At 38.5% G+C, this 72,089-nt stretch overlaps 3 protein-coding genes and 1 pseudogene across 3 annotated transcripts; 3 read left to right on the top strand and 1 right to left on the bottom strand.

The window, feature by feature from the left end:
• The first annotated feature begins 32,253 nt into the window (after positions 1-32,253).
• Positions 32,254-34,149, top strand: LOC125205589 (acyltransferase GLAUCE-like). Its single transcript, XM_048104623.2, has 2 exons — positions 32,254-32,800; positions 33,116-34,149. Exons 1-2 carry the CDS (start codon positions 32,351-32,353, stop codon positions 33,998-34,000), a joined length of 1,335 nt encoding a protein of 444 aa, XP_047960580.2. The 5' UTR covers positions 32,254-32,350; the 3' UTR covers positions 34,001-34,149.
• Positions 34,150-41,274: 7,125 nt separating this feature from the next.
• Positions 41,275-42,357, top strand: LOC125206306 (uncharacterized). Its single transcript, XM_048105579.2, has 2 exons — positions 41,275-41,899; positions 42,132-42,357. The coding sequence occupies exons 1-2, from the start codon at positions 41,293-41,295 to the stop codon at positions 42,323-42,325; spliced, it is 801 nt and encodes a 266-aa protein (XP_047961536.2). The 5' UTR covers positions 41,275-41,292; the 3' UTR covers positions 42,326-42,357.
• Positions 42,358-45,406: 3,049 nt separating this feature from the next.
• Positions 45,407-46,181, bottom strand: LOC125206305 (putative B3 domain-containing protein At3g49610). The gene has a single exon (XM_048105578.2). It carries the CDS (start codon positions 46,179-46,181, stop codon positions 45,483-45,485), a length of 699 nt encoding a protein of 232 aa, XP_047961535.2. The 3' UTR covers positions 45,407-45,482.
• Positions 46,182-51,250: 5,069 nt separating this feature from the next.
• Positions 51,251-52,093, top strand: LOC125206304 (acyltransferase GLAUCE pseudogene; annotated as a pseudogene).
• The last annotated feature ends 19,996 nt before the right edge of the window (positions 52,094-72,089 follow it).

Raw genomic sequence — 72,089 nt, 5'->3', positions numbered from 1 at the left:
CATACATATCTTTTATGTTGAAATTTTTAGAGAGATAATTTTAGTGTCATGTAGTAATCCAATGTCACTACTAGCAAGCAATATATCATCAACATACAAAACCAAAAATATGAACTTGCTCCCACTAACCTTGAGGTATATGCACCGATCAACAGTGTTCTCTTTAAAACCAAAAGCAGTAATAGTGTCATGGAATTTAAAATACCATTGTTGAGAAGCCTGTTTCAGTCCATAAATTGATTTCTTAAGTTTGCAGACTAAATGTTCATTCCCTTTCTTAATGAAGCCTTCAGGTTGTTCCATGTAGACTTCTTCTTCCAAATCATCATTTAGAAAAGTAATTTTCACATCCATTTAATGTAGTTCCAAGTCAAAATGGGCTACAAGTGCCAAAATGATTCTAAGTGAGCCCTTCTTTGATACTTAAGAGAAAGTCTATTTACAATCAATGCTATCTTTTCTGAGTATAACCTTTGGCAACAAGTTTGACTTTAAATCGTTAGATGAAACCATTTATGTCGAATTTGGTCATGAAGACCCAATTACACCCAATACACTTTTGTTTATCGGGTAATTCGACAAGGTCCCAAACTTTAATCCATAGATTTTAACTCATCTATCATGCATCAATCCATTTAGTAGAATTATTACACTTAATGGCTAGTGAACATGAAACTGGATCATTACGTATTCCTATATCACATTCGGATTCTTGGAGATATGCCACATAGTCATCAGAAATGGCACTTCTGTAGATGCTTCTTCCACACCCATGTTCAATGACTTTGGCATCATCATTAAGTGGTTGGTCATTCAAATATTGTTAGGCTGTTCAACAATATTTGCCACACTTAATTCTTGAGGAAATGAGGGAAGAAGGTTATACCCTTATTTCATTAATGACCATATTATGAGTGTTAAAACTCCCACTGATCTCACCATTCTCAAATAATCATATATTTCCAGTTTCCACAATTCCCATGCTATCATTAGGACAATAAAACCTATACCCTTTGGATTTTTCTGGTAACCCATAAAATAACCAATAATTGTCTAAAATCCATTTTTTCTTTCTGCGAAGAGTATACTTTAGTTTCCACTGAACAGCCCTAAACATGAAGGTGCTGCAAACTGGGTTTTCTACCTGCCCAAAGTTCATAATAGAGTCTTTGGTACAACCTTACTAGAAACCCGGTTTAATACATAAATAGTGGTTCTAAGAGCATAGATTCACAACATTATCGGTAAGGTAGAATTATCATGCTTCTAACCATTTCCATGAGAGTTTGGTTTCGTCTCTCAGCAACATCATTCTGCTGAGACGTACTTGGCATAGTATATTAAGCATAAATGCCATGCTTTTCTAAGTATTTGGCAAAAGGTCCATGTAATTGACTTATTTTAGTGGTACGACCATAAAATTCACCACCTCTATCGGATCGAATAATTTTCACCTTTCTATTTAATTACTTTTCAACCTCAGTCATAAAATGTTCAACTTTGCCTGAGATTTTTCTTGCAATAAATAAATCCATAACGCGAAAAAAATCGTCAATAAAGGTGATAAAATATTTTTATCCACCAAAAGTCGAGACATCAAAGGTCCGCAAATATTTGTATATATAATTTAAGGAGCTCATTGCTTCTTGTGGCATTTTTAGTATTGTGTTTGGTTTGTTCATTTAATACAATCCACACAAACTGTAATGCTTGTAAAGTATAGATTCGAATGAATATTATCCTTTATAAGCCTCTCAATTCTTTCACTAGAAATATGATCCAGTTCCTTTATGCCATAAGAATGATAAATTCGAATGAATATTATCCTTTAGATGCTCCTTCAGTAGCAGTGTGAGCATGAGATGCACTCATTCCATACTTCTTCATCTTATGCTCCTCCTAGACCAATACGTTTCCCAATTCTTTAAGAGTCCACTAATCTTTTATAGTGAATCAATTTGGAATGGTCCAGATTGAGGAGGTAAGGAAATTAGGGTCAATTGGACAAGGAAATTCTCATTCACCTATAATCCTAACTTCAGCTCAGAAGAGATATTATTTATGTCCATCACATGCTCGTACATAGTCCGAGAACCATTATATTGCATGCTCATGAGATCCTTCATAAGTTTTCCTGCAATAGACTTTATATGCAGTTGTGAAGCGATCCTCAACATTCTGCAAATATTCTTTTGCAATGTCAACTGTAAACTTAGTCCTGTTAGATTTTTCCCTAGCATTATGGGTAATCAGCCAACTACTTTGATCATAAAATAATTGGTTTATCATTCAACAGTGTTAGGTCCAAGTCCATTACTTCAAGAGTGAACTTAAGTTTCTCTTTCCATTCAAAGAAGTTAGTTCCAATAAATTGGGGAATGTTTGAGGTGAACATACTAGTAGCAAAAAATATATGTTTTTACATTATAGGAGCAATTAAGATCTGAATGCTCACATATAAAAGCTTTGAATAGTAACACGAACATTTATTTGAAAACCCATATCATGAGGCAATTATGAAAACTCCTTTGGGTAGTCTTCATACAATAACAAAAATCATGCTTTTAATATCCACATCTTAGTTCAATAATTGAGTAATAATAAATTGGCGTTACCTTTGGGTAATCGACACCAATTTAAATTATTAACTCCATTAGTGTTTATTATGTCACAAAGACTATTTCCTTTGGGAATCTAGACCTTATAACAAACAAACTATTTAGATAATGAATAGCCACAACAAGCATGATGATTAATTGCATACATAGATTTTCATATTAACTTGATTATAAACTCTTCTCATTTTACCTCACTTTGGTGATTGCAAATTAAACATAATATAATCAAGAATGTATAGCGATTAATTGCTTAAGCAGATTTTCACTTAATTTGATTATAAACTATTATTTTACCTCACTTTGGTGATTGTAAAATAAACATAATATAATCAAGAATGTATAGAGATTAATTGCTTAAACAAATTTTAATATGAGTTTGATTATAGACTCTTCTTATTTTGCCCCACTTTGGTGATTGCAAAATAAACATAATATAATCAAAATACATGTTAATACGAGAATTGAATTATGTAATCATTCATTCCACCGTCTCGGTAGATTCATAATCATAAAACATTTAATTAAAAACTCAATTCATCAAGTTAAAATAAACGATATGCATAATGTGTTATATATACAAACACACGTGAATTCACCATATATATTTTTCACATATAACCATACAAAATAAGCAATCTTTAATTGATACACTAATTAAACAGTACAATTCACATACATATGCGAACAAAATTAAATAAACTAAATTACCGATTCCATCATATGTTTTCTCTCGGTTCATGTGGAAACAATTATTTCATTGAGACAGCCAATCAAAATATAGTTATTAGATTAGTCATGCGAATTCATTAAATACGTAATACATGAAAGGAATCAACTTTATTTGAAATCATAATCCATTAAATGTCGAAAGAGATTTAATTACCGAAACCAAATATACAAGAATGCATAATTCTCAATTCATCAATAGTTTATTCAAATTGAAAAAACAAAAATTATGGTTTTTCAATAATACGAAAATACATGAGTTCTCGACCATGCTCTGATACCACATGTAGGACACTATTTATCATCATATATTCAATAATATATAATTGAATATAAATAAAGCAAGATCTTCGAACATCATGTATTTCACGTAAAACCATAAACATAATGGATCGAAAACTTACCTTTATGATCCATAGCGGAAGCGATTGGGGAAGACGGAGAACTTCCTCGGACTTTCTTTGGTGTAGTAGCGCAACTCCAACTCCAAGGATTTGTTTCTCTCTCTTTCCCTCGTTTATGTGTTCTCTTAATGTGTGTGATTTGATGGGATCCCACGCTTGTATTTATAGGCAGAGAGAGGACAAACCCTAATTATAAAATATTAAAGCCCTTTCCATCAAAGTGGCTATTTTATTAGGACGTTTCTTTTTTACCAAGTAATACCAAAATCAAATTAAATAATTGATCATGATAATTTGATTTGATTTTGTTAGTCAATAACATAATTAACGTCAAATTCATGACAATCAAAACCATATATATTCTTGACTAAATTAATGCTAATCAAGACATATAAATATCCCAATTTCCTTAATAGCAATATACTACTAGGAAACATATAATATTAGTCAACAATTAATGACTAACTAGGAAACATCCCATTTAAATCAATATATTCAATTGATAGCTAATTAATTAGGGAAAATTGTGTCTTATACCAAGTTAATGTATATATTAAAAATCCAATTCTATTTAGGATTCTATCACATGTCACATATGTGAGACATAAAACTTACATGTGCAGCATTCAAAAGCGACCCAACGAGGCGATTGAGGAGGACTACCGTCTGCGTGCAGTCTCGTTTGCCCTTAAAGGGGAGGCTAATACTTGGCTGCTGAGGCTCCCACCAGACTCGATCAACACATGGAAGGACTTCAAGCTGGAGTTCTTGGATTATTTTTTCCCGTCCAACAAGACGAATGCCTTGAAAAAGGAGATCCAGGATTGCAAGCAAGAATATGATGAGTCTCTGAGCTCTTATTGGTCCCGGTTCAAAGGAATGTTGGATGCTTGTCCGAACCATAGGATGATTGAAGTAGAGACTTACTATCTGTTTTACGAAGGTGCAAACCCTGAATCAAAAGACTTGATGAATTCCTCGAGCGGGGGAAATTTTACCAAGAATAAAGCAAGTGAAGCCAGAGAAACTTTGGGAAGATTGATCTAGGCGAAGAAGGCCTATGATAACCCGCGGAGCATTTTGAGAAGGGGATCGGCCAATGCAGTAACAGAACAAGATGACAAGAAGGTGGAGGACAGGATAGATAAATTGGAGAAAGCACTGTTGAATGCAATTGAGAAGTACAACCCTCATGCTCCATCAGAAAATGAGAAATCCCCTGGTCCAGAGGAAAGACAACTTCAACCTTATTACGGTCAACCTTGTGAAAGGGAATGCCAAGCCCAGGCAAATTCAATGGGAAGCTGGAATCCGGATGGAAGTTGGAACCAAGGAAGGCAAAAGGAGGCTCCATGGAGAACTCACCCCAATTTTAGATGGATTGAGAATGATCAAAGTCAGCCGCCCCCACTGCAGCTCACAAATTATGCGCACCCTCCAGAGAGGCAGTCCAACTGGTCAGGGAGAAATAAAGAGGGGCAACTGCAACTGGGAAACAGGAACCAGGACCATACTAATTGGGGAAGCAGGAATCAGAACAATCCAGGGAGCTCCTATGTGCCACCTCACCAGAGGAATAACCAAGGGAACTATTAGAGTTCCCAACCAAATCACCAAGGGAATCAAGGGTCTAGCAACCAGTACAATAACCACCAAGGAAATCAGGGGAACTATCGGCAAACCCAAGGACAGAACCAAGGTCAAGGATCAAAGTCTAATCAATTCAACTCCAGGCCACAAAGGAGTTTGGATGACATGGTCCACGACCTAGTGAATTCACAGCAGTACATGCAGAATAACTTGCATTCCAACAACGACGTGGTGCACAAATTGCAAGACGCTCAATCGGAACACAAAGCAGCCATGGACATGATGGCAAAACAGTTGTCCCAGATTGCGTTTTCTTTGAATGAGATGCGGGCAAATGAAGGAAAACTTCCTGCCACGGTCAAGCCACCCGACCGAGCAAACATTAGTCATATCACCTTGAGATCCGGGAGGGGCTATGAAGGACCGACACTGGAGATCGACGAAGAAGTACCCGCACAGGCAAGTAAAGGGAATGAGGGTCAGGTGTTTCAAGGAGATAACCCTAGACCCTGATGACCTCCAGAAAGGAGATTTAGGGGGATCTTTACCTCGAGCAGCTGATCCATTTTTCCTAGATCCGGAGCCTGAGTTTGTAAGTAAGGAAGGAAGTAGGGAAGCTGGCGAAACCCCGGCTTGGAGTTCCACAAATGCGGTGAAGCGAGCAAAGCCGTTTCCATACCGGGGGGAAGCAAAGAAAAAGAAGGATGATACAGAGGATGCCCTTCTTGCAAGCCTTGGAGATGCCTGCCTTTAGCAAGTTCATCAAGGAATTCATAGCAGGGAAGACCAAGCCAGACGGGAAAATTGTGATCGGGGAGAACGTGTCTGCTGTGATACAAAAGAGAAGGATGCCCTCGAAATGCACAGACCCAGGTATGTTCACGTTACCCATTTCTCTAGGGGATATTAGAGTCGAGCATGCTATGTGTGATCTAGGGGCGTCTATAAATGTTTTACCGCTGTCGATCTACAAGAAACTGACAGGGGTTAGGATGGTCACCACCAAGGTGGTAATCCAGTTAGCAGATAGAACTTGCATCTGTCCTGAAGGTGTGTTAGAAAATGTCATAATCAAGGTGCATGATTTTCTATATCCTGCTGATTTCTATGTTATCAAAATGAATGATAATGAGTCTGCTGAGTCGAGTGGCGTGCTTTTAGGGAGACCATTCTTGCGCACTGCTAAGACCATTATCGATGTCTTCGATGGAACAATTTGCTTGGATTATAATAGGGAAAAATATACATTTATCATAGATGAGAGAAAGAAAAGGCCGTTGGATGTTGAGAATTTGTATGCTATAGATGTTATTAACCCCTTGGTCCAAGAATATCTTGAGACAGAATTGATACATGAATAAATTGACAACTCGGAGTTGAGCCATTTAATCGACCGAGAAGTTGTAGGGTGGTGTGCAGCAATGAACACAACGGAATTGACAGATGAGGAACTAACAGAGGCCATCATGGAGTTTTGCAGAAATCTCGAGTCAGCTAGATCAAGCGGATCAGCCCATGTGGCTAGTCTGGAGAATTCTCCTGGGTCTGGGAAGGAAACATTACCTGATATTGCAGAAAAAAATCCCTTGCCCCAGGAAACGAATAACACGAGGAAGGAACTGAAGACACTCCCACCAGGCCTCAAGTATGCTTACTTGGAAGAGAATGAGGCATTCCCAGTGATGGTCAACAGTAACTTGACTAAGGAGCAGGAGAAGGAATTGTTGGAAGTGATCAGGCGGAACAAGAAAGCAATAGGGTGGACCCTTTCTGATTTAGTGGGAATAAGTCCTGATCTCTGCATGCACCACATTCGTTTAGAAGAAGGTGTGAATGCTCACTGAGACGCACAACGGAAACTGAATCCGAACATGCGAGAGGAAGTTCTGAAGGAGGTGTTGAAATTGCTCTATCTAGGGATCATCTACTCCATTCTGGACAGTGAGTGGGTCAGTCCTGTCCATATGGTGCCCAAAAAGTCTGGAATACAGGTTGCCCACTAGGCTGGTGACGGGGTGGAGGATGTGCATCGACTACAGGAAGCTGAATGAGGCCACGAAGAAGGATCACTTCCCCTACCTTTCATTGATCAGATGTTAGAAAGATTGGCTGCCAAACAATATTTTTGTTTCCTTGATGGATACAGTGGCTATTTTCTGATCTACGTTAACCCAGAGGACCAAGGGAAAACCACGTTCACGTGCCCTTTTGGTACGTATGCATACCGAAGGATGCCGTTTGGATTGTGTAACACACCAGGAACGTTCCAGCGGTGTATGATGAGTATTTTTTCGGATTTGCTTGAAGTATGCATTGAGATATTCATGGATGATTTTACCGTATACGGGAATTCATTCGACACCTGTTTGGCCAGCCTTGACCTAGTATTGAAAAGATGCTAGGAGAAACACCTAGTTTTGAATTTCGAAAAATGCCACTTCATGGTGACTGAAGGTATTGTCCTGAGTCACGTGGTTTCTGAAAGAGGAATACAGGTGGACAAGGCAAAGGTAGATGTGATATCAAAGTTACCTTACCCCACGAACCAAAAAGAAGTTAGAGGCTTCCTGGGTCACGCGGGATTTTATAGGAGGTTTATCAGGGATTTCGCGAAAATAGCGCAACCGCTCACTCATTTGTTGCACAACGATGTGGAATTCGTCTTTGACGAAGGATGCAAGAAGGCTTTTCAATTTCTCAAAGACAGACTCGTGTCAGCACCAATAATCAGGGCGCCAGACTGGAATCACCCTTTTGAGATAATGTGCGACGCGAGTGATTTCGCTGTGGGAGCTGTCCTAGGGCAGAAGATAGACGGAAGAAGTTATGTGATCTTCTATGCATCCAAGATACTTAATCAAGCTCAGAAGAACTATGATACCACGGAGAAGGAAATGTTGGCTGTCGTTTACTCGTTCGAAAAATTCCGACCTTATCTTCTTGGGTCGAGGGTTATAGTCTTCACAGATCACACAGCAATAAAGTACTTACTGGCTAAGAAAGAGTCTAAGCCGAGGTTAATCCGTTGGGTGTTGCTTTTGCAGGAGTTTGATTGGGAAGTGAGAGACAAAAGAGGAATGGAGAATAGAGTAGCCGATCACTTGAGCAAAATTCATTAAGGGGAAATAGAAGAGGCCATACCCGATGCTTTTCCTGAAGAACATTTGTATTATCTAGGGGAATTCTCTAGACAGATCAGTTGGGAGGCAGTTTTGGCATTAACCGGTCTAGGAGAATCCGACAAGGGGAAGTGAACGCTTAACGCAGAACCATGGTTTGCTGACTTAGCGAACTACTTAGTCACGGGAGAGGTGCCAAGCTGAGACGAAGTTTCCCGGGCCCAGAAGATGAAGTGAAGCCAAATATTACTTTTGGGATGATCCTTACTTATGGAAGATGTGTTCGGATCAAGTGATTAGACGCTGCATTCCCGAATGGGAACAAAGAGATGTGCTGAATCATTGCCACACTTTGGCATGTGGAGGTCACTTTGAACCAAGGAAGACAGCAAGGAAAGTATTGGATAGTGGGTTCTACTGGCCGACACTTAATAAAGATGCTTTTGAGTTTTGTCAGTGTTGCGAGAGATGCCAACAGACATGGGGAATTTCAAGGAGGGACGAGATGCCCCAGGTCCCGGTGATTGTCTGCGAAATCTTTGACGTGTGGGGGATGGACTTCATGGGATCGTTTCCATCATCCTGTGGGAACACATATATATTGGTTCCAGTAGACTATGTGTCTAAATGGATAGAAGCTAAGGCCACCACGACTTGTGAATCGAAGGAGGTGGCAAAATTTCTGAAGGCCAATATCTTCAACAGATACGGAGTTCCTCGAGCCATCGTCTCAGACCAAGGAACACATTTCTGTAATCGCACCATCGAGGCTCTGATGAAGAAATATGGTGTTCACCATAGGGTATCTACCCCGTACAACCCTCAGTCTAACGGCCAAGCAGAAATTTCTAATCGCGAGATCAAGGCAATATTGGAGAAGACAGTTAATCCGTCAAGAAAAGACTGGAGTAAGAGGCTCGGTGATGCATTATGGGCCTACAGAACTACTTTCAAGACTCCTATCGGAATGTCGCCTTATAGGCTGGTGTTTGGCAAAATGTGCCACTTGCCCGTGGGTATAGAGCACAAGGCGTACTGGGCAGTCAAGGAGATGAGTATGAAGCCTTCGGCTTGTGAAGAAGAAAGGAAGTTACAGTTACAAGAACGGGAGGAACTGAGGCTGGAGTCTTATGAGTCTACTATGTGGTATAAGGAAAGGACAAAGTTATGGCATGACAAGAATCTCCGGGTCAAGGAACTCCATGTGGGGCAGAAGGTGCTCCTTTTCCAATCCCGGCTCAAGCTGATGCCAGGAAAGTTGAAGTCTAGGTGGATCGGTCCATATACCATTGTCGGCCTCTCCGCAAATGGAGCAGTAGAGATCCAGGGAAGTGCCTCTAACTCTGTCCCTTTTCTTGTTAATGGTCATAGAGTGAAAGTTTATAGGGATAATTCTGAGTTGTGTGTAGTGGAGGAAGTGCCACTACGCGCACTCTCTATTATCACCTAGTCAGTCAAGGAGGTATTCTCGATGAAAACCTGGGTCAGGTAATTGGTGGACATTTTAAATATATACACTAAACCAGGGGATCTCGGGAATACTCAAAAGGAGTGTGTAAATAATTTAATTGCGTTCTAAATATAGGAAAATCCAAAAAAATGTATATAAAATTTAAATCTTCCAAAAATATTTTCGAAGCACCAGACTCCGTGGGAAAACCGTTGTCTTATATTCTATCCTTGACCTAGGAGTCTGGCGTCTTCAATTTCTTTTTAAATGTAAAGTCATGGTCAAGGAAATTAGCTAGGGAAGGAGAGTCTAGAGAAGGGAGATAAAGAGGGACGAAGATAATTTGAATTTCAAATCGGCCGATATTTATGGGAGGTGTACGGTTGCTTACATCACGCCTGCAACCGTACCATCTTTTCACCAAAAAAAGGCTAACCTGCAGTTTCTCTCTCCAATAATCCTAATCGACGAACTGCAATTTCTCTCCCTTCTCTCTACTTTGTTTCTCTCTCAAGAAACACAAACCCTAACCAATTTGGACCAAGTTTTCCTTTTGATTTCAGATTTACAGCGATGGATCCAACTAAGGCCACCAGAAGTTCGCAGCCGGAGGTGTACGATGCGGTTCTACTGGAAGAACTGACGCAAAAATTGGGAAGCGTCGAGAAGGCGAAAGAAGTTTACGCTCTGTTCTTCGCCAGCCTGATGACATCCGCGGCGACCATACCACTACCGACGATCCCAGCGGATTCGACGGCACAACCCGCAGTTCCCCACGAAGAGAGACCTCAAGTTTCAACCAGGGTATCGGACTCTGGTTTTCAACAGACAGAAACCGCTCCAAGCACAAATGCGCGGACAAGGAAGATGCGACAAGTGAACTGGCGGCGGATGGTGAGCGAAATGACGGTGAAACAGAGATGGAGGCAGAGAGACAAGGCAGTGAAAACCCTAACTCTGAGGGTGAGAAAAATGGGGAAACCCTTGTTCAAGAAGAAGTTGCTGAGAGGGAAACCCCTGTTTTGGTTGAGTTTGCTGAGGGGGAAACCCTTGTTTTAGAGTTGATGGCTGAGGGGGAAACCCCAAAAGATTTTAGGGGAGCGACCCCTGAACCCATGGTGGAGGGGGCGACCCTGAGCAATGTCAGGGGGGAAACCCCTGTTTATATTGAGGGGGGGACCCCGATGGTGGATGATGTGGGGGAAACCCCGGAAAAGCTTTTGGAAGAAACAAACCTAGATACTACTGGAGTACCGGAGCCCGTTGAGGAAGGGCTAGATCTGATTGTGGACCTGGTGGACGACCAGGAAGAAGACGAACCCCGGGTAGACGAGAGAGCAGAGAGGAGAAGGGCCAGGAGGAGTCTGCTTGACGAAGTGGATGACTTGGTCTATTCCGAGAAGGAGGAGTTCCCTGCCCGAGGGACAGAAGCTGAAGAGGCGGAGGATCGTCGCCTGGCCAAGGAAAGGGCAAGGAAAGGAAAGGCAGCTGCGACCCAGTCAAACGGTCAAGGAAAGCTCCCTCCGTCGAGGAGGTTGAGGAACCCCTTTCCCCAGTGACCGAAGTTCCCTCTACCGAGGAACAAGCTGAGCCTACTCCTGGGTCCAATTCTGAACTTGAAGAATCTGAAGAAGAGTTCATCCATGGGCGTCCGAAGGTGTGGCTGACTAAGGAACTGCTGGAGTCGATGAGGCATTTCGACGATCAGAAACGGGCCACAGTGTACAAAGAGAGATGCAGTGCTGGAAAGATGGCTAAGTCTGGCAAGCAGTACAGCTCCGAAGAACTTATGACGATTGCTTGTTATGAAGACTTCCGCGCATGTATCTACTCAATCGAATTTAAGTGGTTATTGAGGCACAGCCAGGAGAAGGTGCCCGTAGATTTAGCCCGGGATTTTTTCTCAACGTTCCGACTAAAGAACACTTCTGACCTCGACGCGGACTCCATCACATTCAGGCTTTTTAACGAAGAACATGAAATGAGCATCCGAGAGTGGTCTTTGTGGATGGGGTTGTTTACCAAGGCTGAGGATGATGAAGGCATATGGAATGAGAGGATGGTTGGCGTACCGAAGAACACGCCAGGATTCAAGTGCAAGCAGCATGGGAACTAGTCACCCACTCCAACGCAGGGGCGTTTAAGTCCAACTACTCCAAGGCTTCTCACATTGAGGACCGCATCCTCCTGTTTGCCCAGACGTTTATCAGCTACAACCTAATGGGAACTGCAAATTCAGCTCTGACAACTACCGACCTTTACTTCACTTGGTGCATGGCGAAAGGCGTAAAGGTGCATCTAGGCTACTGGTTGGCTCAAGCATGTCATCAAATGACAAGCAACCCTGCTCGACATATGTATACCTGCTATCTCCTAGGCGCCTACCTCCAGCGGAATATTGACATGAAGATAGCCAAAACCGCTCCCTTGGTCGTGATGTGCGAGCCCCCAGAGACTTTCAGTGTTGAATACTTTTTCAGCAAATGGTTACTCCAAGCTCACGGCAAACAAACTTTCTTCTACGAGGTTGGAGACAAGGTGAAAGTGGAGACGGAGGCGGTGGAGGCTGTGCCCAGTGAAGAGGTCGAGGAGCTGAGGAAGGACGTGCAAGGTATGAGGAAGGAAATGCAAGTGATGCGAAAGGAGATGGTGAGAGAGCTTGGAGGGATAAGGAAAGAATTGAACGGGAATCGTGAAGAGGTGAAGACCCTGCGGGGGAATATTGCAGACTTGGCGGTGAAGTCAGCCAAGCAGAACGAGCGGATGACGGAGGCTGTGGAGCTAATAATGAAGATATTAAAATGGTTGGAAAAGACACTCCCCTTGACCCAGTCGAAGGTGCTTCCTGGGTCCAGCAGCGAGGTCAAGCAGCCAGGCCAGGGCAGTCCCTCCGTTCAGGGACCACCGCACCCGCTCAAGCAAGTGGTTACCCCATCCGCGTCCATGCCAGTGTTAATCCCATCCAAGTCAAAGTCCCTGATGTTAAAGAAACCAATGTCTGATCAACCAAAGCGAGAGAAGGAAGAAGAGGAGCCAGAGCTGCCGGCGAAAAAGAAAGTGAAGATGACCCGACCCGGGATCCCACCCCAATCTGGCTCTCGAGGGAGCCAGACCCAGAAGTGAATCACCCCCATGACCAAGTAACTTTTAGTTTCTGCATTCCTTTATATCTGTTTTTTTTTATGTCTTTGTTATTATCCGTGTCTCTGTGAATATTTGTTATATGTGTTTACCTTCTCCCACTTAGCCCAATGCTTGGTCTAAGTGTGAGAAGTTTATGTTTTCTGTTTATTGTGTCTTCTCCCACTTAGCCCGATGCTCGGTCTAAGTGTGAGAAGTTTTATATGATTATTATTTGTTTGTTGTGTGTTGAATTAACTACCCTGTTTCCCCCCTTCACGACGATGGCTTGGGGACAAGCTAGAGTAAAGTGGGAGGGGGAGGAGAGTCAATGTGTGTAGTTGTTCAGCATGTTAGGAGTCGTTAAGTCTAGATTTCATTTGTGTCGCATGAGCTGGTGAATATAATACGGCAGGATCTCTTTAGTGAGAGTAATTGAAAATAGGATGTATTTCAACTTAGAAGTCTTTTCCTTTAATAAGCCGAAGTCAATCTGGACGAAGTAAGAACGATAGAGGATGCCTTAGCTTACTTAGTTGTGAAGTCTCACTATAAGAGCGAGTTATAAGCCTAAAACAATTTGGAGCTAACACATGTAAATGGGGCTGCCACTGAATGCTTAGGGAGAAGAGTCATGAAGGAGAAAAAAAAGAGAGGGGAAAATTGGGTTATGAAGGAATAAGCTGGACGAAGTCCAGGTAAAAGAGTTATAAGCTGGACGAAGTCCAGAGGAGAAAAGAGGGAAATGGAGGAATAAGCTGGACAAAGTCCAGAGAAAAAATATAAGAAATGAAAAAAAAAAGAAAAAAAAAGAGGAGGTATAAGCTGGACGAAGTCCAGGGGAAATATGTCTAAGGGCAGGAAGCAATAGTAAACTGACCCAGAAAAAAAGGGGCAAACGAAGTGTAAAAAGGAGAAAACTCTCATAACCCGATGCTTCAGTGGTATGACAATAACTTATGTGAGAATCGGTCCTAACATCCCTGGTGAGGAATGAATCGAGTGAATCCAACAATTGGGGAAGTAAATGGCTATCTTGACGAACTGACTGATTGATTAGGTAGAAGAAGGGAAGGGGCCAATTTGGAGAAGTGCAGCCTGTTGGATTGACCTTGATCTTGTGGGGACGGTTGCCTAAAAGTTGAAGCTAGCTCATGCATATGTGTCTATGTGTTTTCATTTATTTTAAGTGTTTGTTATTTGTGCGTCAGTTATGTCTAGGTCTAGGAGTTTGTGTTATGTTAGAGTCTAAAGAGTCGGTAAGGGGATAACCGTGCTTTGAAATTCGCCTTATTCTTTTTCTTGTCTTTATACTTGAGGACAAGTATGGTTTAAGTGTGAGTAGTTTGATAAGGCTAATTTCATGCATCGGTTATATGGTGAAAAACACTTTATTTTACTTGGTGTAACACAGTTTTTAAGCCAGGTGTGTGAAGGAATCGCTAGATCCAGGAAGAGCTGGAGGCAATAGACTAGCGAAGGAAAGTGAGCAGAGTTGAAGAGAAAAATGGCTAGACGAAGGAAGTCTAAAGTCGAGGGTAACGAAGACTATTCACACCCTGTTGGACCCACTTCTACGCCTATATAAAGAGGAGCATGCAACACACGAAACGGGAGATGATTTTTGCTCTCAGCTCACACACTCTCACACACTTGGAAAAATGGGAATTCTGGGTAGTTAGGGGTTTCATCTTCAGAGAAAGTTAGTGGTAACACCGTCCTCACGGAGGGCGAAGATACAATAAGTTTACATTCAGTTTTTGCACTCTTATTCCGTCGATCTTCAACGTTTCCGAAGTCGATTGGTTGCTGGCTACTTACCGATTATCTATGCATTTAGTTTATGTCATGATGGCGTTTATCTTGTGTTGATTTACGTTGATTCTGTGTTTTTGAGGTTTAATTTAAGAAGTTGAATGTTATTCTCTGTTTTGGATATTTCTGTGCTTGATCTGGGAAATAGGTTGTGGATCCGTGTTGTTGTCGTTGATCGGTGGTTGATCGGCGAATCTGTAGCTATGGACATAAATTTGAACGGAGTTTGTTTCGGATGCTTGGATCCGGAGTGGATTTAGCATCTGAAGTGTGGATCTGAACATGGGAAACCGAGTTGTGCATGGATTATGAATTTTCTGCTCTCTTTTCATTTTACTTCGTCTAGTAGTCGCAGATCTGTTTAGGTTTAATTGTTCTTCGACTTTGTTGCTTTAAATCCAGTCTGCTTGTTTCGATTTACGTCCTATCTCTGTTTTTTTTACTGGATGTTTCATGCCAATTGTTGGAGAAGAAGGATGATACAGAGGACCTCATGGAAATTTTTAGCAAGCTGGAAATCAACCTGCCTTTCTTGCAAGCCCTGAAGATGCCTGCCTTTAGCAAGTTCATCAAGGAATTCATAGCTGGGAAGGCAAAGCCGGACGGAAAGATTGTGATCGGGGAGAATATATCTGATGTGATACAGAAGAGAAGGATGCCTTCAAAATGCACAGACCCAGGTATGTTCACATTACCCATTTCTCTAGGGGACATTAGAGTCGAGCATGCCATGTGTGATCTAGGGGCGTCTATAAATGTTTTACCGCTTTCAATCTACAAGAAACTGACAAGAGTTAGGATGGTCGATACCAAGATGGTAATCCAGTTAGCGGATAGGACTTGCATATGTCCTGAAGGTGTGCTAGAAAATGTCATAGTTAAGGTGCATGATTTTCTATATCCTGCTGATTTCTATGTTATCAAGATGAATGATAATGAGTCTGCTGAGTCTAGTGGCGTGCTCTTAGGGAGACCATTCTTACACACCGCTAAGACCATTATCGATGTCTTTGATAGAACAATTTGCCTGGACTATAATGGAGAAAAATATACATTTAGCATAGATGAGGGAATAAAAAGGCCATTAGATGTTGAAAATTTGTATGCTATAGATGTTATTAACCCCCTGGTCCAAGAATATATTGAGACTGAATTGATACAGGAACAAATTGACAACTCGGAGTTGAGCAATTTAATCGACCGAGAAGTTGTAGGGTGGTGTGCAGCAATGAACACAATGGAATTGACAGATGAGGAACTAGCAGAAGCCATCATGGAGTTTTGCAAAAATCCCAAGTCTGCTAGATCAAGGGGATCAGCCCATGTGGCCAGTTAGGAAAATTCTCCCGGGACTGGGAAGGAGACATTACCTGATGTTGCAGAAAAAAATCCCTTGCCCCAGGAGACGAATGACACCAAGAAGGAACTGAAGACACTCCCACCAGGTCTCAAGTATGCTTACTTGGAAGAGAATGAGACATTCCCAATAATTGTCAACAGTAACATGACCGAGGAGCAGGAGAAGGAACTATTGGGAGTAATCAAGCGGAACAAGAAGGCAATAGGATGGACCCTCTCCGATTTAGTGGGAATCAGTCCTGATCTCTGCATGCACCACATCCGGTTAAAGGAGGGTGTGAAGGCTCACCGAGACGCACAACGGAAGCTGAATCCGAACATGCGGGAGGAAGTTCTGAAGGAGGTGTTGAAATTACTCTCTCTAGGGATCATCTACTCCATCCCGGATAGTGAGTGGGTCAGTCCTGTCCATATGGTGCCCAAAAAGTCAGGAATACAAGTTGTAAAAAATGAGAAGAACGAATTGGTGCCCACTAGGCTTGTGACTGGATGGAGGATGTGCATCGACTATAGGAAGCTGAATGAAGCCACGAAAAAGGATCACTTCCCTCTACCCTTCATTGACCAGATGTTAGAAAGGTTAGCTGACAAACAGTATTTTTCCTTGACGGATACAGCGGTTATTTCCAGATTTACGTAGACCCAGAGGATCAGAGGAAGACCACATTATCGTGCCCTTTCGGTACGTATGCATACCGAAGGATGCCGTTTGGGTTGTGTAACGCACCAGGGACGTTCCAGCGGTGTATGATGAGTATCTTTTCGGATTTGCTTGAAGTATGCATTGAGATATTCATGGATGACTTTACCGTGTATGGGAATTCATTCGACACTTGTTTGGCCAGCCTTGACCTAGTATTGAAAAGATGCCAGGAGAAGCACCTGGTCCTGAATTTCGAGAAATGCCAATTCATGGTGACTGAAGGTATTGTCCTGGGTCACGTGGTCTCTGAAAGAGGGATACAAGTAGACAAGGCAAAGGTGGATGTAATATCCAAGTTACCTTACCCCACAAACCAAAAAGAAGTTAGAGGCTTCCTGGGTCACGCGGGATTTTATAGGAGGTTCATTAGGGATTTCTCAAAAATCGCGCAACCGCTCACCCATCTGTTGCATAATGATGTGGAATTCGCCTTTGATGAGGGATGCAAGCAGGCTTTTCAATTGCTTAAGGACAAACTCGTGTCAGCACCAATAATCAGGGCGCCAGACTGGAATCACCCTTTTGAGATAATGTGCGACGCTAGTGACTTTGCTGTGGGAGCTGTCCTAGGTCAAAAGATAGATGGGAAAAGTTATGTGATCTTCTATGCATCCAAGACTCTAAATCAAGCTCAGAAGAATTATGATACCACGGAGAAGGAAATGTTGGCTGTCGTGTACTCATTCGAGAAGTTCCGACCCTATCTGCTTGGGTCGAGGGTCATTGTTTTCACAGATCACGCAGCGATAAAGTACTTACTGGCAAAGAAGGAGTCGAAGCCGGTGTTAATCCCATCCAAGTCAAAGTCACTGACATTAAAGAAACCAGTGTCCAATCTGTTGGGGTTTGTATACTAAAAGATGCTTCGAGCGTACATGCCTTTGTACAGTCAGCTTGTGCATGTATACGAGAAATGCCACGTCCACTTGTTTACCTAATTATGAGAATAAATAATATAATATAATTGTTTATTATTGAAATATAATAAACAAGTCTAAGGCTTTTTACTAAGAAGGTCAAGTAGGGAAATTCGATGAATCTCCTCATGAGTTTTCCAGTAGGGGACTTGGCCAGATCTAGTAAGAAGAAAAACGTATTCACAACCTAGATAGGCTTTGGCTACCTATTGGTACGGTTGCGGTGTTTGTGATAATTCTCTCTTACCTAAGACGAGATTAGTAACACCGGTGTGGTAAAGCACTGAAAGGATCTAATATGAAATGTATTCTTTATTGCTATCTACTGAAAGAATATATTTCAGAAAGTTTAGTATTTTCTAGTCTATGATATTTATATCAATATTGTTTATTCAATCAAACGCCACTTTGACTTATCAATGTGAGAGTTTGTACGTAACTCAAGTTCATGATATCTTGAGTGGTAGTAATTGAATAACATGAAGGTATTGGAATATTATTTCATAGAATTCGCGTGCCCAGTGTGGTATGATTAAATCCCTAAGGGGTGATCCCCAAAGGTGTTTGAAAAAGGAATTTATTATTCAGAAAACTGTGCAGTTGGAATTTATTCCACGGATAATAAATAAAGTTTCAAACTAGAAAAACTCTTTGGAGAATTAATTTAATTCTAGTCACATAGCAGACAAAAGAATTAAATTGATGGATCAAGATAATCTTAAACGCGGGAAATATTATAAAATAAAATGGACCCAAGTTATTTGTAATTTGGTGATTTAAGTGGGAGTGCAATATTATTCTTTAGTGGAACAAAATAATATTCCATTGATAATATATTAAATCATGGGTCATTTGATTTAATTAGTTAATTATCTAATGGGTGAGCCCAACACTTACGTCATTCCATGGATCCCCATCCTAGCCCAACAAGTCCATTATAAATAGTGATGAGATGTGTAAACCCTAGCACACCACAAGTCACACCTCTCAACCCTAACCCTAGCCGCCACTAGCGTGGCCTCTCTCTCTCTCCCTCATTTGGCTCGATTTTCGAGCCTCCAAGAAATAGGGAGCTAGGGTTTTTGGTTTGATCTTGTCTTGTTCATTCTAATCCATAGAATTGAATCGAGATAGATAGTTTGGTGTAGTGTTCCTCCTAGATCTCATCAAGACTATTTTGGTTGTTCAAGATCCGCCCACACAGATGAATAACCAAGGACAAGGGAATAGGTTGGAAGATTCACGGTCGATAAACCAAGGATCTCCGGGTGGTGCAGCTAGCAACTTCGATCCTATGATGGATCAATAAGAGGTAACAATCGAATTTACATCAAATTGCATGATTATGTGTTTTTGATGTATTATATCTATAGATCTATGTTTATTGCATTAAATTGGAGTCGAATGCATAATCACCTAAATAGACCCGTTAAGGACTTGTTTGTTTTCCGTGTCTTCCGCTGCGGTAGTCCCAACACAATCAGCAAGAGAAGGAGGAAGAAGAGCCGGAGCTGCCGGCGAAGAAGAAGGTGAAGATGACCCGACCCGGAATCCCACCCCAGTCTGGCTCTCGAGGGGGCCGGACCCTGAAATGAATTGCCCCCCCCATGACCAAGTAACTTTTATTTTCTGTATTAGTTTAAGTTTTGTTTTTTTATGTCTTTGTTATTGTCTGTGTTTCTGTTGATATTTGCTATATGTGTTTACTTTCTCCCACTTAGCCCAAATGTTTGGTCTAAGTGTGAGAAGTTTGTGTTTTCTTTTAATGTTGTCTTCTCCCACTTAGTCCGATGCTCGGTCTAAGTGTGAGAAGTTTGTATTTTCTGTTTTAATGTTGTCTTCTCCCACTTAGCCCGATGCTCGGTCTAAGTGTGAGAAGTTTTATTTGGTTATATTGTTTGTTGTATGTTGGATTTACTGCCCTGTTTCCCCCTTCACGACGATGGCTTGGGGACAAGCTTGAGTGAAGTGGGAGGGGGGGAGTCAATGCTTGTATGTGTTTAAAATGTTAAGAGTCGTTAAGTCTAGGTTTTGTTTGTGTCGCATGAGCTGGTGAATATAATACGGCATGATCTCCTTAGTGAGAGCAATTGAAGACAGGATGTATTTCAACTTAGAAGTCTTTTCCTTTGATAAGCCGAGGTCAGTCTGGATGAAGTAAGAACGATAGAAGATGCCTTAGCTGACTTAGTTGTGAAGCCCCACTATAAGAGCGAGTTATAAGCCTAAAACAATTTTGAGCTAACATATGTAAAATGGGGCCGCCACTGAATGCTTAGGGAGAAGAGTCTTGAAGGAGAAAAAATAGGGGGAAATTGGGTTATGAAGGTATAAGCTGGACGAAGTCCAGGTAAAGGAGTTATAAGCTGGACGAAGTCCAGGGATAAAAAAAAAGAAGAAGAAAAAATGGAGGAATAAGCTGGACGAAGTCCAGAAAAAAAGAAAAAAAGAGGAGGTATAAGCTGGACGAAGTCCAGGGGAAATATGTCTAAGGGCAGGAAGCAATAGTAACCTGACCCAGGAATAAAAGGGGGAACAAAGTGTAGAAAGCAGAAAACTCTCATAACCCGACGCTTCAGTGGTATGGCAATAACTTATGAGAGATTCGGTCCTAACATCCCTGTGAGGAATGAGTGATCGAGTGAATCCAACAATTGGGGAAGTAAAAGGCTATCTTGACGAACTGACAGATTGATTAGGTGGAAGAAGGGAAGAAGCCAATTTGGAGAAGTGCAGCCTGTTGGATTGACCTTAATCTTGTGGGGACGGTTGCCTAAAAGTTGAAGCTAGTTCATGCATATGTGCTTATGTGTTTCTTTCTTTAAAGTGTTTTGTCATTTTGTGTGTCAGTTTGTGTCTAGGTCTAGGAGTCTGTGTTAAGTTAGAGTCTAGAGAGTTGGTCAGGGGATAACCATGCGTTAAAATTCGCCTTATTTCTTTTTCTTGTCTTTATACTTGAGGACAAGTATGGTTTAAGTGTGAGCATTTTGATGAGGCTAATTTCATGCATCGGTTATATGATAAAAAAATCACCATTTACTGGGTCTAACACATTGTTTAAGCCAGGTGTGTGAAGGAATTCGCCAGGTCCAGTAAGAACTGAAGGCAGTGGACCAGCGAAGGAAAAAAAGTGAAAAGTGAGCAGAATCAAGGAAGAAAAAGGCTAGAAAAAGGGGAGTCTGAAGTTGAGGGCAAAGAAGACTATTCACACAAAAGAGCCCCTGCTGGACTCACTTCCACGCCTATATAAGGAGGAGCATGCAACACACATGATATAGACGATTTAGCTCTCAGCTCACACACACACACACACTTGGGAAAAATGGGAATTCTGGGGTAGCGTAGTGGTTTCATCTTCTGAAAATTTGTGCAACACCGTCCTCAAGGAGGGCGAAGATACAATCATTTTACCTTTCAGCTTTCGCGTTTTGATTTCTGTCGAACTTCACCGTTCCGAAGTCGATTGTCCGTTTTGCTACTTACCGTCTATCTATGAATTTTATTTTACGTCATGATGGTGTTGATTCTGTGTTGGTTTATGTTGATTTTATGTTTTGAGGAATTTGTTTCGAAGGTTGATTGTTATTCTCTGTGTTGGATGTTTTATGTACTTGATCTGGGAAATCTGAGTTGATCTGTGGAGAATCGGCGAATCTGTAGTTATGGAGATGATTTTGATCGGAGTGTGTCTCGGATGCTTGGATCCGGAGTGGATTTAGCATCCGAAGTGTGGATCTGAACAGGGAAACTGAATTGTGCATGGATTTTGAATTTCTGCTTTTGTTTTTGCTTTACTTCATCTAGGAGATAGAGATCTGAGTTTTTGTTGGGTTTCTCGGTGTTTTTCTGACGTTCGATTTGTTGGTCGCCGTTGAGTTGCTAGCGTTGTTCTGTTTTCATCATACTCAGTTAAATTCCGATGATGCTTGCGTTTGTAGGTAGTTAGGCTTAGCGTTGGTTATTTTGCAGCTTTTTGGTCGTACATTTCTATTTCAGGAAAATGGTCCCCACTGCATGCATCGAGTCTATCTAGCTAGATTAGGTAGCAATATTACTAGATCTAGGAAGTTTGTTGAGATGTTGATGATATGATGTCAATTTGTGTTACGTGGTTGTCTTCCGTTTCTTAGATCTAGATATAGTTAAATTTCTTTTCCTTGTCTAGTATAAGTTCCTCAACCCCACGTTGCGTGGCAGCAGCCATACCACCCAAAAGCCCTTTAAATGCATGATTTCGCATCTGTCCTCGTGGGATCGATCCCTACTTCCCTATACTAATTCTAGTATACGCGGGTTGAGGGTTTTGAAGTGATATTCTGTGTGTCCAACGACCGAAATCTTTCAGCGTTTCGCGAGTTCCTAAACCTTGTGTCTAGTGGATTCTCTGGACCCAGGAAACTTGATATTCCTTATTGTGCACGCAGTTTAAAAATATCTCAGTATCAATGCTCGTGGTTCCATTGATAAACCATCTCTCTCTCCTCCTTCTCTTTTCTCTCATTCTCATTCACACTCATTATTTATATATGTTATGTTCTCTTTTTTACTTCTTGTGTTTACGTGTGTGTGAAGAGGTGACCTCACCAGCATGAATATATACTACTCCATATACTAGTATGGAAATATTTTCCATCCCAACAAAGAATAATGTATCACATACCAAAGTTATTCAACCAAACAATCTCCCTTTATCTCTTTTGTTTTTCTCATATAATTCTTGAGGAAGACTCGAGGTTCGCTTCTACGTACGTGATTGCCTTTTGGACCATGTTTAACAGCAGCTAATTATATAATACCTCCTCTGTTCTCCATTTCTTTTTTCCAACGGAGATTTTAAGAAATACTATAAAGGAACGTGAGTAGAAAAAATGGAACATGAATCTTACATTTATATTTTATAATTATAATTTTATAATAAAATATGAGTGATATAAGTTAGTATAATGTGAGAGCTACTTACTACTTATGGTAAAACAAATAAATTGAACTCTTAATGAGAGACGAACCAAAATAGCAAAACTGATTACTTAATGGGGGGAGGGGGGATTGAGGGAGTACATCTCTTTACATCGTCAATATTCATTCAATCCAACTAGGGGTGGCAAAATGGGTAGCGGGTAATGGGTAATTCCCATCTCGACCCGCTACCCGCCGGGTATTGGGTACCCGCTACCCGACGATAATGGGAAACGGGGCGGGATCGGGTAGTGTATTTTAGAGTTTTGCGGGTAGCGGGTATACCCACTACCCGCGCGGGTATACCCGTTAGTCCCGATAATACCCGTTATTATTAGTATTAGCCATATTCTATCTTTTAATACTCCCTCCATTCCATATTAATAAAGGTGTTTAAATAGTTAAAATGGAGAAAAAAAGTAAATAGTTAAATACTCCCTCTGTCCCGCTTTAGCAGTCCCATTGACTTTTCTGCACTCGTTTTGTAAAAATGATAATAAATAGTTAAAGTGGAGAAATAATAAAGTGAAAAAGAGAATAATGTAGATAAGACTCTTCTCTATATTATTCTCTTTTTCACTTAATTATTTCTCCACTTTAACTATTTATTATCATTTTTACAAAACAAGTGCAAAAAAGTTAATAGGACTGCTAAAGCGGGACGGAGGGAGTAATACTTACTTAATAGCCATATACGCACTCATTTTGAAAAAACTAAAAATAAATAGTTAGAACGGAGAAAAAAATAAAGTTATAGAGATAATAATGTAGAGAAGAGTATTTCTATTATTATATTCCAAAATGAGTGAAGAAATTGAAATGTCTCTATTAAGGAGAATAATGGAAGTACTTTATATAATCTAAAAGTTCTTTTAAAACATTTTTATATTCCAACGAACATACAATTGAAAACTCACAGGAATTAGTTATAAAGTGTCCCCTTAGTTTTATTCTCAATCTATTCAACATTACCATCGATATTAATAAAGTAAATTGGGGAATGTTGACGGTTATTATGGTTTTCAAATTTTTTATTAGGATTTTGGTCGGGTACGGGTACCCGCAATGTCGGGTATGGGATACCCGACACGGGTATCGGGTAATCCCGGTATGCCGCGGGGCGGGTATTGGGACAACAAATTTGGCTAAAATGGGTACAGGTACCCGACTTATCGGGTGCGGGTACCCGTGGGTAACCCGTTTCGCCACCCCTAAATCCAACCATAAATTATTTTAATGGTTAATCAATGACCAACCAACCACATTATTATATATTTATTTTTATATCACTTTTTTAATAATGTTATTTCTTAAAATATTTTGTTATTGTAAAAAAATAAAAATAAAAACATAATAAAGGATAAAATAAAATTTATAAAATAAATTCTGAAAATATAAATTACAATGATTGAAATATAAAAACAATATTTATAGTATTAAAGGAAAAAGGATTATACGTGAAGAAACGAAGAAATATTTTATAAAACTATAGCAAATGTACCGTCCTCCAATAAGATTAATTTTTATGGACATATGGAATATTAAAATTTGAAAAGTACTCCGTATTTGATTAAAATATGGAAAGTGTGTATTAATTTAAACTACAGTTTAAACTCCAAATTGGTGGATGTATATTATAACAAGAAATTAATTAAAAGAAAAAAAAATCATTCATAAATTAAATCAAAGTAAAAACTCTTCTGTTTTCCTTTATTTCTTTTACTTTTGCTTTTTTCTCCTTTTATTTTGAGTGAACTACAAAAATGGTCCCTGGACTATGGATTATCTCATAAATGGTCCTTTGACTTTAAAAATATCACCAGCAGTCCCTGGACTAAGGGTTAATATAAAGAGTGAACTATAAAAATAGTCCATGGACTATGCGTTTATCTCGCCAATGAATCCTCGACTTTAAAAATATCTCCAGACAACTCTGGACTAAGCGTTTATCTCGGAAACGGTCATTTTTCACTGTCTCGTGACGAAAATTCCCTTTTAGGGGGTTTTGGGGGGTTTGGGCAATTTGGTCTTTTTACATTTTAAATCTGATATTATTTTAGTGATGTAGTAAATCTGATATTATTTCAAAATTATCATTCTTCTTCCCTTTTGTCATCCTTCACTTTGTTTCTTTAATCAATATTAGATTTATTTTTATAAAATTAAATTTTTAATTCAATTTTTAAATATCAATAAATTTTTTTAATTATTAAAATTACTATTAAATAACAAATTAATAGTTTTAATCAATATTTGATAGTGTCTAAGATTTAAACAATAAGGTACGACGACGCCTTAGTTTTAATCAATATTTAATAATTTTAATCATAAATAGATTATATAACACGATTTATTCCGAAATAAAATGTATAGGAGAATCTGACTAAAAATATTATGAAGTTGACTAAAAATTTGACACTACTAAAAATTTGATATAGGAGATTTTTTGTTGAAATTTTTTAGTTAATTTTGATTGTTTTCAAATTAATAAACGAAAATTATATTAGTCTTACATTAGATGCATATTTATTTCGGAATAAATCGTGTTATATGATATATTTATGATTAAAACTAAGGTGTCGCCGTACCTCATTGATTAAATATTAGACACTATCAAATATTGATTAAAACTATTAATATGTTATTTAATAGTAATTTTAATAATTTAATTTTTTTATTGATATTTAAAAATCAAAATTTAAAATTTAATTTTATAAAATTAAATCTAATATTGAAATAAAGAAACAAAGTGAAGGATGGCCAAAAAGGAAGAAGAATGATAATTTTGAAATAATATCAGATTTAGTACATTAGTGAAATAATATCAGATTTAAAATGTAAAAAGACCAAATTGCCCAAACCCCCCAAAACCCCCAAAAGGGTATTTTCGGCACGAAACAGTGAAAAAGGACCATTTTCGAGATAAACGCTTAGTCCAGGGTTGTCTGGGGATATTTTTAAAGTCTAGGGTTCATTGGCGAGATAAACGCATAGTCCAGGGACTATTTTTGTAGTTCACTCTAATATAAAAAACGGTCTTTTTGCACTGTTTCGAGATGAAAATGCCCTTTTGAAGGGTTTTGGGGGGTTTGGACAATTTGGTCTTTTTACACTTTTAACATTTTAAATCTGATATTATTTCAGTTACATACTAAATTTGATATTATTTCAAAATTATCATTCTTCTTCCCTTTTGTCATCTTTCACTTTGTTTCTTTATTTCAATATTAGATTTAATTTTACAAAATTAAATTTTAAATTTCAGTTTTTAAATATCAATAAAAAATTTTAATTATAAAATTTTTAGTCATCTTCATAATATTCTATCACAAGCAAATATAACAACCGAACGGAGGCTAAATAGAATAGCTCTTATTTTTCCATCATGATTAATATTATTTTTTTATAATTCTTCAATTCAGCTGAATATTATATTAAATAACAAAAATTAATAGTTTTAATCAATATTTATAATGTCCATGAATTAATAGTTTTAATTAAAAAAATTTATTGATATTTAAAAATTAAAATTTAAAATTTAATTTTATAAATTAAATCTAATATTGAAATAAAGAACCAAAGTGAAGGATGATAAAATGGAAGAAGAATGATAATTTTGAAATAATATGAGATTTAGTACATAACTAAAATAATATCAGATTTAAAATGTTAAAAGTGTAAAAAGACCAAATTGATCAAACCCTCCAAAACCCCTCAAAAGGGCATTTTCGTCTCAAAACAGTGCAAAAGGACTATTTTTTATATTAATTCTTAGTCCAAGGACTGCTGGTGATATTTTAAAGTCCAGGAACCCTTTATGAATAACCCTATAATTCATGGACCATTTTCGTAGTTCACTCTTTTTTTTTTCTTTCTCTTTGGTCTTTTGCTTTTCCAATTTAAGTAAATTGTTTAACTCGTCTAAATTAACTTCATATATGATGTAAAGTTTATTTTACCTCAATACTGAAATACTCGTCTAAATTAATTCAATTTTTCGATTGAATTAAGTACTGATTGTTTTACATTCTATTCTCATATTGAAAATTTTATAATGATTCTTCTATTCCAATATATGTGAGCTGGTTCATGCCTTTAAGTGGTTAATGTAAGTAAAAATTCAGGAAGTAAAGTATTTTGAATTTGATGTTGTCCTCAAGTAATAAATTGTGAGCTAAAGTGTTTTTTTCTTGAATAATACTCCCTCCGTGTCTAAATATTGTCTTATTTTGATCCGACACGGATTTTAAGAAATGTAATGAAGTGAGTTGAAAAAGTTAGTGGAATGTGAGTCCTACTTTTATATATTAATTTTATAATAAAATGTTAGTACGAACGGGTTAGTGGAATATGGGTCCACTAACAAAAATAGTAAAAAGTGAATATGATAAATTTTATGGGACGGATGATAATGGAAAAATGAAACAATCTTTATGGGGCGAAGTATTAAAAAGAACAGTCTCAAATATTAAAAATATATATATATATATATATATATATATATATATATAGGGGCATGTTAGGGTGCCACCACCCCTTAAAATAACACCATACCACCATTTCTAGCCAATCATTTGTACACGTGGACGAATAATAAGCTGCCACGTGGCAAAAAATAAAAAAAAATTCTGGAAAAAGGCGGGCAGCAATCTGCTGTTCTTTAAACAGCAATTTTTCTTGAACAGCAATAACCGACACACTATACAGCAATCTATAGGTTTGTGTTAAAATGACAACCACCCTTAAAATGACAACGTGACAACGCTTATACAGCAATATTATAAACGCTACACAGCAATATCCAACACGTTAGACAGCAATCTATAGATTGCTGTATAGTGTGTCAGATATTGCTGTTCAAGAAAAATTGCTGTTTAAAGGCCAGCATATTGCTGCCCGTCTTTTTTGGTTTTTTTTTTGCCACGTGGCAGCTTATTATTCGTCCACGTGTACAAATGATTGGCTAGAAATGGTGGTATGGTGTTATTTTAAGGGGTGGTGGCACCCTAACATGCCCCTATATATATATATAATGATTTTTAACAAGCCAATTGTAGTGGTCTCAATTTAATTAGAATTAGAGTACTTTTCTTATATAGGGTGTTTGAGGACAATATATTAGTATTATATCAATAGTAATCATACAAGGTTAAATTAGAGGTTATAAAAGTATAATTGAAGTATATCGGAAAGCAAAAGACAGTTAGAAAAGTATAATTGAAGTATATCGGAAAGCAAAAGACTAAAGAGAAAGAGAAAGAGAAGAGTTGTTACTTTGATATATACTTTGCTGAGAGTTTTGTGCAATTCAGTATTGAAAAGGATAGTAAAAAATAAGTAGTTTATAGTACTCTCTCTGTCCATAAAAAATAGAGCATAATTACTATTTTTGACCATCCACAAAAAATAGAACACATTTGTTTATAGAAAGTTTTCAACAAATAATAACCATACACATTATTCCACTGACACTACTTCTAACTTATTTTTTCTTCTTTTCTCTTACTTTTTTCCCTTCTCTCTTACTTTACCAATTCTATATTAAACTAGTGCCATACACAAATTGCTCTATTTTTTTTGGACGGAGGGAGTATAAGTTTTGATATACAAACACAAGTAACAAAGAAAACACACACACAAGATGAGTGGAAAAATAGAAAATGAGATAGAAGAGAATGAGGAGAGAAAGATGCCTAATTAATCATTGGAGCCACGGGCATCCACTTTCTCTGGGAGTGATTCATAGTTTATATAATTGCCATGGTTGTAGTGGGGGATTTAGAAGAGGAGAGAGAGGTTAGAGATGTAGCCAGAAATGTGACTATCTTGCCGAGGAAGATCAGGCAGGCAATGCACCCTCAGCACACGCTCACTCAACAGTATGCCCGTAAGGATTGGCTAACGTGCTGTTCGATCTGCCAAGACTATTTAGAACGCATCTCCTACAGATGTACGAGCGCAGAATGCACGTTTAAGGCGCATATATCAAATGCGCACAGGGAAGCGACACGATGTATGCAGCCGAAGATGACGAGCGCAGCATCATTCATCATCCTAGTCACCCCAACCATGAATTGAAGCTGTTGAGGAGGAGTTGTGCATCCAAAGGGAGTTCGTACACATGCCTTGATGTTGATTGTCAGTACTGGATCCATGAGAGATGTGCTTCATTGCCTCATACCATTCAAAGGGAAGACCACCATCACTCCCTCTCCCTCTCTTTTCATGTGCCGCGTCAATATCTCAGATATAGTATTAGTTTTATAATAAAAAAAACATACTCATTTCTTATTTGTAATTTGTTTTTGCTTTGGCGCACACGTGTTTCAATTTGATGACGTAGTTTATTCATTTGCCAAGTGTGTTGAAAAATATGATAGAATTCGAAGATGGTATTGTCCTAGTTGAATTTTGCGAATATCACACTAGATACAATTTCACCCAAATGATACCCATGTAAAAGGGATTGTGGAGGTTCCAGTTAGTGATGCGGGAGAGGACCAAATTGGAGCCTTTGTACGGAGACAAGAAGGCTAGGACAACGTTTTGAGGAAAAAAGAAGAGTTTATGATGTATAGAGAGTTTCACGTCATGGGTGAAATATACAAAGACTCGGAACATTGTACAAAGATGTCCAGAGACTCTTACCCTGCCGGGTAGCGTCACTGTCACACTTTCCTACACGATCGGGTGACAAAATAATTCCTTCCCATATATTTAGAAAAATAAAATTTAAAATACAAAAGCAATACCAAAAGATGCCAATTCAATATACATCTATACTCTGATATTCAACTTCTTGCCTTTCACACTTACTATTTAATATCTAATAAAATAACGTATTAGATAACAACTATTGTCACACTTATTATTTAATATCTGATAAAATAATGTATTCGATAACTACTATTCAAATATATATACTCGAGTAGTTTTATTATTCAGAGTACTATTTATTTATATTATTCCACAAATTAATTATACATGTATGATATCACATAGTTGTTGAACCAGCTATAAGTTCATGTCACATAGTCATGTTTCGCTAACATATGCTGTCATGTGCATACACATGTCTCTGTTTTCCTGCGTTTCACACCCAAATACCCAATAATATGTTCTTCTAGATAATGTTTTATAGTAATATAATATATTAGCTAGGTCAAATACAACATAATTAAATAATAAACTAAGGATAAAATTGAAAATAAAAGAGACAGGTGCTAATATAACATTAATTTAGCAATAAATGGTCGTCAGATAACATTGTGCATACGAAGTGGAGTATAAGGAAATTCGTGTTTAAAGTCTATAGTGAACGGTGATTATTCAACCATTATTTCCTAACAATTGTCAACCATATATTAAACCCAAGTTTTTGGAAATATGAGATGTAATTGGATACATTGAGGAGGGATTTAAAGAAAATTTAAATGTATTATGCTATATAGGAAGCTGATCATGAACTGTTAAATGTATTACTATGCATTATAATTAAAATAAACTCTACTAAAGTGATGACTCAATAAGTTTTAGCTATATAATGATCACACATGCATGTTTAATGGTTCTTGCATCTTAATTTACTGCAAGTTGGAAAAAAGTCACCCCATGCTCGTGGGATATACATATGTAAATATATTTATGCCCAATATAATTTGCTAAGTATTATCATTACATCGCTTTCCAGCTACAGTATTTCGATTAATTACGCAATTCACAGCTCAAATTAGCTTGGTTGCATGATTTTGATCCCTGTTCTAAAGTTAATTGCAACATTAAATTAAATACCACTCAAGCTTGATACTTTTAATTTGCTTCAAACAGTTATTATTCTATCCCTGAATTAAGACGGACAAGTTCTGATCCGTTTGTGTAGTTTTTTCAGAATTGGTCATTTTGTATAATTAAGAGCGCAAGTCTTGTTTATATCATTAAAAAGAATAACTATTAAATAACGAAAAGTACTAATGGTTATATAGCTACTACTGGCACTACATTAGATGGGCAGGCCCCGCCCCTGACCTCTAATATCATTACTATAATTAATCCATACTATTGTTATTTTAAACGTGTCTTTAAAATTGTCAATTGTGGCCTACATCTACATGCGCGCATGCTGTATCCATTGCAACACCAACTCCGAAAATTCATGTGTATATATACTATATACAGGTACAGGTGGATCATCACTACTAGTACTATATAGATATATAAGTCTCTGGAATATAAAATAGAAGGAACATTTTTTCAGGTCCACAAACTTTAGCAAAGTATTATTTTAAGTCTGTGAACTTTGAAAATATTATTTTAGGTCTGTTAACTACAAGTTAATATCATTTGAGGTACTTTTTTTTTATATTTTTCAAAAAAATTGCCGAAAATGCCCTCAAGGCCGTGAGGGGCAGTTCTGTCAATTTAGTTTGATGGGTGGTCTGACGCTGCTACAATAAGATCAGCCTTTTAAGTGATTTGACATACTTATGCACTTTGTCATATCGATGAGAGAAGAGAGGGAGGTACTTCCTGTATTTACTCAAATAATTCAGAATATCTTCTAAAATTTCTACATGGCGACCACTTCTACAAATGGATGTCACTGGTTACGCTTAGAATATGTTAATTGTTTATGCCGTGAACGGGCCCTTAAAATCGTTGCAGATTCGAGGAGGCATTCGCACATTATAATGTTATATTTTGTTTGCGAGAAGAAAGGGAAGAATGGTGGGTGCTCATTTTTTAGAAAGGGAAGTATACTAGGAAGTGACGTCTCTGACATAGAGATGCAGCATCGAAGGAATTGTCGAAATTGCCCTTTGAAGGCCTTAAGAGCATTTTCGCCAGAAAAAAGTCCAAAATACCGCAAATGATATTAACTTGTAGTAGTTGATAGACCTAAAATGATATTTTCAAAGTTCACGGATCTAAAATGATACTTTGGCAAAGTTCGTGGACCAAAAAATAAGTTCCCTCTATAAAATATACTACTACCAAAACAGTCGCGCTTACAAATTACAAATTAATGTCACGGTACACATATGCGTAATGAACTACAGTATATAAATTATAATGAGATGTTTAGATCAGATATAACATAAGAATTTCTTTTAAAAAATAGTAGTAGTACTCCATTTTCTGCATTAAACACACGTATATATATGCTCCTCACGATCCATTTTCTTACATCATCCTATCAGCAAGTGTACAAATCTCATTTAAATCCTACTTGATATATTTTCTAAAATCAGTTGGGACTCTACATATGTCATTAACAATGAATAATTGGTAGTGCTTGTTTTTCAAACCCTCCGTCGACAAATATATAAATGAAATAGGTAGCTACTGTTGGACACCATTAATGCATGTCTTCACATAGATTGGTGCTGATTAAATCAATGGACTTTCTGTTAATTAAATACAGCCATGCTCATGCATGATCTTTTCAATAATATCAAATTGAAATTAAAAAAAAAAAATACAATGATTGATCAATCCCCAAGCCGAGGGCTATAAATTCCAGCAGTGGCTTATTAAAATTTGCACACACACTTCACATACATCAAGCCGAGAGAGATGGCAATTATCCCTCCGAATCCAGACATGCAAGACCTCAAGGTGACATTCCAAGAATCAACCCTAGTTTTCCCTTTGCACCAAACCAACAAAAGATCCTTGTTCCTCTCCAACATAGATCAGATGCTTAACTACAACATCCCCACCGTCTACTTCTTCGCCGCCAACCCCGATCATCCACCGCATCTTGCCGCCGCCAGACTCAAACTGGCGGTGCAGAGAGTTCTCGTGCACTACGATTTTATGGCGGGGAGACTCAAGCTCAACCCCGAGACCACCCGCCTCGAGATCGACTGCAACTCCGCCGGAGCTGGCTTCGTCGTGGCTTCCTCCGATTTCTCGCTCCACCAGATAGGCAACTTGGTCCATCCCAACCTCGGATTCCGCCACCTCGCTATCCAAACCCTGGACAACGTCGATTCCGATAATCAGCCGCTCTTTATTCTTCAGGTACTTAATTCATTCACTACTCATCTTTCGCTTTCGACAATTTACACAACACATTTTACCCAGTGGCGGATGTAGGGGGGCTGGAGGGCCCCCCTTTAGACCGTCCCGAGAGACTAAATGTCTCTTGAGCAGGAAAATAGCATGATCGCCCCCTTCAAATAGTATTAGTACTTTTTTTCAATTTATGTTATTAAAGGCTGGAGGCCCCCCCTTTACAATAGCATGATCGTCCCATTCATACAGTAGTAGTGCTTCATATCAATTTATGTTATTAGTCTTTCAACTAAGAGGTCTATGGTTCAACTCCCGAATTAGGTGACGTCTTTCAAATGCGGTGGTTTGGCGATCGGACTGTGCGTGAATCACATCTTACTAGACGGGATGAGCGCCAAGGGTTTCAACCAAAACCTAGCTTCTCAGGCTTTCGACGACGAGCCATTGGCGGTGGTCCCATGCTTCGACCGCCTCCTCATGACCGCCAGGTCTCCACCAAGACCAGCGTTTGACCATCCCGAGTTCTTCAAGCCCGACCTGGCCCCCCTCTCGGGGCCCCCGGTTTTCGACTGCAAGAGAGAGGAACTGGAGTACAGAGTATTCCAATTAAGCCCTAGCCACATCAAGCTGTTAAAGGAAATGGCCGAATCAGAAACCAGAATCAGCAGCTTGAGCGTGGTGGCGGCGCTTGTGTGGAAGTGCAAGGCCTTGTCGAAGCAGGAGGGCGGCAAGGAGAGGGTGTCCACTCTGCTGAACGTGATCGACCTCCGCCCCAGGCTGCAGCCCCCCCTGCCGCCGAACTACTGCGGCAACGCGCTGCTGGTGGCGTACGCGTCTGCCACGTGTGAAGACATTGAAAGGGTGGAGTTCAAAGAGCTGGTGAAGATGGTGGCGGAGGGGCCGGCTAGAGTGACGGACGACTACGCTAGATCGGCCATTGATTGGCTGGAAATCAATAAGGGGCTTCCGTGTGGAGAGTATATGGTGAGTTCTTGGTTGAGGTTGGGATTTGAAGAGGTGGTGTTTCCGTGGGGGAAGGCGCTGCACTCCGGCCCCGTCGTCAGCCACCGCAAGGATATCTGTTGGGTGTTTCCCACGGATGATGGAATCAATGCATTGGTTTCGCTGCCGTTGCCGGAGATGGGCCGTTTCGAGGCCTGTTTCCGGAACTTCTTTGCGCCGGAATCTGATCGTGCCGATGTTTAGATTCCGATCGCAGCATCGGAGAATCTGGTTTAACGTTCTGTGCTGGTGTTGGTTTGTTGGTTGGTTTGTTGCTGTCATATAAGTATAAATTAAATAAGTCAACTACTGTGACGTGTAATTTTACTTGAATATAATGAAATTCCTTGCTAGTTAGAGTGTCATTTAAAATTAGTTTTAAAATTTTATTGATTGTAGTGGGATGTTGTCAGAAGACAATAAAATGAAATTTTTAAAGAACGTAAGAAATGAAATTTATAGTGGTACAATTGAGGCGCTAAATAGTGGAATATATGAATGGTATATTATTATTACATCTCATGATCATGTATTAATGCTATATACGAAGGGATAGTATAGTTATCTGTGAACAACTTATTGATGTATATTTTAAAAATATGTTTTAAGTCAAAGTAAACGTTACTCTATAATTGGAAAGATGTAGTACTATTATATTGAATTTATATTTAAGACCGTGAAGAGAAGCCACACCTTATGTAATTATGTCAATTCAATAGCCCGATAAAATTAGTGGGTTAGGACTGTAATTTTATAATCTGAATATAAAACGGGCTAAACAGATTTACCTGAATGGGTTGGTGGGTTAAACGGGCTGGTTACCTAATGAGTTGCAACTTTTAATTAAAAAATAGTACTCCCTCCATCCCAGACAAGATGTCACACTTGAGAAATGGCATGGGATTTTAGGAGATGTTATTTTGTCTGTTAAGTGGTGAGAGAAAATATAATTTTATAATTGATGTGAAAAGGAACTTTTTCCAAAAGAGGAAATGTGACATCTTTTGCGGGACAAACTAAAAAGGAATGTGTGACATCTTTTGTGGTACGGAGGGAGTATTAAATTATAGGGGTTTTTTGTATTTTTGAATTTCATGTGACACAATCATTAGTCTTATTCAATCTTTATTCTACAATTTCCCCCTCGATCTCACATTATCAACTTTCAAGTTCCACATCGACTCATTATTTCATCGTCCCATCTTCTGCCACTACTGTTTTACCACCATCAAAGTCAATCAAGACAAAACTAAGAACTAACCCATCAAAATATCAATATATTTATCATTTAATAATCATTCATGTAATATACATGAATTTTAATTTTCATAAAGAATTAATTATGAACAATACTAGCATAATGACACAATCGTAAGCTTTAATTCAAATTAATTGATTTAATTTTGATTTATATTTATTTATGTTGTAGTTGATCATGATGAAATGCTTCTCTCTAGTTATTATTAAAGAAAAGTATGAAAATTTGAAGATTTTATATGATTCTAAAACTAAGAAAAAAAAATAACTAAAATATAAAATCATTTTATAAAATAAAATTTTGATAAAAGATATTATTTTCAAAAAAATTTAGTCCCGAATTGCTCAACGGGTTAGCCCGAAAACCGGCGAATTAAGGTTAGGGTAGAAAATTTATGACCCGGAAAATTCATAACTTGAATAGCCCGCACCCAAATAGTCCGGCAACCCGAGTGGGTTGGCCTGAACCCGAACGGATTAGCCCGATTGACATCCTTACGTAATAGTCATAATAATATATAGGCGTAGTTGGCTGCCAGAGGCTACTCCGACTCGCATTCTATTGATCATAAGTGCCAATGTTGTAATGTGTGTGAGTTGATCAAGCAGTAGAAAAGTTAATGTCTGAGGCTAAAGGTATCTGATTCGAGTAGCTGAGTACAAATCCTGTTGTGCGTGTAAAATGATCAAGCGGTAGAAAAATTAATATCTGGACCCAAAGGCGTGCGGCCTTTAAATTTAAATTTATTTATCCATTAAAAAATTTTAAGACCTAAAACTTATTCTGGTCAAACTATACTAATACTAGTATCAATCATAATTTTTCGTTAATTTTTTAATTTGTGTCTTCCATCAACACGTTTTCACAACATGTATTCATGTAATATAAATATTGTGTAAATTGCAGTTTTGATATGTTAAGTTCGACTTCCATCAACACATTTTAGGGTGGGGATCCTCTACATCAGCTCCTTTAATTTGTGAGGAACTGTTGTGCATTTTTGCATAGCAAGCCGAGGATCCCATCCCACATTTTGTATTCAACTGTCCAAAATCTATAGCGTTTTTCAAGAGGCACAAACAAAACCCATTCATTTTTTTTTTCTTTTTATTCTTTCCTTTCCGTTTTTCAAGCTGTGTCTTCTTGACTTTTTAAATAAAAATAGAAACTTAAATTGACACCACACCAATATGGCAATTTCCATTCACTTCTTTCTACAATATTTAAATGGATACTATTATCAATCATTCCAAATCCCACACCATATTTATCCTCAATGACGGACGGAGATGGGGTCGCGCGGGGTCGGCCGACCCCACCACCCGACTATGAGAACTAGCAAATCTGTCTTTCGAGCTATGGTCGACCTCATGCGCGAGTTAGTCGCGACCCTCTTTTACCCGTCTCTGTGTGTCTATGCTAGTCTCTTGGTCAATTTGTGAAAATTAATGAAATAAGCAGACGAAAAAATGATCTGGAGAAGATGAATGAGGATGGGCTTAATTAGATGTGCATTATAATTGGGCAATATATTAATAATTGTGTTTGCCAATGAAAGATGTATATTAAATGATTAAATAATTTAAACTTGATTGTATTTATTTTAACGGAATGCGTTAGATGCTTTTTTTTTAATTATGTTCTGAATTGTTAATTGTGTATTTCTTAGATTATTTGTTTGCTATTTATGTTTGTGCAATGTAAATATTCTGATAATTGATTGTTTATTATATTATATTAATGGTGAATTATGAATCTTTTTTATTATTTACTTGCTTATTGTATTAGTTGAATTTCTTAGGTTTACATACGAGTTTATCGTAGAAAGAAATGTGTTTCTATCGATTTTTCTATTGCTAATATTAAAATTGAACAATAATTATAGTCAATCTTGGATTACAAAAACCTAGTGATAGCCTCAATTTTGAGATCATATTATATGAATACTTGATATCGTATAGAAGCCCCGAAATGGATACTTATTTGGATTTGACATTACAAACAACAAGCGATACAGCTATTCTAGCTAATGTGATAATATAATAGAAAATAATTATTTAAATTTTATATTTATTCTATATTTATTCGATCCCACAGTGAACAATTCCTGGGTCCGTCATTGTTTATCCTAAAAGGGAACATCTTTTTTGGTCCGTGAACTTTGAAAATATTATTTAAGGTCCATCAACTATGGGTTGATATCATTTGAAGTACTTTTTCACTATTTCCAAGTTTTTCTGGACGAAAATACCCTCAATACCTTAAAGGGTATATATTTTTAATAAACTTATCATATACTCATATTTTTTATAAATATCTTTACAATATATTTTTGACGAATTTTCTAAATATAATTTGACCTTCAATATTATCTCTTAATTTTGTGACATGCAAGTCAAATTGCTTCTTCAATTTTTTTTATTAAAGAATTTTAAAATTGAATAAAGAAATTTTCTTTAATAATAAAAAATTGAATAAGGATCTTTTCTTGCATGTCAGAAAATTAAGTGATAATATTGAAGGTCAAATTATATTTAGAAAATTTATCAAAAATATATAGTAAAGATATTTATAAAAAATATGAGTATATGATATGTTTATTAAAAAATATATATCCTTAAATTATTGAGGGTATTTTCATCCAGAAAAATTTGGAAATAGTAAAATAGTACTTCAATTGATATTAAGTCATAGTTGGCAGACCTCAAACGATATTTTCAAAGTTCACGAACCAAAAATGATACTTTGGTAAAGTTCATGGACCAAAAAAAGATGTTCCCTCTTATCCTAATCCACAAATAATTTCTTTCATCCTAAATACTAACTCTGTCTTCAACAACAAATTTTCACAATGAATACCACCAATAATTTGTATTAGTAAGTGTTTTATTAGTAGTTAGATGTATATCAAAATTAAATTCAGCCATATTTATTGGATTCAAACCAATAACTCATTAACTTTAAACCTGTTGCTCAGTAAAATAGTGGTAAAGCCCAAGTCATTTACTATTTCCCCTTTCTTCCTCACTCTACAGTCTACATTGCTCTGGTTCTCTGTGTTCAAGTTTTTTAATCTCTTCTATCAGTCTATGTTTATTACAAGCTTACAGCACAGCCAGATTTACTAATACTGTAAATAACTGATTTTTTCACATAAAACTGCTGGTACCGGGTGATTCTTTTCTTCCTTGGGGCGATGTCGGAAGCCAACGGAGGGAGCGACCATGGAAAATTTACATCCGGGTATGTGGTAAATGGTTTGAGGGTTGGGGAGGCGGTCGCCCCCTCTTGCCCCCTTGATCCAACACTGGTTTAAACCATCTTTAAAATAAGAAACAAATATAGAATAAGCATAATTTGAATTATTAGCAATTTCTGTATTAATCATAACTAAAGATATGGCTTGAACTTTACCATATTTTACTAGAATACACGCATACAGCATACTTCACATTTATCTAACAAAAAAATTGGATAGAAGAAGCAAAATAACGTAAAAATAAGACCTTTTAACTGTACTTGAATTTTATCATTGAGTTTAGGGGCCAAAATGTTAATAAAGTAAATACAGAGGGGTGAAATGATATCTACCTTATTAATTCTTTCTTCTTTATCTGTAAAACCTCACATCCGTATTCTCAGTTTCAGAGGTAAGCTCTACTGTTTTGCTCACATCTTTTCCATTGTTTCCATAGATGTTTGATTTTATATTATGAGCTATAGTCTCTGTAATTAAAACATGTGAATCGCTGATTATTGTATGCCTAGTTTGACATAACCATACATTTCTTCATCACTAACTGAAGAATGTTAGGGAAAGAATTTACTAATAAATTATGATTGTAGCTACTGATACTCTGTGGCCTAATGCGTCGAATTTGGATTACTATCTCCCTAATTTCAGAGAATGATGGTTTGATGGATAGTTTTTCCAATGATGTTAACAATGTGATTGAAGTAGGATCACATTAAATGATTAATCTTGAATTTTAATATCCTGCTCGTTGTTCCGTATTCTGTACCAATGTAAAGATTATTTCTTGCGTCCTTTCATCACTTTGCTTGTCTTTAATTTCTAGTGTTTCAGTGGGCAGGGAGAAAGGCTGAGGTCCATTTTTGTTCTTGTTGCTCAAGTTCAAGTTTCTTCACTTGGAAACACACTTAATGCTGGAAGTGCATGCTTGTATAGCTACCGAGAGGCTGAGACGCGAATATCTTATCCACATAGAGTTTTTGTTATGAATATCTTAGAGCATCCGCAGCGGTGCTCGTCCGTCGCCTTGTCCGTCCGTGCCGCTGGACAGAGCTCGTCCGTCCGCCGCTGGAGCTCGTCCGTCCGTGCCAGCGGCACGGCGCTGCTCTTAGCTAAGAGCACGTCCGTGCCGCTGAGCAGCCATACGTGGCGTGTTTTTATTGGCCAACGGCTATGCCGTTGGCAAATTCGATTTTTAATTTTTTTTTTTTAAATTCATAATTAATTCAAAATAATACCCAAAAAAATAGAGCCGTTTATAGAAGTTTTTTTTGGATTTTTATGAATTTTTTTTTTTTTTTTAATCCCAAAATCATCTATAAATACACACATTCATCATCCACTTACACACATTCATCATCCACTTTTCACATCAAATTATCTCTCATTCATACTTTTTCATACTAAATCATCTACATCTTCCAAACTCTCTCTAAAAAAATTCAAAAATGGATTTCACCAATCTCATTGCGGAAGCGGAGCGCGAAGAACAAGAATATTATGAACAATATCGTGCCGCCTATGAAGCCTATGTCGCCACCAACGCCCCTCCTCCTCAACCAACTAGAGCAAAACGTCGCTACATCCCTCGTGATCGAGAGGGAGCCCATGAAAGGCTCTTTGCCGACTATTTTTCCGACCAGCCGCGGTATCCACAAGATTACTTTCGGCGCCGTTTTCGCATGTCAAAACGGTTGTTTATGCGTATTGTCACCACATTGTCCACCCGCGTTGAATACTTTCAAGAAGGTGCAGACGCAACCGGTCGGCAAAGTCTCACGGCGTTGCAAAAGTGTACTTGTGCCATCCGACAACTTGCTACTGGGCAAACGGCTGACCTCTTCGACGAGTATTTGCATGTCGGTGAGTCAACTGGAATCCTATGCCTCAAGAGTTTTTGCGACGGCGTTCGTTCTGCTTTCGGCGAGGAATTCCTTCGGGCACCCACCACCGACGATTGTCAACGGTTGCTTCGTCTTCACGAAACAGTCCACGGTTTTCCCGGTATGCTAGGCAGCATTGACTGCATGCATTGGAAATGGAAGAATTGCCCGACTGCTTGGAGGGGGCAACACTTAAGCGGCCACAAAGGTGGCGGCCCAACGCTTATCCTTGAAGCGGTCGCCGACTACCGCCTATGGATTTGGCATGCATATTTCGGTGTTGCCGGATCCAACAACGACTTGAACGTGCTATATTCTTCACCACTCTTCGATGATGTTTTGAATGGTGTAGCACCGGCGATCGACTTCACCGTCAACGGAAATGCATACCACATGGGTTACTATCTCGCCGATGGTATCTACCCAAGGTGGTTGACTTTCGTGAAGTCGTTCAGCAATCCACAAGAGCCGAGACGGATTCTTTTTGCGCAGCGTCAAGAGTCTGCTCGGAAAGACGTCGAAAGAGCTTTTGGTGTCCTTCAAGGCCGATTCAACATTGTGAAGTCCCCTTCTCGGCTTTGGTACGTTAAGAATATCGCCGACATCATGTACACGTGCATTATCTTGCACAACATGATTATAGCTGACGAAGGACCGATGGCGGGTAACTTTTACGACGAGGATGAAGCCGGAAGCTCAACCGCGAGGTCTCCCCCACGTCGAGGTGTGCATACGACGGTGAACGAGAGGATGGAAAGAAGACACACAATGCGCGATACAAGAGCCCACACTGAGCTACAAAAAGATCTAATCAATCACATTTGGGCGAAATTCGGCAACGAGTAGTGTAATTTTTAATTTTTAGGATTTTATTTGTGTAATTTTTAATTTTTAGGATTTTAATTATGTAATTTTTAATTATTTTGTAATTTGTAATAGTATTTCGAATATTTTAATGCATTTTAATATTGTGAAAATGTTTTTATTTAAATTGAATAATAGAATGGTGGGACCCTTGAGCTTGTCCTTAGCTAAGAGCACGGATGTGGGTGTTGTGCTCTTAGCTAAGGACAAAGCAGTAAAAGTGGGTCCGGGAGCACGGATGGGGATGCTCTTACATTCAATTTCTTCTTTCGTCCCAGTTAGGCCACCATCACTAGTGTCACAACCTTGTTTCAACTCCCTGCCTCTGTTTAGTTTTAGTCTTATTCCTAATATACATGTGTGCCCTTCTCATTTGGTCAAGTTCCCACCCAATCCGATATGCACTCGTAGGCTTCCCATTATTGCTGCAAATCAAGAAACTGTGTCTGAAGTTGAGTTTGAGGATTTTTTGGAGAAGGATTGGTCATTTCTTGAATTTGATGATACAGATACTGATGGAGAGCATATGCAGAAAATTGATCGAATCATTTCCGCAGGAAACATCAAAGAAACATCAAAGGTTCTTGTTTCTGTTGGTTCTGAAGCATTTGTAGATAGGATCATTTGTTCTTCCCCTTGTGAGCAGTTATTCGTTGTCCATGACTCTCTTTTCGTTCTAGCATGCATCAAAGAAAGATATGATAAAGTCAAATGTTGGCAAGGGGAATTGATAGATGCGCCTGAGAAATGGACGGCTTTTGATGTCGTATATCTGTATTTCCTCCCTGCTTTGTCCTCTGAACTCGATCAGGTTCTTGCAGCTCTCGCTAAGCGCTGTTTGCCAGGTAATTTGGGAATAACCTGTTGATTGGATATTTGCCTATTACATTGTTCCTTGATTGTTTTGCTTTCATTTTTTGCTTTTTGTTAAAGACTACTGCATTCCTTGTGAAGTACTAGTGCTAGGTTAGTTGTGTGATTATTCCTTATCAACTCCTTAATGTCTGTATTATGATGCATCAGTGTGGTGACGGTTCTTGACTCACGTAACTCTGACATTCATTTTTGGATTCTCAGGAGCAAGAGTAGTGATCAGTCATCCCCTTGGAAGGGAAGCTGTTGAAGAGCAGAAACAGCAATATCCAGATGTTGTGGTTTCCAATTTGCCAGAGAAAATGACTCTACAGACGACTATGGCTAACCATTCGTTTCAATTGTTGGAGTTCGTGGACGAACCTGGCATCTACCTTGCTGTTATGAGATTCAATTAGGAGTAGGACGACAAAAAGATCATTACATTTCTTACAGTTGAAGAGGTGTTAAATGTTAATCCATTTTGTCTTCAATGTCGCAAATGGTGTTATCCAATTCAGCTCACTGATTTTGTTTAAATGGGCCAATGCAAGATGTATGGGTTGTCAGCCACAGTGCAAGTCTAATGCGACTATTGTTTAAATGGGCCAATGCAAGACTCATGATGGTGCTCACAGCAGCAAGAATGGGGTGCACATTTATCACATGTTCTGCTATTGCTCCACTGTAACTTTTCGCTGAACTTGCTGCCATTTCTAACATTAGACGTTGCACCATTGGTTCCCAATTGCTTATTAAAGCCATGAAAGTCCCTTGTCAGTTCAAAACCATCTGCATGATAGCTGGATTCATATTTGCTAGTGACAACCCCATTCTCTAATAATGTTGCATCCTTTCTCCTGTCAGACAATATCGAGTTTGAATCCCTATCTGAATCTTTGCAGAACTTCAGCTTCCTGCGAGGATACTTGAAGTGATCATATGGATATGAGGAGTTCCAATCTCTTGTATTGCCAAAATCCTCATCCAGTGTATCTTCGGTAGAATTATCCTTCTTTGAATAAGTGTACTCTGTCGAAAGGTGGTAATCTTGAATATCAGGAGACAACAGACTGGAAGGATTATCTTCGCATCTTTCGCTGAGAGACTACTGCTACCAATAGTTACCCCCTCATCAATGGGCATCGTAGGCTCATCCTTTGTAACATCATCAACCACAGAATTCAAATGTGATTCAGCACATTTCTTTTCACGATTTTCTTTCTCTCTCAATCTTTCCTTCCTTCGAAGCTTCGTTTCCCTTTCTTTTGCCCTCCTATACTCCTTCGCGCTTTTGCGTTCTTCCTCTTCACGCTTTTCCTTTTCTTCTTCTTCAAGAAGTTTCATCTATAGAATCACAATTATGGTGGAAATAACAGGTCAATCAATTTTGAGCAAGGACGTGAGGAGGCTAGCAACTGAGCCAGAACTAACAGTATATATCATGTGTTAAGCACCTGTTTTTCTAATGTAATTATTTCCTTGCAAGCAACATGTACACGTTCTTCTACCAACTTAAGAGCAATATGTTCTTCTACCAACGCCAAAAGTATGTGTAAATGTAATTGTTTAAATTATTATCTCATGGTATATTCGTGTTTTTCTAATGTAATTATTTTTATATGAGTTTCTTAATATATTTGTATAAATATAAAATTTATATTGATTAAAAGTATATGAAAAAAAAATGAGTATTGGGGTTAGTTGGAGTCATTGATAGAAGGAAAAGTTTTAATAAGTTGGGGGTTGTATATGTGGATGAAAGAGAAATGGGTATTTTATTCAAAAGTTGATTGAGGTTGGGTTGGGTGAGTGTCACCCATAGGGATAGTGTGAGAAAGGAGGCAGAATTGGAATCGTAAAAATGGATTGGGTCATTGGGATTCATTTGATTGGGAATTTAATAATACTATTCAATATTTTATACATTTACACTAATTCCTAACGTACTCCTATATATTAATCTTATTACTTCCTTCGTCTCATAAAATAGATATCACACTTTTCTTTTTTAAATTGTTCCATAAAAGTTGTTATATTTCATTTATTTGGAAAAAAATTCTCTCTTACATTAATATAAATATACTATTTTCTCTCTTCATCTAACATACAAAACAACATTTCCTAAAATCTCGTGTCGTTCCCTAAGTATGTCATCTATTATGGAAGTATGGGATGAGGGAGTACTATTTCTTAAGATTTTATGAGAAAAAATATTTTTAATTACTCAAAATTTTGCTTTTTAATAAAATTTCTTGTATTATAGTAATTTATTAGTATTAAGTTTATATACGCCCTCCGTCCCAAGATAAGTGACTTGTATTCCTTTTTGGGGTGTCCCACTATAAGTGACCTATTTCCATTTTTAGCAAAAAGTCATCTCTCTTACTTTATTCTCCACCTACTTTATTCTCTCTTCTCTCCTCTACTTTTCCTTCTCTCATACTTTACTCTCTCCACTTTAACTTATTTAAATACCATTCCTTAAATCCTGTGCCCAAAAAAAGTAGGTCACTTATCTTGGGACGGAGGGGGTATAAATTAGTACTACTTTAATAATACTTCCTTTATCCATGATTTATAGTTTCATTTTGACCCAGCGTGAGTTCCAAAAAATGTGAAGGAAAGTAGTGGAAAAAATTATTGAAATGTCAATTCCACTTTTTATATTAATGTTGTAGAAGAACATGAGTGTAAGAATTTTGTAGAGTACTATAGGATCCACTACCTAAAATGAAAAAGAATAAAATAAATGAGAATTTAAATTGTGTATATCCTTATAATTCATGTGTATTTATGTTCATATAAAAATGAACTAATATATACTCTAAGATATGTCGGGATAAAGACTAGTCTCTTCCACATATAACAAGAACGTGTGCTATGCTTTCATTAAATTTTAGCCCGATTTCTTTAAATTTCAGGTTCCATAACTGGTAGTAAGAAATATAAAATCGCGAAGTTTCCTATTTTTATTGTACAAATATGCTCAAAACGATGTAAATACCCTGATGGAGTCTTCCTCTCCACAATCTCATTCCACGCCCCGTTGATCAAGTAACTACTCTTCGGCGTCTTCCTCCTCCTTCGACCCAAGGCAGCGTCGCTGATCTGGCTCGTCAGGATGGATAGACGGTTGTGCTTTTTGCTCACGTTGGTGCTAGTCAGATCCTTCCCACGCGCTCCTGAATTCCTCCAGCAGTGGCGGAGGAGGATTAGGCGGCGCTGCTTTCTGGATTGCGCGATGCGCGGTGGGAATGAGGACGTCGAATTTGTCGCCTTCAATTGTAAACAAGTCTCCCACATCTTTCATTTTTAAATCCTAAACCCTATGATTTAGGGTTTTTCGGAAGATTGATTTGAATGTAAAGAGACAAATGAAGACGATAGATTTGAACACGATATACACCCGAAGCCTCAATTAATTACAAAATCCGCATCAATTAACAACAAATTACTGACACCGTAATACAACCCTAATTAAATTTCTTCCCCCAAATAAGAAACTTTACTAGTACTCCTATTTGAAATCAAGAAATTAAACAGCGGATGTACATAAAACCCTAAATCCAAAACTCAGGCGCCGAGCGAGCCATTCCCCGGCGGCAGGCGCACGAGGGCGAAGCACAACTCCCGATGAACTCGGAAACACCACAATTGCACCACCACCCCAATCCTTAATTTGTGCTTAGCCACAATAGCATTCCACTTCCCATTGATAACGTAGCTGGACGACGTCTTCCCGCCGTCCTTCTTCGCCATGTCCCACCGCGAGAACTTGACGGTCTCCGACGCCGCCAGAGACGGCCCCACAACCTTCACATCCAAGTACTTCTTCTTCTTGCTCTTCGAGTCGTAGCCGCGGAGGTGCTCCTTCTCTCCCTCCGTCAAGAAATCGTCCGCGATCTGGTTCATCGGGATCGACAGCCGGTTGTGGCGGCTGCTCAAATCAGTGCCGTAAAGCTGCTTCTGTATCACCAATTTCGCCGGCGCGTCCGCCCCACGCGATATCTCTTCGATCGCAATTTTGAATTCCTCCGGCAGCGGGGGGCGTTCGTTGCTGTTGATGGCGGGGTTTGGGATCTTTCTTCTCTTCGAGTCGGAGGAGGAGGGTTTCTCTATTTTGCGCTTCGGGCGTGGGATTTGCGCGGCGGCTTTTCTCTCGTCGAGAATCTCCGCCGCTCGTTCCGTCGTGGCGAGCAGAACGTCGAAGAGGCTGCCTTTCATGTCGAGTTTGTGTTTCATATCGTCGATTGTGATGTTTCGGATAAACATCTTGGTTTAGTAGGTGTGGAGAAATTGTGAGAGGGGGAGATGGGATCGGAGATGTTATTTTATAGATGTAATGAACTAAGGAGTATGTTTTTTCCGTTAAGCGTATATGGAAAGAATTTTGAATATGGTAAGTTTTTTCCGTTGTTATGTAATCAATGGTAATATTCCTAGTGGAGATGGGAGAAGTGGTTTTACTTTTAATTCAACTACGGTATTTCCTTATATATGATTTTGCTTTGGATTTTGGCTAATTTTAGATATGCTTCTTTAATGTAAACTCGCAATAAAATTTATAATTATTTAATTAGATTTATCATTGTTATGCTCAGAGAAGAAAGATAAAAGAAAAGCAATACATGAGACATATAACATTCTAACCCCCGTCCCACAAAAAGGATTCAAATTTAGTGTGAACAGAGGCGGACTTATGTTGCTACATGGGGTCCTTGGAATCCCCAACTATTTTTTATATTCTCGTATGTATTACTTCTCCCGTTCCACAATAAGTGTCACACTGTATTTTTACCATAAATGGTAAGTAGGTCTCACATTCGACTAATTCATTTCACTCACATTTAATTTTATTATAAAATCAATATAAAAAAGTGGGTCTCGTATTCTATTAACTTTTTCAATCCACTATTCTTTACATTTCTTAAAATCTGTGCCCACAATAAGAGTAACTCCTATTATCGGAGGGAGTATATTCATACCACATTTTGCAAATCATTACATAAGGCAGATGGTGTGGAACGTGATTTGCATAGTTAAATTGTCTGTTAACTTTTATCATACTAGTAAATTAGTAAATTTTCATATAGTAAATTTCATTTATTTATCTAGTATTTAAATTATTCTTATGGTTCTTATAATTGATTCACTACTTAGTAATTCATTTATTTATATTTTTTGGTGTAATTTTTGTTTATATTCCTACTTGTGTAAATGTTGTTCTTTAAAACTTAAGAATTAAAAAAAAGTTTTCCCTATAAAAATACATATATATATCATTATAATATTAGTAAATTAAATTTTGAAGTTATATTTTCATTTTAAAAAATATATATTCTTCAATTATTTTGACACCAAATACTATCACTATATGTATCTTTAATTGATATTATTAATTTTTAAATTATTTATCCTCATTATCCATCTCTATTTTAGCAATGCATTGTTCACGTTAGTTGACATTAAAAATATGCAACAATTGTTAATTTGGAACCCCAGTCCTAAAGTCCTGCATCCACCACTGAGTGTGAGCATGAGTTTTAAGAAATGCAAAGAACAGTGGTTTAAATAAGTCAGTGGACTATCATAAGTCCCACTTATATATATTAGTTTTATAATAAAATGTGTCAAATAAGTTGGTGGATAGTAGGCCTACTTACTATTAATGATAAAAATGAAATGTGATTTTTTATTGTGGGACGGAGGTAGTAATTAATATTGATAAAAAAACATATTACAATATATAGAGTTAAATGCCCTTTTGTGTAATTTTAGAATATTTTGGTAATTCAATAAAAGATGGAAAAGACAGTATAAACAAACGTCCGCACGCGGTCGCCACCGTTAAACTATTACCGGACAAAAATTAACTTTGATATTACTGTTCAAAATTTTTTTTTGTTGGAATATAATATGCTGGATTAGGGTTTCTACTTTTCACATGGCAAGAAAAGCGAAACTCTTCCATTAAGGTGGACATCTTGGAATTAGTACAACACACGCAGGTAAAATCTGGATCTTTACTTCATAGTACTGCTTTTGTATTGATTAATTTTCTTTTGGCTCATTGAATTGGTTGTCGCTTTGGAGAGCTTGGAGAGATTTGCTAGAAATTTTTGTAACGATGAAAAATGACTTAGAGTATCCACAATAAGGCAGACGTCTCAATAGTCTAGTACTAAGACTAATCAAAAACACCTCTTGCTATGTCACTAGGACTAACCACTACACTGCCACATCACTAGTGTTGACTAAACACTGCACAATATAGCCTAGCACTAGGACTAACCAACAGCCTAGCCAATAAAACAAATTCACAAATACGGAATTAAAAATTCGACACGGATACGGAAAAAAGTGCAACCATTTTATTTAAAAAAAACATACATATTTAAATTTTAAAAAAAAATACATAGTTCAACAACAACAACAAAAAATCATCCCAAAGCTACGATATACGCAGGCCCCGTCTCACTCCTCGTTGTCCCCTTGGCCAGTCCCAGCGGCATCGGAAGCCCCAGAAGCTCCCCCAGCGGCACCCCCGACGGCGAGTGGAATCCCCAAAGCGCGCCTCATATCGCAGATGAGGCTCTCCAGCATCTTCTTGTGTAAGGGATTTGTTGCCTCTTTCCACTTCCTGTATGACCTCGAACAAGTTCATCTATTGTGCATGCGCGCAAGGTTGGCGAGAGTGGGACTGGGCTCGGCACTGGGAGCTGCAGATTGGTCCTCTGGGGACCCACTAGAGGCTCCCCTAGACATCCGCATAGCCGTCTTTTGCCCAACCAGGCGACGGCGGTGGGAAACCGATGGAGGCCGGAGGGGTCTCTTCGGCACCGTCAGGGAGGTCGTGGGAACCGACACTAATGCTGTACTTGCCGGTGATGTTGAGCTTCGTCCGCTTCGGCCAGCCAGCGTCAACACCTGAACGAAACTTGGCGGAATCCATCAGCACCACATAGGCGTCCCAATATTTAAACTGGCTGAACTTCCTGGTCGGGGGAATTGCTGGAGCGACAACCTCTTCACATCTTCCATGGTCTGGCCGTTGATTATCGTGCGGGTGTTGTTTTCGTAGATGCTGGCAAATCGAGTGACGGCAAACCTCACTCGCTCTCACTATTTCTGGTACTCCTCAGTTGTGTGATGTCTCCCATTCTGCAACAGAAATATGTCGTAGGCTTCGCTGATGCAAGCCCACATCCTTTCGATAGTCTGATCGACAGAATGTGATCATCACAGACATTGATCCAGGTCTTGGCCAGAGCGACGCACTCCTTTGGAGACTAGACGGTCCTCCGTCCCTCACCGGCTTCCTCCCCCTCGTCCCCCGCACGCGAGGACTGACCAGCCACCCTGATAGAGACTTGATATTCTATTTTATTCCGGAAGGGAGCTGATATTCTCTCCATATATTTATTTAGTTTATTTATGTTTTAGTATTATTTAGTTGCTATGATTTTATTTACTTTCCCTAATGGTTAGGATTTGATTTTCTTTTGATTTACTTTCCTAGTTTATAGGAGATCTTTTTGCTCCACACATATTTATTATAAATATGTGTGGAGACTTTTATTATTATTAAGCAGAATGAAGAAATAAATTATTAATCTCGTTCTCTCTTCTAGCGTGAAAACGCCCCCTAGAACCTCAACTAGGGTTGTTATCTTTTTCTCTCTACAATTCACTCAAATAATTCCTCCGATAGGCTAAACCCTATCAAATTGGTGCTTTCATTAGGTTCTCATCCTCCTATTGATTTCTACCACCATGTCCGTCTTGCTGTCAAACTCTCCTCCACACTCTTCTCCTCGGTTTTCTGGTGTTAACCCCGTGCGATGGATTTTGGATGTTCAGGAGTATTTTGACTATCATTTGTTTTCTGATACTGATCGTTTATTTTTTGTGAGGTTATTTTTTGACCATCCAGCATCTGTATGGATCCACGAGTATCGACGCTCGAATTCAAATTGCTCATGGCAAGAATTTCTGGATGCTGTTTATCATAACTTTGATGAGGATGTCATTTACTTCGCCGAGACGAATAAACTTCTCAACAAAATTTTGAAGGCAGTTGCATATTTAGCAAAAAAAAGGAGGCCACATCTGATTCTGTCGTCGAGACTATTGCAAAAAATGACGTTGTGTCAACAACAGATGTCAAGTTTGATCCCGTCATCAACGAGACGAAAAAAGATGACGACGAATCGCCTCAAGCATTGGATGAGGCAATGGCTTTGCTGGAAACCAAATGTCCTCCACAGTCTCATAGCCCAAAAATCAATGTTGTCATCATTGGTTATGTCGCTGAAATCGCTGAAGAGATCTCATGCCCGAAGACGGTTTCTCCGTCATTCGTTGAGGTCACAAGCGATACAATTTTATTTGAAGATCTAAACAAATACAACGAGATGGAAGATTATTTTTCCAACTTCCACCTTGAGGGCAAGGTGGCTTTCAACGGTGGGGGAGTTGATAGGGACCTGATATTCTATTTTATTCCGGAAGGGAGCTGATATTCTCTCCGTATATTTATTTAGTTTATTTATGTTTTAGTATTATTTAGTTGCTATGATTTTATTTACTTTCCCTAATGGTTAGGATTTGATTTTCTTTTGATTTACTTTCCTAGTTTATAGGAGATCTTTTTGTACCACACATATTTATTATAAATATGTGTGGAGTCTTTTATTATTATTGAGCATAATGAAGAATTAAATTATTAATCTCGTTCTCTCTTCTAGCGTGAAAGCTCCCCCTAGAACCTCAACTAGGGTTGTTATCTTTTTCTCTCTACAAATTCACTCAAATAATTCCTCCGATAGGCTAAACCCTATCACACCCCCTTGCCCTTCTTCTTTGACTTCCCTGCCGAAGGACCCCGACACCCTACCACCAGTGGACTCTCATTGGGGGGAGGGGACTCCCTCATCGAAGATAGACCCAACACCTCAAGTGAGAAAGTCTCAGCGCCGATGAACTGAGTCTCTAGTGGAGTACAGGCCTTGGAACCGGCGATCAATGAATCCATGTAGGGCCGATAGACATTGTCCCCAGGCGATTGGGGGACCCTGCATCATCCCACTCCCCATCCTGGGCATCATCATCCCGCTCATCCCTACCATCCCAGGCATCATTCTCCCCATCCCCGCCGCCATCCCGCCCATCTCCCGGCCGCCATCCCCGGGCATTTAGGGCACCATCCCACCCATCACTGTCATTCAAGGGTACATATTATAGTACTCGGGCATCATCCCCGCCATTTGGGGCAACATCCACGCCATTCCGCCGATAGATTTTAAAACAGGTTGTCGAAAGGTTTTAAATATACGAATTACATGGGGTTCCGATATATGCTGATTAGGAATAGCCTCGACATGGACTGCAACTCAGCCGGAGCTGGCTTCGTTGTGGCTTTCTCCGATTTCTCGCTCCACCAGATAGGCAACTTGGTCCATCCCAACCTCAGATTCCGCCACCTTGTTGTCCAAACCCTAGACAACGTCAATTCCGATAATCGGCCGTTCTTTATTCTTCAGATACTTAATTCATTCACTACTCACCTTTCGTTTTCGATAATTCTCATGACATATTTTACCCAGTGGCGGATTTAGGGGGCTGGAGGGCCCCCTTCAGACCGATGTCTCTGGAGCAGGAAAATAGCATGATCGCCTCCTTCAAATAGTAGGAGTACTTTTTTTTCAATTTATGTTATTAGTCTTTTAACTAAGAGGTCTATGGTTCAACTCCCGAATTATGTGAAATCTTTTAAATGCGGTGGTTTGGCGATCGGACTGTGTATGAATCACATCTTATTGGACGGGATGAGCGCCAAGGGTTTCAACCAAAACCTAGCTTCTCAGGCTTTAGACGACGAGCCACTGGCGGTGGTCCCATGTTTCGACCGCCACCTCATGACCGCCAGGTCTCCACCAAGACCAGCGTTTGACCATCCCGAGTTCTTCAAGCCCGACCTCGGCCCCCTCTCGAGCCCCCCGGTTTTCGACTGCAAGAGAGAGGAACTGGAGTACAGAGTATTCCAGTTAAGCCCTAGCCACATCAAGTTGTTAAAGGAAATGGCCGAATCAGAAACCAGAATCAGCAGCTTGAGCGTGGTGGTGGCGCTTGTGTGGAAGTGCAAGGAGAGGGTGTCCACTCTGCTGAACGGACGACAACGCTAGATCGACCACTGATTGGCTGGAAATCAATAAGGGGCTTCCGTGTGGAGAGTATATGGTGAGTTCTTGGTTGAGGTTGGGATTTGAAGAGGTGGTGTTTCCGTGGGGGAAGGCGCTGCACTCCGGCCCCGTCGTCAGCCACCGCAAGGATATCTGTTGGGTGTTTCCCACGGATGATGGAATCAATGCGTTGGTTTTGCTGCCGTTGCTGGAGATGGACCGTTTCGAGGCCTGTTTCCGGAACTTCTTTGCGCCGGAATCTAATCGTGCCGATGTTTAGATTCCGATCGCAGCATCGGAGAATCTGGTTTAACGTTATGTGCTGGTGTAGTGGTGTTGGTTTGTTGGTTGGTTTGTTGTTGTCATATAACTATAAATTAAATAAAGTCAACTACTGTGGCGTGTAATTTTACTTAAATATAATGAAATTCCTTGCTAATTAGAGTGTCATTTAAAATTAGTTTCAAAATTTTATTCATCGTAATGGGATGTTATCAGAAGACAATAAATTTTAAAGAACGTAATAAATGAAATTTATAGTGGTATAATTGAGGCGCTAAATAGTGGAATATATGAGTGGTAAATTAATTTATTATTACATCTCATGATCATGTATAATGCTAAATCTGTAGGGATAATTAATAATTTAATATAGTTATCTTCGAAGCAACTTATATTACACGTTGATGTATATTTTAAAAGAAAAATGTGTTATAGATATAATGGCAATGCTATAATGGGAACTTTATAGTAATTATATACCAGATTTTATTTTTAGTTTAATTAATATTTTGTATATATACTACTATCCTTTACATTATATTGTACTACTATATTATTTAGATCTACTTAAGGAGTGTATCTGTTAACATGGGGCCCGTATATTTATGATGGACAATATTCATTTTGTTTCTCTACTCTTATTGCATTTATTTATGGGTATATATTTAAATATAAAATATTAGTATAAATTTGTTGTCTGTATATATTAACATACATGAGTTTCTAATTAAATTAGTCTTTATAAATTTTAGTGAAAATAATTTAATAAAAAAACTAATTTTAGTGTGCTTATTTTTTTCACTTCCAATTTTATTTTATTAACTATTTACAAAAAAAAATTGAGTTTTCTCTCCAATATTACCATAAAAATTGTTACTATTTGATACTAATTGATTAATTAAGGTAATTTAAATTTATATTAATCTATTTAATCAAGATTAGTTATCACATTTTATTTGTCTATAAGGACAATAACTTTTATATACTCCATTATGATCAAAAATTTTATCTATAACAACGTAAATGTTTTTCACAAAAATCACAATTTTTTTATTCGCGAAAGCAATGGCTTTTAGTTATTACAACTTTTATGCATAAAAATAAATTTTTCTATTCAAAAAAATAGTACTCTAATTTTTATTCACACAAACTTGTATTCATGACTAGAATTGTGGAATAACTTTTTATTCATTCACAAAAAAGTTAACTTTCATTCACAACTTTTATTCAAAAAAATAACACGATCCAATAGAACAAAATTATTTATTAATTAAAATAATACTAACTTTTATCTATTAAACTTATAGTAACTTTTGTTAGAAAATAATATTACTAAATTTTATTTACAATAACACTATTTTACTCGCAAAAAGTAGTAAATTTATTTTCTAGAATAATAGAGTTTATTTATAAGCATAAAAACTTTTATTTATTGGAGTAATAATTTTTATTTCTTAGAATTATAACTTTCAATTTAAAGAAAAACACTTTTTTCTATTACAATTATTCTTTTGTTGACAACTATAGTACAATACATTCTATTCATCAAATGATTTTTTTTTTCACAATTATACTAACTCTTGTACAATAAAAAAATTAAATAACTTTTGTCCACAATAAACAAAAACTTTTATTCCCAATAAAAAATAGTAGTAAATTCTATTCATTGAAACAAATTATGTTTATTATTATTCGAAACAATAATAACTTTTTTGTTTTAACCTGCACTTTAGTTTTGCATAAACAATAATTTAGTACCAACTTTTATTCTCATGAATAATAACATATATTTAAAAATTAAAGTAATAAATTTTATTCAAAATAATAATAATTCTATATAATAGAGTAAAAAAATTTATGCTTTAAAAAAGTTATGATTTTTCATAATAAATAGAGTATAACTTTTATTTGAAAAATAAAAAATTTTTATTCGATAATGAACTTTTATCAATCAGCTTTTATTCTTTCTCTCTCATACTTTATCCATTTTTTCTCCTTCGTCGTCTTATTTTACCAATTTCTTATTAAAATCTATGCCATCCACTTTTCACATTAACTTCAGTAACATTAGCATCACGACAACTAACTTCTATAAGTATCCATATCTTAAAAACGTTTCAAGATTCACTCAACCATTCATATTTCATCATATTATGCAATTTTATAGCAGAGCATACTCTTTCAACCAAAATGAAACTTGTATGTTTTTTTGAATTTTTTTTTAACATTTACCTAATAAAAAAAAATACCACACAAAAATACACCTAATTAAGCAAATAAAAATAGTACTTAAATTGACACCCCACACACCACACCAATATGGAAATTTCCATTCACTCCTTTCTACAATATTTAAATGGATACTATTACCAATCAATCCAAATCCCACACCATATATATTTATCCTAATTCACCACAAATAATTTCTTTCATCCTAAATACTAACTTCGTCTTCAACAACACATTTTCACAATGAATACCACCAATAATTTGTATTAGTAAGTACTCCCTCCGTCCACAAAAGATGTCACACTTGTGGACGAAATGAGATTTTATGAGGTTTTGTTTCATGTGTTGGGTGGAAAGAGAAAATATAATATTTATATTATTGTGAGAGAGAATTTTTTCTAAAAATAGAAATGTGGGGTTTTTAGTTGAACAAACTAAAAACGAAGGTGAGACATCTTTTATGGAACGGGGGGAATATTTTATTAGTAGTAGTTAGATGTTTATCAAAATTAAAATTCAGTCGTATTTATTGGATTCAAACCAATAACTCATTAACTTTAAACTGTGGCTCAGTAAAATAGTGGTAAAGCCCAAGTCATTTACTATTTCCCCTTTCTTCCTCACTCTACACTGCTCTGTTTCTCTGTGTTCAAATTTTTTAATCTCTTCTATGTTTACAGGCTTACAGCACAGCCAGATTTACTAATACTGTAAAAACTACTTTTTTTCACATAAAGCTGCTGCCACCAGGTGATTCTTTTCTTCCTTGGGGCGATGTCGGAAGCCAACGAAGGGGGCGACCATGGAAAATTTACATCTGGTATGTGGTAAATGGTGGGTGGGGTGGGGGGCCTCTGCCCCCCTTGGATCCACCACTGCCTTAAACCATCTTTAAAATAAGAAACAAATAAAGAATAAGCATTATTTGGAATTTTAGCTATTTCTGTATCAATCATAACTAAAGACTTGCACTTTTGCATATTTTACTAGATTACAATCATACAGCTTACTTCACATTTACCTAACAAAAAAAATTGGACAGAAGAAGCAAACTAACGTAAAAATATAGTAAGACCTTTTAACTGTATTTGAATTTTATCATTGGGTTTAGGGGGCATAATGTTAATAAAGTAAAGACAGAGGGGTGAAGTGATATCTACCTTATTAATTCTTACTTTCGTGTTTCTTCTTTGTCTGTAAAACCTCGCATCCATATTCTCAATTTCAGAGGTAAGCTCTGCTGTTTTGCTCCTATCTTTTCCATTGTTTCACTAGATGTTTGATTTTATATTATGAGCTATAGTCTCTGTAAGTAAAACATGTGAATAGCTGCTTATTTTATGCCTAGTTTGACATAACCATTCTTTCGTAATAAACTTGGGATTTTTGTTTTATAGATGTTTTTACAAATAATTTTTTTTATGTTAACTTTTGCTAAACTTGGTTCCTTCTTCCTTGCCCTCTTCTGTTTAATTGACTTAATAATTATACATTTCTTCATCAGTAACTCTGAAGAATGTTGGGAAAGAATTATCGTAGCTATTGATACTCTTTGGCCTAGTGCGTCGAATTTAGATTTTCAATTCCCCCAGTATCATAGAATGATGGTTTGGTTGGTAGTTTTTTCCAATGATAAAAACAATGTGAGTGAAATAGGACCACGTTAGATGATTAGTCTTGAGTTTTATATCCTGCTCGTTATTCTGTACGTTGTACCAATGCAAAGATTGTTTCTTGGGTCCTTTCATCACTTTGCTAGTCTTTAAACACATATAGGCCACAAAATTCGATTACTATCAGGTTGACGGAGACACACACCGAATGCACCGCCGCCTCCCACAGCTCTAGCACCTAGGAAACCCATCGGCTGCGACATATTAACCTACGAACCACAACAACAAACTCATTAACACAATACGGCGACTAAAACAAATCAGCAAACTACCCAAAACAGACAGAGGTGAAATACCAACATCGGTATGTGAGCAGAGGCGGTTGTTAGATCCACCGTTTGATGACCGTCTGAGTAGAACATCCTTCGTGATGGAGAGTAACGTGTATTTAAAAGAGTGTCAAACCGCAAAGATTTAAAAAATTTTGGAGGGACATTTGAATGTTTTAGCTTCCTTTCCCGACTTAATTTCGACTAGAGGGGTGGCAGAAGTAATTTCGTAAAAGGGATGAAGACATTTTCGTCTGACAGCACGCAAGCTGTCATATCTTGACTCCAATTCTGAAATAACAAACACCCAAAAATAGCATAGTGCTGGGTGGGACTGGTCATATTATTTAAGTCAAGATTCATCTCTTGCATTTCGAAATAGGGATAACTGAACGAGCTCTAAGAATCAGATCTTTTAGTGTCCTTGACTTTAAGCATTGAGTTTAGGGGCCAAAATGTTAATAAAATAAAAACAAAGGGTTAAGTGATATCTACCTTATTAATTCTTGCTTTCGTGTTTCTTTATTTGTAAAACCCCGCATCCGTATTCTCAGTTTCAGGGGTAAGCTCTACTGTTTTGCTCTTATCTTGTCATACCCCAACCCTTATGACTTATGCACTTACTATAAATAATTTCAAAATTTATAATAATAAATAATCCACACGTCAAGTACATATTTCACACATATTATATAAGTTCAAAAACCAACATTTATTAAGTACATATTTTAAAACATTCTAAACCGTTGTGGGACCCTCTCACCGCTCTATATACTACACATTTATTTATATGCAAAAATGATGAGGAGGAGAAGTTGTCAAAATGCGTCAGCCGCCGACCCTGATAACATGTGGAGTTCCTATGACCCACGTCAACCTAAAAGGTTCACTGATATCTTATTCCTGAAAAATATTAGTGGTTTATATGAGCCACAACTTAGTGTATATGAACCTTACCTTTAATTCCACGTCTCAAATATCAATATATTTTTTAACCAATATAATAACAATAACCAACAAATATTAGAAACAATTTCATGTACATATGCATATGCCACTTTGTTCAGTTTATTATTCTGTGACAAATCAAGCCTAGTATCTGTCAGGATTCCATTGTATATGACCCGAAGGTCTCATTGCCTTTGTACATATATATACAACCCGAAGGTCCATTGTCATTGTATAATAAGACCAGGAGATCCCATTGCCATTGTATACATATATATGACCCGAAGGTCCATTGTCATTGTATATATGACCCGTAGGTCCATTGCCATTGTATATGACCCGTAGGTCCATTGCCATTGATATCAGACCCAGGGCATGACTGTCACAGATCCTTTTTAATCCAATGCTTTAAATAATTCCAAAACCATGTGGAAACATATCAATTGCATCAATTACATATTTCTATCATATTCCACCATTGATATCAGATAACACATATTAATATCAGAGTCACATCATATACTCCAATTATTCACTCTATATAAATACCTAGCAAAAAAGCACATAAAATATGTAAAATTAAAAGTGTGATTTAAACACATCTGATTACAACAGAAAAGCTAATCAAGTTCTAAATCTTCTCCTAGTCAGTTTCTCGATCCTTCAATTCGATAGCTACAGTTCTATATCATTTTAGTGCATAACTACATAAATATTACTTCTCAATCTACGTCTCTCACTCTAATCTTCTTTTGTTATATTTTTCTTTTCCTTCCCTAGCAAACTATCATTTTTCATTTATATAGATGTCGGCTTAAATTTGCTGACTCCCTTATCTACTTTTTAAAAGAAAAATACGTAAAAGTGAAAAACTATAAACGTGTTATTCCATAAATTATCTAACATAATATATAAAAAAAATAACTCATTTGATTAGTAACATGTAATAGTATAAAGAACTCCAAATACTTCTTATTTTTAACATATTACATGAAATATATTATACATATATATGCTTTACGTAAATTATTTTATGCACATATAGATATACTCCACTTATACTTTAATATAATCCCAACTAGATATATTTATATAAATATAGGCAGGCAAACGTTTTTTTTTAAGTACCTATATATACACATATATACTTAGTTTATACATAATTATTATCTAACTAACTATATTAACAACTGTTAAATAATACTTATTTGTAATATCTACAACATATATACTCCCATGCACACCTTTATACCTTTTTAATATTTATGTAAAATATATAAATATCACATGTGTAACATTTATTATACAATTAATAATATAAATATACAAAGATAAATAAAAATATATTAATATGCAAAATGATGCATGTTTCAGGTTAGGGATGTAACATATCTATTCCATTGTTTCAATAGATGTTTGATTTTATATCATGAGCTATAGTCTCTGAAAGTAAAACATGTGAATTGCTACTTAATTTATGCCTAGTTTGACATAACCATTCTTTCGTAATAAACTTGGGATTTTCGTTTTATAAATGTTTTTCACAAATGATTTTTTTATATTTAACTTTTGCTAAACTTAGTTCTGTCTTCCTTGCCCTCTTCTGTTTAATTGACTTAATAATCATACGTTTCTTCATCAGTAACTCTGAAGAATGTTGGTAAAGAATTATCGTAGCTATTGATACTCATTGGCCTAATGCGTTGAATTTAGATTTTCATTTCCCCAATTTCATGGAATGATGGTTCGATTGATAGTTTTTTCCATTGATATAAACAATGTGAGTGAAGTAGGACCACGTTAGATGATTAGTCTTGAGTTTTATATCCTGCTCGTTGTTCCGTACGTTGTACCAATGTAAAGATTGTTTCTTGGGTCCTTTCATAACTTTGCTAGTCTTTAAACACATACAGGCGTAACAAGCTACAAAATTCGATTACTATCAGGTTGACGGAGATACACACTGGCAGTACCGCTGCCTCCCACAGCTCCAACACCTAGAAAACCCATTGGCTGCGACATATTAACCTACGAACCACAACGACAAACTCATTAACACAATACGGCGACTAAAACAAATCAGCAAACTACCCAAAACAGATTGAGATGAAATACCAATGTCGGTATGTGAACAGAGGTGGTTGTTAGATCCAGCATTTGATGACCAATCGAGTAGAGCATGCTTCGTGATGGAGGAATTGTTGGGGTTTGTATACTAAAAGATGCTTTGAGCGTATATGCCTTTGTACAGTCAGCTTGTGCATGTATACGAGAAATACCACATCCACTTGTTTACCTAATTATGAGTATAAATAATATAATATAATGGTTTATTATTAAAATATAATAAACAAGTCTAAGGCTTCTTACTAAGAAGGTTAAAGTAGGGGAATACGAGGACTTTCATGTGTTCACCAGTAGGGGACTTGACCAGATCTAGTAAGAAGAAAAATGAATTCACAACCTAGATAGGCTTTGGCTACCTATTGGTATGGTTGCGGTGTTTGTGATAATTCTCCCTTACCTAAGAAGAAATTAGTAACACCGGTGTGGTAAAGCATTGAAAGGATCTAATACGAAATGTATTCTTTATTATTATCTACTGTAAAAATATATTTCAGAAATTTTAGTATTTTCTAGTCTATAATATTTATCAATATTGTTTATTTAATCAGACGCCACTTTGACTTATTAATATGAGAGAGTTTGTACGTAACTCAAATATGATATCTTGGGTGGTAGTAATTGAATTACATGAAGGTATTGGATTATTATTTCATAGAATTCGCGTGTCCAGTGTGGTATGATTAAATCCCCAAGAGGTGTTTGAAAAAGGAATTTATTATTCAAAAATCTGCGCAGTTTGAATTTATTCTACGAATAATAAATAAAGTTTCAAACTAGAAAACTCTTCGGAGAATTAATTTGATTCAAGTCACATAGCAGACAAAGAATTAAATTGATGGATTAAGATAATCTTAAACGCGGGAAATATTGTAAAATAAAATGGACCCAAGTTATTTGTAATTTGGTGATTTAGATGGGAGTGCAATATTATTCTTTAGTGGAACAAAATAATATTCCATTGATGATATATTAAATCATGGGTCATTTGATTTAATTAGATATTTATCTAATGGATGAGCCCAACATCTAAATCATTCCATGGATCCCCATCCTAACCCAACAAATCCAAGCTTATAAATTGTGTAGAGATGGGAAACCCTAGAACACAATACAACACAGGACAACACTCCTAACCCTAACCCTAGCTGCCAAGTCGATGTCTATCTCTCTCCCTCTTGGTCTCGATTTTCGTGCCCTAGCACGTGGGAGAATAGGGTTCTTGTTTTGTTCCTGTTCTATCCTAATTCATAGGATTAGTTCAAGACAATCTCATGTTTGTGTTGGTTTTCCCTAGATCTCATATCACTTTTATTTGATTGTTCGAAATCCGCCCACACGGATGAATAATCAAGGACGTGGGAATAGTATGGAAGATTCGTGGTCGATAAATCAAGGATCTCCGGGTGGTGCACCTAGCAACGTCATCCTATGATGGATCAAGAGGTAACAATCGAATCTACATCAAATTGCATGTTAACGTGTTTATTTGATGTGTTCATCTATAGATCTATTTTATTTGCATGAAATTGGAATCGAATACATAATCACCTAATTAGATTCGTAAGGACCTGTTTATTTTCTTTGTCTTTCGTTGCGGTAGTCCCAACCGGAGTAACGTGTATTTAAAAGAGTTTCAAACCGCGAAGATTGGGAAAATTTTGGAGGGACATTTGAATGTTTTAACTTCATTTCCCGACTTGATTTCGGCTAGAGGGGTGGCAGAAAGAATTACGTAAAAGGGATGAAGACATTTTCGTCTGACAGCATGCAAGTTGTCATATCTTGACTCCAATTCTAAAACAGCAAACACCCAAAAATGGCATAGTGCTGGGTGGGACCGGTCATATTTATTTAAGTCAAGATTCATCTCTTGCATTTCGAAATAGGGATAACCGAACGAGCTCTAAGAATCAGATCTTTTAGTGTCCTTGACTTTAAGCGTTGAGTTAGGGGCCAAAATGTTAATAAAATAAAAACAAAGGGTTAAGTGATATCTACCTTATTAATTCTTGCTTTCGTGTTTCTTTATTTGTAAAACCTCGCATCCGTATTCTCAGTTTCAGGGGTAAGCTCTATAATTTTGCTCCTATCAATTCCTTGTTTCAATAGATGTTTGATTTTATTATTACGAGCTATAGTCTCTGTAAGTAAAACATGTGAATCGTTGTTTATTTTATGCCTAGTTTGACATAACCACTCTTTCGTAATAAATTTGGAATTTACGTTTTATAGATGTTTCTCACAAATGTTTTTTTTTTTTATGTTTAACTTTTGCTAAACTTGGTTCCATCTTCCCAGCCCTCTTGTGTTTTATGACTTAATAATCATACGTTTCTTCATAGTAACTGAAGAATGTTGGGAAAGAATTATAGTAGCTATTGATACTCTTTGGCCTAATGCGTCGAATTTAGATTTTCACTTCTCTAATTTCATAAAATGATGGTTTGATTGATAGTTTTTTCCAATGATATAAACAATGCAAGTGAAGTAAGACCACGTTAGATGATTAGTCTTGAGTTTTATATCCTGCTCGTTGTCGTATGTTGTACCAATGTAAAGATTGTTTCTTGCGTCCTTTCATCAATTTGCTAGTCTTTAAACACTTCCAGGCCACAAAATTCGATTAGTATCAGGTTGACGAAGATGCATATCGGCAGCACCGCCGCCTCCCACGGCTCCAGCACCTAGAAAACCCATCGGCTGCGACATATTATCCTATTGATAAGTCGTATTCTGAGCCTTGGTTACTGGTCAGTATGTCGTGAAATGCATGTATTATCTGCAAAACAATTGCTCAAATGTGCAGGATTAAAGGATCCAAGTCAGTAGGAGACGATTCAGGTGACGCAAGTGAAAAGGGCGCTAGAAGGGTGCAATACTGACCAGGATGCATGCCAGAGAAAAGGCTCGAGATGGAGAAGAAGGATGGCTGGGATGATCATTAACAAGGGCATAAAAGTCAAAACTTGAAGGAAGTCTACCCTAAAAGCAAGGGCAAGCCTCCCTATAAAAGAAGCCACTTGGAGAGAGAGAAGGAGTTCGCCTTTGGAGTCCAGCCACCACACTTAGTTAGAATTCTCTCTAGAAGATCAGTTCTTTCAGCATTATCCAATCTCTCGTTCCTCGCCATAGCCATGGTCACTTGACGTCCAAGAGTCTGCCGGAGAAGTCATCAGTCCGCCGTTCCAGCCAGTTATCGCAGTAGTATAGTAGTATCATCGCCCCGAGTGGCAAAACAATCGTTACCTTGCTTTCTAGTTTAATCTTTACTTGTTTTTATCGTTGGTTTGTTGCAAACACTCATCGTTGTTGCCTTTGAAGTACTTTGTTATTTTCCAACATTTACGTTATGAAGTTTTTATTTCGCATGTCGCTTTGGTTCGAGTTTGCTTCATTCTGACTAGGAAAGTTAGATCTAGTTATTGCTTTTAATTTCTGAGTGTTTTCTTATCTGGAGTTGTTGATTCGAAGTTGTAGCTATGTTTAGTTAAGTTTTCGTGCATGAGTTTCTTTTCTACGCCGTGATTACCACCTTGCATGTCAGTCAGTAGAAGTAAAGTTGCAATTTCACCGTTTAATTTAAGTTTGAACATTTTAATCGATGGATCTTGAGTTTGAATTCATGAATCTGAAGTTAGTTATGGTGTTTGTGTTCATATGATTTTTTGTCAATACTTGGTGAAGAAGAAAACGTCAAAATCAACTTTAGTTGGACCACTTTTACCTTTAAGTTACTTTTGCTTTTGTTCCCTACTTTTTCAGTTGTACTATCCAGACCTGTCAGAGAGCCCCCAGCCACCAGATATACCTTGTTGTCTAATTTTCCTCTTTTAGTAACTGTCTACTTTCCATATGTCTATGAGACACCTTGTCCCCTACTAGTCAGTAGAGTACCACCTTTATTTCTTGTCTAGGTAAAATCTCAACCCAAGCGTGGTAGCTAACCAAAAACACCCAGGAAAGTCACCGCAGTTATCAAAACGTGTCCATCCTCGTGGAATTCGACTCTTACCTCCATTATACTAATCAGTAGAAGTGGGTTGAGGAAACTTGTTTGAAGCCAGGTCTCGGTTGTCGTACCAACGACTCAGCTGGGTCAGGAATCTCTTCCTGATCAGTTGGATACACTCCAAATTACAAACGAAAACCCGAGGAATGTACCTGAACAGACCCTTCAAAATGGCGCCGTTGCCGGGGATGGATGGCGTTCATACCTGTTATTGTGTGTGATCTTTTTGGTGTACATATTGTTTATAATTTTCCTTTTCTTTTTGTTTTCAGTTTATGAGAAGTGGCTCGGCTCCTGGCCAGTGGAGACCAAGGATACTTCCCCAGGGAACAATACTCGTTACCACTCGTTCTGGCCTGTCGACAGCACTGTCCGACCTAGGCACGAGTAGCGACGAAGAAAAACAGGAGCTTGAGTACCAACTCCCGGAGCTTGAGTACCAACTCCCGGAGCTTCCACCCCAACCAGTAAGAACACTAGTGACAATGGCTGACCAAGGTGAGGACGATCCCGAGCTCGCAACACTTACCGCACACGCCGACGGAGATCCCCCACAAGCCATAGTGGTTACCCCAGGCCAGACCGCCTGTGATGTGAAACCCCATGTGATTGCAATCCTACCGACGTACTGTGGGAAGAATTACGAGGGACCATACGAATTTTTAAATGAGTTCTGCGAAATCTGTAAGGCGCAGAGGCGGCCAGCAAGAGCGAGCAAGGATGATTACAGACTGAAGGCCCTACCTTTTGTCCTAAAGGGAGAGGCCAACACTTGGTTCATGCGCCTGCCAGCCGACTCTATCAATACATGGGCCGATTTCAAGTCAGTCTTCCTAGCCGAGTTCTTCCCGTCTTCAAAGACAGGCGCATTGAAGAGGAAAATATCGTGCATAAGGCAAGAATATGATGAAACCCTGAGCGAGTATTGGGAGAAGTACATGAGCCTTCTGGAGTCATGCCCCAACCATCGCATGAAGGAGATAGAGGTGCACCACACCTTCTATGAGGGGATGAACAAGGAAACCAAGGATCTGGCGAATTCATCATCTGGAGGTGATTTCACCCAGTTGAGAGTAAGTGAAGCCAAAAAGGTGTTACGCAAGCTGTTGAATGCGAAGAAGACGTACGACAACGCGAGAGATGGGTACAGCAGAGAACGGGTAGCGAGTGCTTCGGCTACTGACCAGGAGGAACGGATGGATTTGAAGATGGAGGAATTAAAGAAGGAGTTGCTGACTGCAATCAAGCAGAACACTCCACCACCTTCTCCGACTGGAGGCCAAGAAGCCCCATCACTACCATATGATTAGCCGGACAACCCGCTGGATGTGGAGCAAGCAAATGCCGCAGGATACTACAATTCCAACGGCAACTGGGTTCCGGGGAAGCAAAGGGATGCACCGTGGAGGGACCACCAAAATTTCTGATGGGGAGATGGAAATCAGAATAAGAACCAAAATCAGGCTCCAAATCAACCCAACCCCCACCCGAACCAAAATCCCAACCGTGGCCCAACAAACCCTGACTACCAATCTAACTGGGTAGGAAGAAACCAGCATCCTCAGAACCAAAACTCTCAAAACCAGAACCCGAACCCTACCTATGTGCCACCCCATCAGCGAAACAACCAAACCCAGAACCAGAACCAAAACCAGAACCAATTTAACCCAGGGCCTCAACATAACACCCACCACCAAAATCAAAGTCAGTACCAGCACAACCACGACCAGTATAACCCTCCTGCCCAGTATAACCAGTACCCACAGAACCAAAACCAACAAAATTTCTCAGGCTACCAATCAAACCCACCACCTCAGTATAACCAACACCAGAGCTCAAACCAATTCCATCAGCCAAACAGGTCGAGGAGGTCTATGGAGGACATGATGGGGGAGATGCTTGCCTCGCAGCAAAGCATTAAAAATGACTTGCAGTCCAGTAATAAAACAATGCAAGGGATGCAAAGTGCCCAGAAGGAGCATAGGGCAAATATGGATATGATGAACAGGCAGTTGGCCCAGCTCGCTAACTCAGTGGGCGAAATGAAAGGGAACTCAGGGAAACTCCCATCTACAGTCCATGTACCTGAAAAGGCAAATGTGAGCAAGATTACACTGCGGTCCGGAACAGCTTACAATGGACCTCAACTCAAGAACCCTGTTGGGGAGTCTAGTAGAGAAAGGGTGCTGAGCGACACCATCTCAGCGGAAGAGCTCAAGAGACCTTTGCCTCAGATGGAGGATCCGTTTTTTCTAAACGAGAAGCCTACTGTGGAAAGAAAGGAGGGAGAAACACAACCTGGAAATGAGAAACCGGAAGGAGCGATGCCCACATCGGAACCTCAAACCCATGAGGCACAAAAGGAAAATCCACAAGGATTGACTGGAGAGGCTAAGGGAGAAAAACCGTTTCTATATCGGTTTGTGACGAAGAGGAAGAAGGAAAACCCTGTGGATTTCATGTCGATCTTTGGGAAGCTGGATGTCACCATACCATTCCTCCAAGCCGTGAGACTGCCCCCTCTGGGGAAGTTTATAAAGGAGTTCATAGCCGGAAAGGCCCAGGAGGATGGAAAGATCATGGTGGAAGGAATAGCGTCAGCCATTGTACAGGAGAAACTACCACCCAAGAGAGTCGACCCAGGTATGTTTACCCTACCCATAACAATTGGAGATGTGAAAATCGAGCATGCAATGTGTGATTTAGGAGCATCTATCAATGTTATGCCGTTATCCATTTATAATCAGTTAAAGGGGGTAAAGTTGTCAAATACTAGGGTGTTGATCCAACTGGCTGATAGGTCATGTATCAATCCTGAGGGTGTGTTAGAAAATGTGTTGGTCAGGATACAAAACTTCACCTATCCCGCTGATTTTTATGTCATCAAAATGAGTGAACCGGAAGCTAGGGAGTCTAGCGGGATATTGTTAGGAAGACCATTTTTAAGAACGGCTAAGACAATTGTGGATATGGCCGAGGGGACAATATGCATTGACTTTAATGGTGAGAAATTTGTCTTTGACATCAATGAAGCCATGAAAAAACCAATAGATTCTGAAAATCTATGTTATGTTGATGTAATTGACCCCTTAGTCCAAGAATTTCTTGAGACCGAATTATTGCAGGAAAAGCTCCAAGCCTTGGATGTGTATGCCCAGGTCGATGTGGAAGCAGCTGCATGGTGCGATCTGATCAGTAGCCGAGGGTTGACTGACGAAGAGATCGAAGAAGCAATTACGGAATTTTGCTAGAAGTCAGAGCTAGCAGGATCCGTAGGGGCCGTGGTACCGGCCAGTATGGAGGAAAAATCAGATGCTGAACAAGAGCAAGAGGAGGATTCAAAGAAGAACCCTTTACCTACAGACACACTGCCCCCGCAAGTGGAGTTGAAAAAGTTGCCAGCGAATCTTAAGTATGCCTACCTAGGGGAGGAAGACTCATTCCCTGTAATCATCAATAGCAGGCTGACTGAAGAGCAAGAGGCAAGACTACTAACTGTGCTGGGCAAAAACAAGAAGGCTATTGGATGGAGCCTTACGGACCTAGTAGGTATAAGCCCGGACGTCTGCATGCACCACATTAGGCTAGAGGATGGAGCCAAGGCACATAGAGACTCTCAAAGAAAGGTGAACCCAAACATGCGAGAAGAGATACTGAAGGAAATCTTGAAGTTACTTTCACTGGGCATTATATACTCGGTACCAGATAGTGAATAGGTCAGCCCAATCCATATGGTTCCCAAGAAATCAGGGATCCAGGTGGTCAAGAATGAGAGGAATGAGCTAGTGCCCACCAGACTAGTTACCGGGTGGCGAATGTGCATAGATTACCGAAAGCTGAACACTGCAACCAGAAAGGACCATTTTCCCCTACCATTCATCGATCAAATGCTGGAGCGACTGGCTGGGAGGAAGTACTTCTGCTTTTTGGATGGGTACAGTGGTTACTTTCAAATTTACGTGGACCCGGAGGACCAGGATAAGACCACATTCACATGCCCGTTTGGAACCTATGCGTATAGGCGTATGCCATTTGGCCTATGCAACGCCCCCGTTACTTTCCAACGGTGCATGATGAGCATATTCTCAGATTTGATTGAAGATTGTATAGAGATCTTTATGGATGATTTCACTGTCTATGGAGACTCATTCGAATCGTTCTTGCAACATTTGGATGTGGTACTAGAAAGGTGCCAAGCAAAGAGTCTGGTTTTAAATTTTGAGAAATGCCACTTTATGGTTACAGAAGGAATTGTTTTAGGACACGTGGTGTCAGAAAAGGGGATCCAGGTGGATCAAGCTAAGGTGGATGTCATATCTAAACTACCCTTCCCTACTGATCAGAAAGGAATAAGAGGTTTTCGTGGCCATGCTGGATTTTATCGGAGATTTATCAAGGATTTCGCCAAGATTGCTCAACCCCTTACCAGACTTCTCCAGAACGAGGTGGAGTTCATTTTCGACGAACATTGCAAGGTTGCTTTCAATCTGCTTAAGGAAAAATTGATTTCTGCACCGATTATTCAGGCTCCTAACTGGGATCACCCCTTCGAGGTGATGTGCGATGCTAGTGACTATGCGGTGGGGGCCGTACTAGGTCAGAAGATCGATGGGAAGAGGTACGTGATATTCTACGCATTAAGACCTTGAAAGGAACTCAATGGGAGTCGGGAGGAAGTGAAAGGTCTGAGCAGCAACGTAGCAGATTTGGCCACGAAATGTGCCAAGCAAAGTGAAAGAGTGGCGGAAGCTGTAGAGATATCTACGAGGATGTTGAAATGGCTGCATCAGACGCTTCCCTTGACCCAGTCGAAGTCGACTCCTGGGTCAAGTGGCGAGGCACAGAAGATCATCCACAGCAGTCCCTCGATCAAGCCATTCCAGCAGTTGACCACCCCGACTATTCCCGAGAAAGTTCCAAATCCACCGAGGACGAAAATGCTAATGAGGAAACCAGGACTCGATCAAGCTGCAGAAGGAAAGGAAGAGCTGGAGCAACCAGCGAAGAAGAAAGTGAAAACAAACCGCCCCAGTGTTCCACCACCGTCTGGCTCTCGCGGGAGCCAGCCCCAGAAATGAGCAATTTCCCCAGACCAAGTAAATTTTAGTTTTTGTGTTTCTTTTTCTGTGTTTTATTTCCATGCGTTGCTGTGTTTTATGCTATCTTCTCCCACTTAGCCCAATGCTTGGTCTAAGTGTGAGAAGTTCTATGTTTTCTGTTGGTTTATTCTTCTCCCACTTAGCCCGTTGCTCGGTCTAAGTGTGAGAAGTGAAATTGTTGTTTAATTCTGCATTGAATTCTCTGTTTTCCCCCCTTCACGACGATGGCTTGAGGACAAGCTTGAGTGAAGTGGGAGGGGGAGAGGAATCAATGCAGTGTTATTATGCTTTGAGGAGTTGTAGGTCTAGGATTGTATCGCATGAACTAGTGGATATAATACGGCAGATTCCCTTAGGGAGAGTAATTGAAAATAGGAGGTATTCCAACTTAGAAGCCTGATTCTTTAGTAAGCCGAACCAATCTGAATGAAGCAAGAACGATAGTAAATGCCTTTACTTGCCTAGTTGTGAAGCCCTACTCTAGAGGTGAGTTATAAGCCTGTGATAACACTTAGAGCTAACACATGTCAAAAGTCTGCCACTGAATGCTGAAGGAAAAGAGAAAAGAAAAAAATAATAAAAAAAAGGGAAAGGAGAAAATATATAATCGCAAAAATTTGGAGGTATAAGCTGGACGAAGTCCAGAGGAGGAAATAAAAAGAGAGAAAAAAATCAAGGAGGTATAAGCTGGACGAAGTCCAGGAAATCAAGGAGGTATAAGCTGGACGAAGTCCAGGAAATCAAGGAGGTATAAGCTGGACGAAGTCCAGAAAGAAAAAAAAAAAAAAAAAAAAAAGAAAAAAAGGGGGATAGTGACGGAGGATAGAAGGAGGAATTCTCATAACCCGAGGTTTCAGTGGTTTGGCAATAACTTAAGAGAGAATCGGTCCTAACATCCCTGGTAAGGAATGAGCGATCGAGTGAATCTAACAATTGGGGAAGTAAAAGGCTATCTTGACGAGCTGACAGGTTGGCTAGGTAGAGGGGAGAAAAAGGCCTATTTGGAGGAGTGCAGCCTGTTGGATTGATCTTAATCTTGTGGGGACGGTTGCCTAAAAGTTGAAACCAGTTCATGCATATGTGTTTATATGTTTTCATCCTATGTGATTATGTACTCTTTGTTTTAGTGTCTAGCTTTGCCTCAGTTGTGTCTAGGTGTAGGAGTTTTGTCTAGAGTCTGTAGAGTCGGTCAAGGGGATAACCATGCTTGAAATTCGCCTTATTCTTCTTTTCTTCTTGTCTTTATACTTGAGGACAAGTATGGTTTAAGTGTGAGCAGTTTGATAAGGCTAATTTCATGCATTGGTTATGTAGTGAAAAACATCACATTTCTGCTGGATCTAACAAGTTTTGTTAAGCCAGGTGTGTGTGTAGCGCTAGATCCAGGAGATGCTGGAGGAGGATATCTAGCGAGGAGCAGGAACGGAATCACGAGGAAAAGCTAGAGGAAGGAAGCCAAAAGCTGAGGGCAATCAAGTCAATCAATACCTCGCTGGGCCCCACCTCGAAGCTTATAAATAAAGGAGTGCGCAACAAGAATGGCAGATCGGTCACACTCCACACACAGTCACGCTCTTAGCTCACACACACTAGGGAAATGGGGAATTGGGGGAGGTTTTCGTTTTCGTGAATTACGTATCAGTGCACCACCGTCCCTTGAGGGCGAAGAAACAATTGTTCTCTTAATTTCTGTTTACTACTCTGTTCCGTCTCGAACTTCACGTTTGGAAGTCGAGCTTGTTGTTTTGTTGCTGAATCAGTTTATCCGTTCTGTTTACGTTTGATTTGCCTTGATGAAGTTGGATTTCGTGTTGATTATTATGACGCTTGCTATTTTGGTTTGTTTATTTGAGATGTTCTCTTGAATTTGTTGCTGAATATTTTAGGAGATTCGAGAATCGTGGTATTGAAGTTGTGTTCGGTTGGATTTTTGTTCGGATGCTTGGATCCGGAGTGGATTTAGCATCCGAAGTGTGGATCTGAACAGGGGAGGTGAAATTTGTGCATGAGATTATGGGGATTTTGTTCTGCTTGGTTTGCTTCGTCTAGTAGTGTGATTTCCGTCGTTGTTTCGTTTACCGTTAAAATTATGTTTCCAATCTACATCTGAGTTTGTTTTTCTCGATCTCTGCATTTATTTGTGTTCGTTGAAGAAGATGAAGTCATTTTCAGTTGATGCTTTAGTTAGTTAGGCTGCAGATTCGATTCTGTCCGTACTTACCTTTTTCAGAGTTTGGTCCCCACTTGTTTTAATCTCCTTGGTCTAGAGATGTTCGTAGAAGTCCCAGATCTAGTAGTTGATTTGATTTAGTTCTTATACATAATTCATTTTTTGCCTAGATCTAGCAGTTAGCATAGCATACTTTATTTCCAAATTCACTTAGTTAAATTCCTCAACCCAAAAATATGCGTGGCAGCAGCCAACCCAAAAATAGCTTCCAAATCTCTATGCATGTACTATACGAGTCCATCCTTGTGGGATCGATCCCTACTTCCCTGTGCTAGTTTAGTATCTGTGGTTGAGGGTTTTGAAGGTTTGCTTGCGTACCAACGACCAGACTTCCAGTCTTGTGAGTCTCTAGACCTTGTGATCTAGTTGATTTACTGGATCTAGGAAGTGTGTAATTAGAAATTGATAGGATACAGCAAGCAGAAAATCAACTCTTCAAATGGCGCCGTTGCCGGGGATGGATGGCGTAGTTTGTTTATGTGTTTAGAGATTTGGTGTAAATAGTTTTAATCTTTTGAATTTCGCTTTTGGCAGTTTATGAGCAAGGGCTCAAGGTCAGGAATCTGGAGCAACCCATCTTGGTCAAGGAACGTGCAGTTGAAGTGGCAAGTTAAGGAATCAACATCCGCCATAACTACCAGATCGGGGTTGTCAACTGTAGATCCATTTCCGTTTGAATCAGGGAGTGAAGAAGAGTGGAATTCATCGGGGAAAGAGGATTCACGGTCGTCGTCAGAAACTGAGCATTCGGAAAGGGAGGAAGAGGAGTCTGTAATGGCAAACTTAGTGGACCTAGACCCAGAGATTGGTTCGCTAACTGCACATCTCGACGGAGAGCCAGCTCATGCCATAGTGTCAAATCAACGTCAGCGGTCTATTGAGATCAAGACGAATGTGCTGGGCGTTTTACCTACATTCTCTGGACGGAGGAATGAGTGTCCTTATGAGTTTTTGAACGAGTTTAGTAAGCTATGTAGCATCCAGAAAAGGCCTAACGAAACTACCGAGGAGGACTATCGCCTGCGAGCGATTCCATTTGCATTGAAAGGAGAGGCAAACACTTGGTTGCTGAGGCTTCCACCTGACTCGATCACCACATGGAGGGATTTCAAATTGGAGTTCCTGGACTATTT

Source organism: Salvia hispanica, chromosome 6, assembly GCF_029641045.1.
Source record: "Salvia hispanica isolate PSC_SH4W2 chromosome 6, Shi_PSC_v1, whole genome shotgun sequence".
Classification (NCBI taxonomy): Eukaryota; Viridiplantae; Streptophyta; class Magnoliopsida; order Lamiales; family Lamiaceae; genus Salvia; species Salvia hispanica.
The sequence above is the reverse complement of the archived record's forward strand: the minus strand, read 5'-3'. Positions and strand labels throughout refer to the sequence as shown.

Bases quoted from the DNA above. Each gene is read 5' to 3' on its own strand.
- LOC125205589 (XM_048104623.2), top strand. From the start codon at position 32,351: ATGGCAATTATCCCTCCGAATCCAGACATGCAAGACCTCAAGGTGACA. The intron at 32,801-33,115 runs GTACTTAATTCA...CTCCCGAATTAG, and splicing joins AGCCGCTCTTTATTCTTCAG to GTGACGTCTTTCAAATGCGG.
- LOC125206305 (XM_048105578.2), bottom strand. From the start codon at position 46,181: ATGTTTATCCGAAACATCACAATCGACGATATGAAACACAAACTCGAC.
- LOC125206306 (XM_048105579.2), top strand. From the start codon at position 41,293: ATGGGGATGCTCTTACATTCAATTTCTTCTTTCGTCCCAGTTAGGCCA. The intron at 41,900-42,131 runs GTAATTTGGGAA...TTGGATTCTCAG, and splicing joins CGCTAAGCGCTGTTTGCCAG to GAGCAAGAGTAGTGATCAGT.